Below are 72,089 nucleotides of genomic sequence, written 5' to 3'. Positions count from 1 at the left end.
TGGGCCTACATATCCAGGTGCAAGTTTCCTCTTTACTCCAAACCGTTGCACACCTTTCATCGATGATTCCTTTAGATAAACGTGATCACCCACTTCAAATTCAATGGGCTTCCTTCTTTTATCCACATAGCCTTTTTGCCTAGCTTGAGCGGCTTCCATATGTTTTTGGATGGTATGGACTTGTTGTTCAGCCTCTTCAACGAAATCAATGTTGTAGTATCTCCTTTCTCCAGATTCAACCTAGTTCAAAGAAGTTCTACAGTTGCGGCCATACAACGCTTCGAACAGAGCCATCTTGATACTTTCTTGATGACTATTTTTATAGGAAAATTCAGCCAAGGGTAACCACTTATCCCACGAACCTTTGGAAGATATGATACAAGCTCTTAACATGTCTTCCAATATTTGATTCACCCACTCCCTCTGCCCAAAGGTTTGTGGATGATAAGCAGAACTTTTGACTAAGTTGGTGCCTAACATCTTGTGCAAATGTTCCAAAAAACAAGCGGTGATCTAAGGTCCTCTGTTAGATACAATGGTTCTAGGAACACCATGAAGATGTACTATCTGATTAAAATATAACTCAGCATAGTCACTTGGTTGATAGTCAGTTCTAACTGGTATGAAATGAGCAGACTTGGCTAAACGATCCACTATTACCCATATAGAATTAATATTCTTTTGGGTAGGGGGAAGTCCAACAATGAAATCCATACTAATCTCTTCCCATTTCCACCCTAGAATAGACAATGGTTGAAGAAGTCCAGCAGGCTTCAAGTGAAGTGCTTTCACTCTACAACAATTGTCACACCTTGCAACATAAGCTGTGATTTCTTTCTTCATCTTGGTCCACCAAAAGCGAGGTTTCAAGTCTTAATACATTTTGCTACTTCCTAGGTGGATAGATAACTTGGATGAGTGAGCTTCCTCTAAGATTTGGTTTCTAAGCTCTTTGTCCTTTGGCACTACAAGTCTATCCTTAAACCATAGGACACCCTTCTCATCTACACAAAAGTGTTTTGTTTCTTGTTCCTTCATCTTCCTTTTTATGTGGAACACACCCACATTGAATTCCTAAAGCTCGATGATTTTACTTTCTAGAGAGCAACTAAGAGTAATACTATGTAATACAGCAAGATGTAACAGAAGTGCCAAATGATAATCTTCTTCCAAGAGAGAATTGCAATGAGATTTTCTACTCAAAGCATTGACAACCACATTTGCTTTACCCGGATGATAATAGACTTCTAAGTTATAATCCTTGATCAACTCTAGCCATCTTCTCTATCTCATGTTCAATTCTGGTTGAGTGAAGATATACTTGAGACTTTTATGATCAGTATAGATATGACACACATTACCGAGCAGGTAATGCTTCCAAATCTTCAAAGCATGAACAACAACAGCTAACTCTAGATCATGAGTTGGATAATTGGCTTCATGCTTCCTTAGCTAACGTGAGGCATAAGCAATAACCCAACCTTCCTACATAAGAACACATCCTAAACCGGTACCTAATGCATCACAAAACACATCAAATGGTTTCTCGATATCAGGTTGTGCCAAAATAGGAGCTGAGGTCAATAAAGTCCGCAAAGTGCAAAAAGCAGTTTCACACTCCGGAGTCCAAACAAACTTGACATCTTTTTGAAGGAACCTGGTCATGGGCTTGGCTATCTTAGAGAAATTCGAGATGAAGCGACAATAATAGCCAGCCAATCCAAGGAAACTCCTAACCTCATGCACTGAACTTGGTGCTTTCCAAGCCAAGACTTCTTGCACCTTAGTCGGATCAACCGAAATCCCTTCATCAGACAACACATGACCCAAGAAAGGTAATTTCTTTAGCCAAAACTCACATTTACTAAACTTGGCATAAAGCTTATGTTCATGTAGTCTGGATAAAACAATTCTCAGATGCTCAGCATGTTCTTCAGCATTCACGGAAAAGATCAAGATATCATCAATGAAGACAACTACAAATTTGTCTAGTTCCTCCATGAATACTGAATTCATCAGATATACGAAGTATGCAGGAGCATTGGTTAAACCAAAAGACATAACAAGATAATCATACAACCCATATCTAGTGGAAAAAGCGATCTTAGGCACATCCTCCAGTCTAATTTTTATCTGATGATAACCAGATATTAAATCAATTTTGGAGAATACCTTTGCCTTAGACAACTGATCAAATAAAATATCAATGCGGGGCAATGGGTACTTGTTCTTGATTGTCACAACATTGAGTGGATGATAATCCATAAACATGCGCAATGACTTGTCTTTCTCCTTCACAAATATAGCAGCACAACTCCAGGGAGAAGCACTAGGTCGGATAAGACCCTTTTCTAATAGATCTTGTAACTAAACTTTAAGCTCTGCTAACTCATTAGGTGGCATCCTATAAGGCCTTGTAGAAATAGGTGCAGTACCTAACACTAACTCGATCTTGAATTCTATATCTCGATCCGGTGGTAGACCAGGTAGATCATCAGGAAATACATCTAGAAATTCACACACTACCAGAATGTCCTCAATTCTCGAGGTTTGGATATCACTGGCAGTGTTATGGAGGTCCAGATCTCTGGGAAGTGGCACGAGGAAAGCCTCTTTGCTAATAGGACCTCTCAACATAACAACCCTCATGGAAGTATCGATGAGCACTCCATGACCGCTCATCCACTTCATCCCCAAGATTACATCTATACCTAGTCCTAGCAAGACTACCAGATCGGACGTATACACTTGTCCCCCTATTTCGATACTCACAGCCTGCACTATCTGATTGGTAGAAATATTACTTCTAGCTGCACTAGTGCAATAACTACCCGTGGATAGTGTGATTACCTCTTGATTGTACTTTGATGCAAAAGTTGGACTCATGAATGAATGCAAAGCACCAGAAACAAATAGTACAATTGCAAGATGTTGATTCACAAGAAACTTACCCGCAGTGACCACCTCTCCTGAGGGTATCTTTGTCACGTTGGTGTAGTTAACATGACCTTGACGAGCACTAGAATTCCCCTACTTCTGATTATTCTTCTGAGGATAAGGATAATTCTTGGACCAATGACCTGTCCTACCATAATTCCAGCAGGGCCTGTTGGCTGGTGGAACAAAAGAATTCCCTAGTCCGATGGTGCCCTTTGGAAGAGGAATAGTAAATGCCTTCTTGAAGCCAGTCTTGGCCTGATCCTTCTTTTGAGGCGAATGATACCTTGTGGCTATAGCTGGTGGGTGAAACTGAGTTTAGCCACTAGAGTTTTAGCCTGAGATACACTTGCCTCAAAGGCCCTCTTGCGATTCTTGGAAGCTGCATAGACATTATTGTTGTTCTCTTGAGTAAGAGCATCACTTACGAACTCATTGAAAGTAGCACTCTTATTGTTCCCCATGGACTTCATCAGTTTGGGACTAAGCCCTCTCTTGAAGCTAGCGATTCTCTTGGCTTCTGAGTCAACAAATTTTGGGGCATACCTCGCTAGATGATTGAATGCATGAAGATATTCAGTAAGAGTCTTGGTGCCTTGTACCAACTTTGTGAACTCATGGCTAGTCCAGAGCTCTATGTTCGCTCTGCCTCAGTCATTACCAAGGGATCATCCTCAAAATTCAGCCACACTGCCTCAGACAGTGCTACTCAAGGGATGGACTCAACTAGTCCATTGATCAACTCATCACCAAACTCTTGAAAAATATCAACTAGCACTTCCAAGGCTACCACTTGGGCGCCTTCCCAAGGGGTTTGTCCATCAGCTTCGATGCTCCAACCAAGCCACTAGGGTCTATTTGCATGAGGCGGAACCACCACTTCAACGTCAAACCACAACGACCTTTCTTTAGCCTCTACTTGCTTCCAAGTATAACGAGGCGGCTCCACATATCCCACTGAATGTAGCACTCTCCACAATAGGGTTGGAGTGCCAAACACATGTAGGAATGTGCTGCTCCTAGGCGGTAGTGCTGGTGTGGCCATCTATAGTAACATTGCAATTTGGGTGTGAGAGGATTATCTTACAGGATAAGAAATATATAACAGGATAATTAATGATAAGGGAGGGAGTGATGCAAAAATATAACAACATGAGTTAACATGATGCAAGAACGTTCCATACGTCCTTACAAATCTTAGGAAAAACTTAAAATTCTAGCGACATACATGGTGGCATACATACGTTCTCTCATATACGTATCTAGTTGAGCTACACATTGCGTTGTTAGTGTACCTGTAGACAAATTCATTGCAGCCCATCCCCACAAGAGATAAATAAGCATACAATGAAAGCAGTAAACTAAGATACTCTCCATATATACATCCCAGATGTACACACTTTGGTATCCAAAGCTACCCAACAGATATGCCCACAATTAAGTACCTTCATATATACATGTGTGTAACATGTAAATATCCCAGTAACCACCACTAACTCTCCCCTAGACCGACTGTTGGATGGTCATGCTCTCACAACTCACACTTACCTGGGCGTAGAGGCAATTGATCCATACATTACCACCCAAGCGGATGGCATCCATACAATAGCACGCCGTATGGATGACGAAATAAAATGCAAGCATTTACCCCCCAAAGTTAGTACTTAAATAAGCCACCTAAAAGTCCTTATTTGGGCATAGAGGATATGACCACTGGCACACTTAGGTAAAATTTCAGATTTGAACACACCTATATATAAGTAGCTATAAGTTGTCAAAACTGATTTTTGCAAACAAAAACCTTTGTTTTAATACCCATATGACATGTTTAGTGTTGAATCTTGCTCTGATGCCAGCTGTAACAGAACCGACCAATTTATAAGAGCACAAGTACGAAAGCAATCACCGGAGTGATCAAACCGTCATACTTGAACCCATATAAACCCGGTAGTCAACTGAAACCATGAAGGATTTCAAACCAACTTGCATACAACCAAGATCATAGTGATTCAACATAACAAGCCACATGTTACATCCATTTCACAAGTAGTTCACAAGTACCTCATACATCGGAGTTCACATAGTTATTACAACACGAGTTCACAAATAGCGGAAGCAAAGTAGTTTGTGACCATCACACACACTTAGTTCAAATACAAGCCAGTTCCATAGTCATATCCAGCAAAAGCAAGATGATAAGATAACATAGAAGATCATGCCCCATGATCTAGTCTTCATCCCCCGTAGGGTGGAGACAATACTTGCAGTTGCCATTATAGAGCACGTCATCTGCAACAAGGGGGAATAATCCCTGAGTATGAGAATGTACCTAGCTAGACTTACCCGTCGTAAACCAAAAATAAATGACACCAAGGAGTATGCAAGGCTTTATTAGTGGATCTCGCTTGACAACCATTTTGCATAAAAGCTTTGATGATACAAGAGCATAATTTAAATTATTAGTTAAGCAGCAAGTTATCAATATTAACCTATCAACTAGATTAGCATCTATAATAGAGCAAGCAATTGATTAAACTCCGAACATTAGTAACCATATCCGGTATAATGCTGTAACATTATCATCATCATTCTAACCATCAAGTTCAATTAAGTGTCTCTACGTTGCCGCTGCTCAGTCAAGTTCTCACTATCCAGGAGAGACGATGATTCAAATCGATCCCTACCCAGCTGGGGAATTACTCCTAACACAAACCCAAACATACCCGCGCCAAGGTAGTCTTAAGTCACCTTTGGTACATCTTAGGAACAAATTCGTGGGTCCGCGCAGCGCTGCACTCTCAGGGAATCCACTCTGCCAGGTGGTTAATCTCACATTCAGACTTACGCCAATGGCTCCCCGCACATCCTTACTACCGCCAGAGTGCGCACTTTCACTTTTCGGCTCCTGGCCTGAGTTGAGCAACTCGGCTTTGTGGTCAGAATGAGTTATCCGGCCAACTAAGTGATAGGCATGCATTCCACATGACATGAGGACATACAACAAATCGGTCCTTAACCAACATAGACGGGGATAGATCCACACCCAAGACCTCCTTGCCTTGTTGCTTCTCTATCGACATCCAACCCGGTCTCCATTCATTATTAACACATGGTTATTTCCATGATAGCAAATATAGCCAACCATGACCAGACATCATCCTAACTTGCACATGCCAGAAAATCACCTAACTTTAATGGTCTAAGCAAGGCTAAGCTTTGATTCGCCCCTGGACCTAAATAGGATTCAAGGTATGTTTACTAGACAAGGAATATAATGGGAACGGGGATCCCAATCTTCCATCAGGTAGTGATAACTATCGTTGTGGCGGAGAATGACACACTGATCCGGCTTCAGATCGAAAGATCGAACCCTGCAATCTTAGCACCAAAACTCCTCTGGTTATCAACCGAGACACGGATCTAGTTGACCTCGCCAAAAAGGCTAATCCCTACCTGCGCAATGAAGAACACAAGCAAGAACAAGAAAGAAAACAACCAAATTGAGATGAATGATTAATCTCACGAAGTTGGGGTCTCACAAACCGATGAACGACGGAATTGTTCTTGACAAACGGAGTTCGGATGCATCCTGGGCGACCAGTTTAAGGTAGATTGGTCCTGGAGGCCGAGGCAGACTCGAAATCATGTTGGACCGGGCCTCCGGTTTCTATTGAACGTCCTTGCTGGTCATCAACACCTCCACCTCTTCCTCTAAGTCCCTCATGACCCTCTCCAATGTTCCTAAGCAAGATAACATCATTAGGTAGTAGTCTATTCTCAAAAGTATGAAAAGGATCGCTTAAGAATGAGCTCACCTCTAAATTGAGTTGACGCATTCGAGCTCGGGTCATTGGACGTTGCATGACGGTTGGAAGATCAGTGGGTACATCCGAAGGTGTGATGTCCTCGTCATCCTCCTCCTCTTGAAACTGAGTCGTCCTCAACTCAAGCTCATCTTCTTCTCCCAAATAAGGCTTCAAATCTGCAATGTTAAAGGTGGGACTAACCCCGAACTTGGGTGGCAACTCAAGTTTGTTGGTATTATCATTTATTTTCTTAATTATCTTATAAGGACCAGTTGCTCTTGGCATTAATTTAGACTTATGCAGCTCAGGAAATCTATCTTTTCTCAAATGTAACCAAACCAAATCACCCGATTCAAGTTTAATTTCTTTTCTACCTTTACTACCAGCAATTCTATACTTTTCATTCATTCTTTCAATATTTGCTTTAGTTGTTTCGTGCAACTTACGAATGAATTTAGCACGCTCTCTAGCATCACTATGTGTTCTCTCAGTGGTAGGTAAAGGCAAAAGATCAATAGGAGCACGAGGGTTAAAACCATACACTACCTGAAAAGGACTTACCTTGGTGGTGGAATGTTCCGCCCTGTTATATGCAAACTCCACATGCGGCAAACACTCTTCCCACATCTTCAAATTGCGCTTCAAAATTGCTCTCAACATGGTGGACAATGTTCGATTCACTACCTTAGTTTGCCCATTAGTTTGGGGATGACATGTTGTAGAAAACAATAGCTTGGTCCCCAATTTATTCCACAAAGAGCGCCAAAAATGACTCAAGAATTTTTCATCGCGATCTGAAACAATAGTAGAAGGCATACCATGCAAGCGAACGATTTCTTGAAAGAAAAGATCAGCAATATGAACAGCATCGTCACTCTTATGACAAGGAATAAAATGTGCCATCTTAGAAAAACGATCAACCACCACAAAAATACTATCCCTCCCCCTCTTAGTCCTTGGCAAACCCAACACAAAATCCATAGATATATCAGCCCAAGGAGTAGAAGGAACAGGAAGAGGCATATACAAACCATGTGGGTTCAACCGTGACTTAGCTTTTTGACATGTGGTGCACCGAGCCATGTACCGTTCTACATCTCGCCTCATCCTAGGCCAAAAGAAATGTGTGGACAACACCTCCTCTATCTTCTTGGCTCAAAAATGTCCCATCAATCCACCTCCATGTGCCTCCTGCAACAACAAAAGGCGAACGGAGCCAACTGGAATGCTTAGGCGGTTAGCTCTAAACAAAAACTCATCATTGATCATAAACTTATTCCATGTACGTGCTTCTCTACAATTTAGCAACACGTCCTTAAAATTAGGATCAAGCGCATATGTTCTTTTACTGATTCAAGCCCAAAAATCCAACAATCAAGTTGGGACAGCAATGTATATCATCTAGACAAAGCATCAGCCATCACATTATCCTTCCCTTTCTTGTGTTTGATAATATAAGGAAAAGATTCAATAAATTCAACCCATTTAGCATGCCTATGATTCAGATTATGTTGAGAGCGAAGATACTTAAGTGATTCATGATCAGAATGAATAACAAATTCTTTAGGCCACAAATAATGACGCCACGTCTCTAAAGAACGAATGAGTGCATATAATTCCTTATCATACATGGAATAATTAAGAATAGGAACATGCAATTTTTCACTAAAGTAAGCAATGGGTTTACCATCTTGCATCAAAACACCCCCAATGCCAACTCCACTAGCATCACATTTTAGCTCAAAAGTCTTACCAAAGTTTGGAAGTTGCAGCAATGGTGCGTGTGTGAGCTTGTCCTTCAAAGTGACAAAGGACTCCCCATTTGCCTTTCCCCAAAGAAACACCACCCCTTTCTTCGTCAACTCATGCAACGGGGCAGCAATGGTGCTGAAATCTTTGACTAAGCGGCGGTAGAATCCTGTAAGACCAAGAAAACTCCTCACCTATGTGACAGTTTGGGGAACTGGCCAGCTCTTTATGGCTTCAATTTTCATCTCGTCCACCTCAATTCCCTGTGGAGTTACAACATAGCCAAGAACAGAAACTCGATCCGTGCAAAAGATACACTTCTCAAGGTTACCAAATAAACATGCATCACGTAAAGCATTAAAAACAGCACGTAAGTGATCCATATGTTCATCAAAAGACTTGATGTAAATCAATATATCATCAAAGTAAACTACCACAAAACGACCAACAAAAGCTCTTAAAACCTCATTCATTAAGCGCATGAAAGTGCTAGGTGCATTTGTCAAACCAAAAGGCATTACTAACCACTCATACAACCCGAATTTGGTTTTAAACGCAGTTTTCCATTCATCTCCAAGTTTCATTCTAATTTGATGGTAGCCACTTCGCAAGTCAATCTTGGTAAAAATTATAGAACCACACAACTCATCAAGCATGTCATCTAGCCTAGGAATAGGATGATGATACCAAATAGTAATATTATTGATGGCTCTACAATCAACACACATACGCCAAGTTCCATCTTTCTTAGGAACCAAAAGTATAGGAACGGCACAAGGACTAAGGCTTTCATGTAGATACCCACGGTCCAAAAGGTCTTGGACTTGCCGCTAAATTTCCTTAGTCTCCTCGGGATTGGTTCGATAGGCAACACGGTTGGGTAAGTTTGCTCCCAGAATCAAATCGATTTGATGCTCTGTCCCTCTCATAGGTGGCAGCCCTAGGGGTATTTCAGTTGGGAAAATGTCCTAATACTCCTGCAAAAGGTTAGTGACAGCAGGAGGCGCCGAGCTAACAATATCATCAAGCGAAAACATAGCTCGTTTGCATACCAAAGCACATCAAATATCATCATCAGAAATTTCAGCAAAGTCACATTTTGTTGCAAGCATAACACCACCCTTCAATTTAATCCCCTCAGTCTTAGAAATAGATGTAGACTTATCCTTTTTAGGTGGGAGAATAGAATTAGCAACTTGCTGATTTTTAGATTGAACATCATTCAAACTAGCAACGCGTTCTCTATCAGCTTGTACAATTTGAGCAGGGGTCAAAGGTACCAAAGTAATTTTCTTTCCTTTATGCACAAAGGTGTATTTACTACTTCTACCATGGTGTGTAGCATCATTATCATGTTCCCAAGGATGACCCAATAAGAGTGAACAGGCTTGAATAGATACCACATCACAATCAATAGAATCAGCATAAGAACCAATGGAAAATGAAACTCTACAAGTTTGTGTTACCTTTGCTTTTCCAGAATCATTTAGCCACTGAATATGGTATGGACGTGGGTGTGGGCGTGTGGTCAACCCAAGCTTCTTGACCAAATCAGAACTCACCAAATTATTGCAGCTGCCTCCATCAATAATGACACGTGCTCGATGGTTGCTGATGACGAAGAAAAACTAGAACAAGTTATGGCATTGTAGCTTCTCAGGTTGCTGGACTTATGAGCTAAGCACCCGCTACAATGATGCTCCTATAGGCCGCCGTGGCCTCATCACCAAGGACTTCGCCATCCAACTCATCTGCCTCTTGGTCTTCTTCATCCTCAATGTCAGAGGTGCTGATGTAACTATCTTCTGTAGCAATATATGCCCACTGACTTCGGCAGTCCTTCTACACATGGCCAATGCCATGGCAGCGGTGGTAATGAATGCCTAAAGTGCGTCCCATCGATGCAATGGATGAGGCACTCTTGGTAGGCACCTGCAAAGAATTTTTACCTAAATCTGAAGGTCGTGCGGGAGGTGCCTTAGGTGTAGTGGTAACTCCAGAGGCTGTTGGTCGCTTGCTCGCTGGTGGAGGCGCGCGAAAAGTGGTTGGCTTGGTCTGCCCCGAAGATGGTGCCGAGCGTGGCATGTATGTGGTGCTGACCTTGCTCTTGCTCTGCTGTTCATGCCCCTATAATACCTTTTCTACAAGCATAGCAAACTGAAACAACTAGTTGACAGTGTTAAATTCTTTATAATCAACAATATCCTGAATCTCGTGCCTCAAACTCAAATAAAAACGACAAATGGAATCTTCGTTCCCCTTGACAACACTACAATGCATCAATCCCTTTTGGAGATCACCATAGTAATCCTATATAGATTTATCTCCTTGTTCTAAATGCATCAATTTCTTACGCAAGTCTCTATGATAAGAAGGAGGTACAAAATGATCACGCATAGCTACTTAAGTTTTTCCCACGAACCAGGTAAAGCATCCTGCGCAGCTAGCCCATTCCACCAAATAATGGCAAAATCCTTAAACTCACTAGTAGCTTGTCGAACTCTATGATGCTCAGGCACAAGGTGGGCTCTAAACTTTTGTTCTACTGTCATCTCCTAATCAAGATATCCCTCAGCATCATAATGACCCAGAAAAGATGGTATTGTGAACTTAATCTTAGCATAAGGATCATCGGGCACACGGTCATTATTACCTTGATGGTGGTGGACACCACCCATACCTGTCGTGTTGCGGCGAAGACGTCATCGTAATCTTGCTTGTTAGAAGGCTGCTCGATCTATGTTCCCACTAGCATCATGCACCGTGTCTTCTAGCAAGAGACCATCGGTGTTGCTGCCGGAGACGTCATTATTGCCCGCCACAAAGGTTTTCAACTCAGTAACCTTGTCTGTTAGCGTGGAAATTTGTTTGTCCAATCTCTCCATGCTGTTGCCAATGTTGAGTTCAATGAGTGCGTCAGTGATGACATTCCTGATGGCCTCATTCATCTTTTTTGGGCATCCTCTACAATAGCTTACAGTTGCTCTTGGCTGACACACTTGTTGAAACCGTTAGGATTGTTATCTCCAGTCTGATCATCTCCTGCCATTGTAAACACAAAAACAGGAACAAACGGTGAAAGTTATCCCTACCAAATGACTACAAGGTTGCAGTTGCAGTGGTGTCACTTTTCACAGCAAGTGGAAGTGTCTTACCAAGCTCTTACAAAGTTCTTACCAACACAAGCAGTGGGCGGTACAACCGACGGCTGGTTCATGATACCTGTGAGGCAGTGGTACCGAGATTGCAAGGCCCTTTTTCTATACTAATCTGAAGAGTTTGTGAAGCTTGGAAGGCACATAAAGAATAATATGTATATCTGGCACACAAGTCAGTAACAGAAAGTAATGCTGAATTATAGTCCAAAGTACTTGTTCTCGTTGCTGGTCTAAAATGTTCCAAATACCAGGTGTGTAACAAACAAGTATGGTGGATAGCAAGGTGATAGGGGTATGAAAACATGTATGGTGGATAGCAAGAGCAACAAAAACAAGGAACCAGATAGCACACGCTAACACAACTCACTTTGGCCTTCTCTATGTGCTCCTCTCGATATTGTTCCTCTTTTGCCCCTCTCTTTTTTCTATTTTTTTGGGTTGTCGTTGTTTTTTTGGGAAATTTTGACTTTTTTTTAATTTTTTTGATATTTTTTATTCCCTTGAAAGGTGTGGCCTGTGGAAATTTTAGAAGACGTGCTCAAAAACGACAAAAAGCTTGTGACCATGAAAAGAGGATCTTGTGACCAGTTTTTGACCAAATTAAAATTTTCCAACCTCAATAAGGTGGGGGATGGACGGATCCAAAAAAATTTTCTGATCGATTTTGATATATGGAACGTCGAAATCCGAGTTCGTATGCGAAAACTAGACCAGTTTTAAAAATTGGCTCTGAATTAGAGGACAAAACAGGAACAATGTGCGCAAAATTGGTCACGACAGCAAGGATTTGATGGAAATGATGGGGGAAAACACATGAACTGGACTCTAACATGACCTAACCAGCAACAAGACCTCGACCAGGACACAAACTCAACACGACGGACTCTGAAACCGAAATATGCAAAGGCTATGGCGCGAAAGGTTCTAGGACAGGAGAAAAAACATGGCACTGGACTATGGGACAATTGTGAAACACTCAAAACTAGGGGATAAATGTGAATCTCACGATATACCTTAGCTCTGATTACCACTTAATGGGAACTGGGATCCCAATCTTCCGTCAGGTAGTGATAACTATCGTTGTGGCGGAGAATGACACCGATCCGACTTCAGATCGAAAGATCGAACCCTGCAATCTTAGCACCACAACTCCTCTAGTTATCAACCGAGAAACGGATCCGATTGACCTCGCCAAGAAGGCTAATCCCTGCCTGTGCAACGAAGAACACAAGCAAGAACAAGAAAGAAAGCAACCAAATTGCAGATGAATGATTAATCTCACGAAGTTGGGGTCTCACAAACCGATGAACAACGAAACTGTTCTTGACAGATTAATCTAAGCAAAACCCAAAACCTAATGATAGCGGTAGTGTATGATTATAAAGGTCTTAGGGTCATCGCCTACCCTGACACGCCCCCTAATAGGCCCAAACACGATACACGGTCCAACAGACCAAAAGACGGTATCATAGCACCCTGGCAGATTCTAGACGCTGAATTGTTTCGACGATTCCTGTTGATTCTGAAGGCCTTTTGATGTGAGACCACTTGAATTGGCTTCCTTATCAAATTAGCTTTCCAACCATATGTGGATCGTTGAAAACAGAGTCCGGATGCGTCCTGGGTGACCAGTTTAAGGCAGACTGGTCCTGGAGGCCGAGGCAGACTCGAAAACATGTTGGACCGGGCCTCTGGTTTCTGTTGAACGTCCTTGCTCGTTATCAACGCCTCCACCTCTTCCTCTAAGTCCCTCATGACCCTCTCCAATGTTCCTAAGCAAGATAACATCATTAGGTAGTAGTCTATTCTCAAAAGTATGAAAAGGATCGCTTAAGAATGAGCTCACCTCTAAATTGAGTTGACGCATTCGAGCTCGGGTCATTGGACCCTGCATGATGGTTGGAGGATTAGCGAGTACATCCGAAGGAGTGATGTCCTCATCAGAATAGATATATATGCAACAAGTGTTTGCATCCACTTCCTATCACTTAATGCATCAAACATATAAAGATACTCAAAGTAATCATTTTCAGAACATAGGAGACTTAGAATGCTCCGGGGCTTGCCTTTCAGAAAAGATGAAGGTTGGTGATCAGGACACTCAAGGACTTCTTCGTTGGCTCCTCCTTCTGGGGCCTGCACCTCCTGCTCCTAAGCTTGCTGCTGCTCCTCCGGAAGTCCTTGCTCGAATTCCAGAAGCGTGACTCCCTCCGAAACACCTATTGCATGCGTATGCATAGCATAAGAATCATGCATGCACAATAGGTGAAAGGTGATGATGAAATGTACAGCCATGAAAAGACAGACACATGAATGACATGATGATTCAAGATTAACGTTTATTTTATTGAGTAGATGCATATCTCTTCATGAAGGCAAGAACTACACACTCAGCAAGCTCTAACAACCTAAGATAAAGTTGTTCATCTTTTGTAAGAGGTCTAGCACCTGCAACTAAAAATTTATCTTAATTAGCCTAGCATCGAAATCATCATATCAACTCATATAAAGCAAACGAGTTATTCACTGCATTCACAGATTCGTGGCTGTAAATAGTAGCTGCTAGTTTAACTCATAACTGGAGTTGTACTACTCCAAAAGACATGCAATAAGACAATCTGGAAATCTTATGAAATTGTCTACAATTCATATTTAAACATCTCAGCATGATTCCTACGCTAACATGGTCAAACAGGCACATTAATCAAATCTGGTCCAGAAATTCCAGAGACCTACGATTTCTGAAGACCAACTTTGAACAGGCATAACTCAAAAACTATTTGGCCAAATTCCATGACAATTTAACACAAGCTAGTTAAATGAGTTATCTACAACTTTGTTCTAGACAAGATTCCTAGCAAACCTTATCTTCACCAGTTAATTTGCTTAACTCAAAAATCTTTCCAGAAATTCACCGTGAGTGAATTATAGTGAAAAATAATATTTCACTACATACAAGAATAGAACTAAGAGCACTACCAATGTTACCAATAGTTAACATACATCAAATGAACACTAGAAAACATAGTGTCATTCCTAAATAAATTCTTTTCATGCCTTTATTAATTTATTTAGATAATTAGGTTAAATAATAAACGCATGCCCAAAGCATACAGAAAATTCCACAAAAATTACAGTAGCTTATACATGGCCCCAATAGGCTATTGTATAAAGTTCATAGCATTAGAACAATTATAACATCCTACACAAAAATGACAAGACAACAGGGCTTAAAATAGCATAAATAGGAAACCCTATCAAAAGGTGTCAAACAATAGTGTTCATATTTTTCTGAGCTTCATCACAACACAACAACATAGTACAAAAAGTTTCATTTTCAATGGATACATATTTGTACCATGAAAAATAACACAAGAATCTAGCATTTATTTAAGATAAATAACAAACTCCTATTTCCATAAAGATCACAGTGCAACCAATATGTTTCTCAGGTAGTACATGACAATACAAGACTAACAAACCTTGAATCACATTTTTAGCATTTTCCTAGCTCAAGTTATAGATTTTACAAGATTGAAACCATTTAAAAGCATTTATCAAACTCTATTTTATTCACCGGAAAAATACAAGAAATACCGCATTTCATATTTTTATCAAATACTACACTTTATGAGGAACCCAACAAAATTTGGTTTACTCAAATAGGATACTCCTAGCCCAATATATTAATTTCCAAAGTTAGCACAAAAATCAGGAAAAGAAATATCAAAACCTAGAACTATAGACACTAGCACTCGGGGCCCAGTGGTCAGCGAACCCCATAGGTTAGGCACACAGGGACAGGGGATGGCGGTCGACTGGCGGTAGCTCACCGACGGCGAATCCAACCCCACAGTGATGATCCTCACCCTCTCCTGCATTGATTCAAGTAGGTAGTTAGCATGGAGGTGCACTAGAGGTGGCTCGTCGCTGGCCATGGCCGCACGACGGTGCGTCGGCCGTCTCCGGCCACGGCTGGGCTAAGCGAGAGGTGCTATGGTACCACGGTGCTCAAGCAAAGCTATTCATGCTATTCAAGGGTTAGGGGATGTGCTCGGGAAGCCTGGCCACGGGGATGCTTGCGCGGCGGCAGAGTCCACTCCGGCAAGGCTCATACACTGGCGATGTCAGAGGTGAAGCGGTTAGGTTAGGTGGGGTAACAGCATCCACGAGCCATGGGAAAGACAATGCGCAAGAAAGGAAGCTTGGAGGAATGGTGGCGAGCTCGGGCCATGGCGAGCTCGCGGTCCGGCGAGGCGCCAGCCATGGCTGTGGTGACTGAAACAGCCAATAGGCCCTCACCTGATCACGAATGCGACAGTAGAAGGTTCGAGTGAGTAGAGCAGCACAAGGCACTTCTATGCATGCGAGCAATTACTCAGTGAGTGGCTGGCAGAGGAGCTACATTGCGGTGAGCTCTCGGCGGCGATGGTAGTGCACGGCGCTGTGCTCTCGCGTGCTTGGACGAAGTGAATGGGCGCGGGCGAAGGCAGCAGATGAAGCAGTGAGTGTGTGGCATCATCATGTCTGCGATGGCCTAACGAGTGGGGGCAGCACTGGTGTGTGGCCTCCACTTGGCATGTTCGGCTTGACACCAGTCGGTCATGTCGGCCTGAACCCGAACGCCATCAGAGCCCACGAAGTTCGACTGACAACGAGTTTTCCCCATCCAAACTCTAAATCCGTGACGAGTTAGCACACATAGTCTTAATAAAAGTTGGAGTTCTATGTTAGGGCTACAATTTTGTTTTAGAAATAATGAGCTAATTCTCAAATAATTAAGAGTTACATCAAGCCAAAGTCATATTCCTCAAACTGTAAACCCATTCAAGACTTAGAAAATTTTCAAAGTGTGAAAAACAACATTTCAATTATTTTTGTGATCCAATTTCAAGAATGTTAGGAGCTGAACTAGTCTATGACCCAAAAATGAAAGTTGTCACATTACTCAAGTACTACAACTTTGTTTTAGGGTGCACATCCATGCAAAGCTTCTAACATGTAGTTCAACTCATATCACATGAAATTGGTACTTTACACTATAAGTATGACTTAGAGGTTAAACTAGCTTTGGTCATGAATACCAAAATGGTTCCTAGTAACATTCTAAACATGATTGAAGCATTCCTAAGGTTCCACAATCATTTGATACATTGCTTACATGTAAATCCTAGGTCAAACTCAGCATATCATCACTTAGGAGCTTAATTAGGTGAAGTGACCTACATGAACATTGTTCCATTAAGTATCCTAAGTGTAGCTAAGGTATTTTAGTGACCAACATCCACCACTTGCACTCAATCACACATGATCATAAGCATACGCATAGGGAAAACATAAAATAACACGTCATGTTTCACATGTTTCAATTGCATGTTTCACAAATAAAAGTTCATATATGGATGCTTGATGCTTATGCTCATGCAAATGCAAGTGCAATTATGCAAGCCTAACACCTAGGGTGTTACACCTTGGTGAGAATCCAAAAATACCACATATACAGAGTGATTTGAGAGTGCTACAAAAGGAGAAGGTAAGGTATGTTTTGTTTTAAAAAATCTCAAAATGTTTCTCCAATTGACTTGACTGAAGGAGGATGGTGATCTATTTCAGCTGTTCCATTCTTCAACTGCCCAAAGTTTCATGGTAGACACTTTGAATCCCATGGTGCATGTATAACTAGGAATAGTTTTATGTTTATGACTTGTCCTAAGGTTATGTCTTGAGTAATCCATCTTTTTATCGAGGACGAGTAAAAGCCTAAGTGTGGGGGAGCTTATTGACGGTAGTTAACATTCATCACAAATCATCAATATAACTTGCATAAATGGCTAAAATGGATCACCAACATAGACTTAGGGGTTTTAACTGACAAATTCAATGAGTTTTGGTGAATCTGTGTTGTCAATAGGATTTAATCAGAAAACCGCCAAGGAGGACCTATTCAGCAAAGGAAATTATGGAATTCCACCACATAAACAGTGTGGGAAGACTCTAGAAGACTCTAGGAGGCTCTCCACCGAAGCAAAGCCCGAGACCCTGGCATGTGGGGCCGGGCGGCCCCACTTGCAGACCAGTTCTCCACCGCCTTAAGTATTGCATCTCCGCCGTTCATTCAAGTCAGTTTGATCCAACGGCTCAGGATTGACGCTTCGGCCTATATATACCTACCTACACCCCCTCTATGGCATGAATAGGCATTTGATCCTAAGAGCCTAAGGGCCAGAAACCCTAATTCATATGTCCACCAGGATCGGAGCTAGCAATTAAGAGAAGATTAGTCCTCCATAGGATCTAGTCTTGTATTAGAGATAGAAAGATAGAGTGAGAGGGAAGAGTTTTGTAGGAGTCCCGGCCTATCAGTGCTCTCTCTATGGCTTGTACCTTGGTGGAATCAAGTTCTTCTTGAGCTTGCTTCTGAGATTTCTCTGGTAATCGACTTCTAATTCAAGTAAGCATCTTATTCATATTGTTCTTTAGGTTTGTGACTCTCTTTTAGTACTTTAATCCTTGTAGCTCCTGTGTTAAAATAGTATTCATAGTGTAAGTGTGGTGCTTAGACTCGGTTACTCATGGATGTACCCTATTTTCTAGATCAGTGGTAGCTCGCGAGGGTGACTCTTATAGCCTCGTTGAATCCTCTATAGTCCACCTCCCATTAGTAGGCCTAGCAGGACCTTGCTACTATAGGAAACATACTCTGCCTATGTTTTCTCTAGTAATATCCCCAGAATTGAACAATAGAAGACAAAGCTTACCAAAGTTAGAACTAGAAGGCCTCTGTGATCTTCTCTACACTCCTATTATCTAGCCTTGATTGTGAAGTTGGGTTAAGTTAGATTTGGTTATTCTCACAAATGTTTCCTTGAAATTGATATAAAACTGGGTAATCCTGGTGAAGTGCTACATCGGTACAATATCTGTGTGCATTAATTTATACCAACACACACCGGGTTTGCCATAAACCAAACCTATAAAAAAGACTGATACCTAAGGGTTGTTTCCACCTAGCAATATGGTGAGCCTAGCCCAAGCCCAAGCTCGTCATGGCCTGATCTAGGCCATGTCCAAGCCTAGACAGATTGTCCCTATTAACCGTTCATAGCCATTTGTTGACTTTGACTTGTTCCCACTTGCTAGTCACCTATACCTGGACTGCCCACGTGACACGTGGCGCAACCTAGTTATGACACATGTCTCGATCACAAGCTACCACATCATCCCTTTATTTTCATGTTTATGAAAATATTGAAAACCTATTTTTAACTTCAAAGATTCATAACTAATTCATTCTAGCTCAGGAAAACAGGAACCAGTTTCTCAATTTTTCTAAAAACATACTACCTTTCGGTGCCCTTCTTGGAATCATTTAGATCTTACAAAAATGACTATTTATTGGGTTTTGCCTAGTCAGACCGAGGAAGCTTTCGAAGGTGGAGATAGTCCCTGCTGATCGAGTACAACTACATCAACAATCTCAAGTTTATAGTTCCAACAACATAGGTGTCATGGATGCACCATTCTCTTAGTAACCTATTTAGACATTGAAGTAGTTATGCTAGTGCTTTATATTTTGTTGCTTGCTTGCGATATTGATTGCATTGTTTGAGCCCCTTCCTTGATTGAAACCCATGTACCTTGGCATACCTACTCCCATTTATATTTGTGCATGCTTATGCTATACCTTGCTTGCTTGCATGTTACTTATCACTACATCACTTGATGATTGAGACTTGATGGTGGATGATGGATTGTTGATGTGAGTGGAGGCTTTCGAGCTAAAGCGGTCATGTGGCTAATGCCTTTTGTAGTGATATTTGGGATGAGTGCTTCTCCATTCCTTGAGAGTGAGGTGGTGGAGCTAAGGAATGTGGGTAAACTTTGGCTCGAGTGACTGATATGACAAGTCGAGGGAGTACTTGGGGCTCCCTAAGGGAACCTATGGTGGGTACAACTTGTGGATGTGAAGGTCTTGTCGTCGTTGTGCCATCGATAGCATGGGATCTTGTGTGGCCTGATGGAGGAGATGGTTTTTCTTGCCATATATGGACTGATATGTTGATGTGATCATGATTCACAAAACCATTTATGTGCACACCACACTACCACCTCTGCTTAGGATGGCACCATTGGCCCAATTGTTTCACATTCACATATTTAGGTAAGTGGCGACCTGGTGTTTTTCCTAGTCTCAAAAGAGGTAGGATGGTGTCATTACAATGGATCTGAGTTTGGGTGTTTTCCTCCTTACTTAGTTGGCCAGCCCCCTTGCTAAGGGAACTTCATGTGGATTACTAGGTGTACACGCTTTGCAGAGTTGTAAGATCTATATCCATACATATAGCCATCTCAGTCATGGATAATATCTTGTGTTGTGTTACCCTAACTAGTGTGAGATATTGCTTTCTTCTCTCCTCTGGGTGATCTAAGGACCGTCCTGAGGCCGCTGAGATGGCACGAGGTGGATGTGCCGGTGGAAGAATAGTGATGTTTGGTGGATTACTTAAGGTGATGTGCGAGAATGAGAGTAGGAAGCTAACTCCTTGGGTGGACTTAGGGGCATGGAGATGATGCTTTTAGTGGACATTTACTACTTATTATTTTTTTATTGTATAATAGGATGCAACCCACAACCTAAATAATTGGTTCACCAGATCCCTGAGAAATATGCCACTTAAAGCTTATAGGTGCTGACCATAGCCTGCACGCTTGGTGTGTAGAATGACAAACTTGTAGGATGTAGCACCCAGTTTTAAGAACAAAACCAGATACACACCATATGTGAGCCCAGGAAGTCAAATCTCACATATAGCTACAAATAAGGGTAATATCAATAGAAAATGCTTAAATACATAACGTATTAGTATAAAGAATGTAACCTCAGAGTATAGATAGCAGAAAGACAACTTTGATCTTCAGGCGAGTACTCCAAATCCACGGGGACAACTGACTAGTTGATCACAAGCCTAATTCCTCCAGACTCTAGTAATCTGGTACCCATCCGGGATTTTTCTAAAGATTTAAAAAGTAAAGCAAGCATAAGTACATGTCGTACTCAACAAATATAACATGGGGTTCATGAGGTTCAAAAGGCTGACACTGGTTTAACTACGATTAGCTTTTAATGAGTTATCTTTTAGCAATTGAGTAGCAACAAGTTTATCACAAGCCCATAAACACATGATCAGGTAAACATGAATAATGAATAGCATAAACAATAATCATTAGTGAGCATCTTTATCATCAGTGTTTTTCATCATTAACCGTTAGTGATCATCCATTCCGTAAATGTTCCAAGGTCGCTCGTGACCGTGAGCACGACTGATATACTAGTTTTACACTCTACAGAGGTTGTACACTTTCACTGTGAGTCGTGATTTACCCTTTCGCCCGAGATAGCTAATCTCTTGACCCACTTCCAAGGAAGGTCGGCAGGGTTCACTATGAAGCCTTTCAAAGGTTCATCTAACAAGTTAGGGCCGCTAGGTTTATGTGGCCTGCGAATGTAGAGCTCCCATTCTGACAGGCACAATGACGCGCAGCCTATACACTGATGGATAGAGGTCGCACTATATCCAACCTAGAACACACCCCTCTTGTGCCATAAAGGTAACCACTAACAAGCTAGAAAAAGGTCCTCATACTGAGCTAAAGCCAGAGCCATGTAGCCCTCATAGTTGTACTATAAGTCCTGGATGATCACTTACAGATAAGTCCTTAGGGAGAGGAATCCAGAGCACCATAAAAACAACCCAATGCTCTAGTCCCGTGATTCCATGTTGCTAAAAAGCATCTTTTAGTGTTTATTGCATATACCATTAGCCAAGTTACAAGATCACGGTCTTTAATTGAGCGCTAGCATCATACTACCCAATGCAATTTCCCATAGGAATCAAGGTACAAGATAACAAAGTACTAGGAAATCCTTAGTGGCAGTCAAGGTAGACACATGCAATATGAATTAAGTGATTAAAGGTGTATAAGACAACAAGGAAGATCCCATGCTATACTGGCCTTAAACACCGATCCTTCGGTGAGCTTTAATCTTCAACATTCTTCTTCTTCTTCTTCTTCTTGATCACCACGTATATCTCACCGACTGGACAAAATCATAAAGCACCACACAAGCATCCATTCAATCATACACGAAGCAAACAATAGAACTAAATCAGAACAATACACCAAATATAAAATCAAGATGAAAAGTTTGTAAAATGAATCTACATTTCGGTACGAACACACAGTCGCGAAAAGCACGCTAATCGGAGCTTCGGTGATGAGGATACATCTACCGATAGATATGCTTTATGCGTCGAAAAGAAAACTATAGGCTTCATTTATTTTAACTATATAAAATCTTATATAAATTGAATTAAGTCAAATTTAGATTTGAATTATAAAACTAAAGTAAAACAAATCATATTTTGTTTATAAAACCTAGTTGCATAATTATTATTCAAATTAGAATTTAAACCATGAAATTCCAGAAGTAGTGACATGGTAACCACTGTTACTAACGCGTAGATCTCGTCGCTATGAATCTAATGCAACTTGAATGGACTAAAATGGAGTTAAAACACAGAAGATGTGAAATAAACAAGATTTCCTTTAATAAAATAATGGATTAAATCTAACCACAAATTTTAAAAGTTGAAAACACATCTAACAGTAGCATAAACATGTAGATTATGAAATTACGAACCTAACACAAGTTGAATGGATCAAATCGGAGTTAAAATGGAGAAGTTATGGCTAAAACAAAATCAGTGGCAAATCTGTAAATAAGTGAAAACATATTTTAGACTTAACCGAAACAAAATACGCTTTCAAAAGAAGAAAACGAAGTCTGGGAAAACGTTTTGGACGGCGGGTTCGAAAATAGAAAACCCAAGGGGCTCTTTTGCAATGTTGACCGGCGAGGGGTATGGGTTGATCTGGACTCTTGATTTAAGAACGAACGGCGGGGATTAGAGGAGGGAGGGATAGAGGAGAGCCGGCCGACGGGAATAGGGATGGCGCGGTGGCCCACCATTGATGGTGACGAGAAGCTTCGCGGTGAGCTCGGTTTGGGCAAATCCGAGCCCCATGAGACACGGGAAGAGGACGGGGAGTAGGAGGAGGAGATGTCGAACCCGATGAGGGCATCAGGGTGGCCCTACGTGGCACGGCGGTGAATTGTCCACGGTGGCGCCATGGACGGGCATGGCGGCATTCTTGGGGAGGAGCCTACGGTCCATGGCGGAACAAACCAAAGACATGGGAAGAAGGAGGGGGTGACGGCGGACTCACCAAGGCCAAGTATGATGGCGCGGAGCGGATGACGATGGTGCTTCACTAGGGTGCGGCGTGCGGCTGCGGTGCTCAGGCGATGCAGCGGCTCGCTATCGGGCTAGGCGAGCGTGGCGGGGTGCGGGCGGCTTATATGGGGCTGGCACGGCGTAGGGCGCAAGGCATCGACGCGGGGTGCGGCTAGCGTGGAGTCTCAGGCGACGGCGGCGAGTCCAACTCAGGGACGACTGGAGGAAAGGGATGACCCCGACATGTGGGCCCAGGCATTAGTCGCAGAGGAGGCAGGGAGAAAGGAGCGCGCGCGGCGCGACCTGGGCTGGGCGGTCTGGCCGTGCGGGAGGAGTGGCATCGGCGCTGGGCCGGTGCGCGGAGTGGGCCACGAAGAAGCAGAACGACCTACGGGAGGAAGGCCGAAGGGGACGGGCCGGCGGAGGGAATGGGGTCGGGCGGCCCGTGGAAGCTAGGCCGAAAGAGAGGGAGAGGGAGAAGAGCGTTTTTTCATTTTTTTCCAAATCTTTCTCTTATTTTGTTTTCAAAGCCAATTCAAACATGACCAAAGTCAAATTCAGATGAGGTTTCAAATATACTTTTTTCAACTCAAGTAAAAATGAGGAATTCCCAAAAATTATTTTACAACATTTTAAATTCCTTTATTTTCAAATTTTCTTTTCTTTCTTTTCTTTTACTTCAAAGCCAGTTTTAATTTCATTTACAAAAGCAATTTAAACCATTTTAAATTTTCAATCAAAACCACTCAATCAAATACATCAAATGTAAGGGCATGTATGCACAACCATGTTGCTAAACCGTATGATAAATTTTAATTTAATGAAAAAATTTATTTTCCTATATTTCATGAGCACAAAATTCGGAAATAAATCATTTTAACTCTATTTTCAAAAGTGGCAAATTTTGGGGTGTTACACAGGATTCACTACCGGATACAGGATCTTTGCTGAGTGCTAGGGGCACTAGGCGAAGCCTCAAAAACACTCGACAAAGGGTTTGCCGAGTGTTACACTCGGTAAACGACACTCGGTAAACATTTTGATGGCAAACGCTAGTTTGCCGAGTGTTTTTTGTCGCGCACTCGGCTAAGACGTGGCCGAGTGCCCAAAAAACACTCGGCAAAAAATTTTTTCAGAAAAAATAAAAAAAAACAAGCTGTCGTCTTCTCCTCGCTGCGCCGCCACCACGCCGCACCGCCACCACGCCGTGCCACCACGCCCAGGCCGCCACCACGCGGGGGCCGGATCTGGTGGAGGTGGTGGAGGAGCGCCGTCGGGAAAGGGAAAGGGAGAGGCAGGGGGAGCGCCGCCATGCCGAGAGAAGAAGGGGGAAGGCACCACCGCCGAGAAAGGGAGGGGGAGGGCACCGCCGCACCGGGAGAGGAGGGCCGCCCGCCAGATCCGTCCGCCCACGCCGGGGCCGGATCCGGCCCCCCGTGCGCCACCGTCGTCGGATCCACCCACGCCGGGGTCGGATCTGGTGGAGGCGGTGGAGGAGGGAGGGAGGTGCGCCGCCGCGCAGGGAGAGGCAGGGGGAGCACCGCCGCGCCGGGAGAGGAGGGTCACGCGCCAGATCCGTCCGCCCGCGCCGAGGCCGGATCCGGCCTCCCCGTGCACCACCGTCGTCGGATCCGCCCGCGCCGACGCCGGTTCTGGTGGAGGCGGTGGAGGAGGGAGGGAGGTGCGCCGCCACGTAGGGAGAGGCAGGGGGAGCGCCGCCATGCCGAGAGAGGAAGGGGGGAGGGCGGGCTGCGCCAGCGAGGGAGGAAGGGAGGGCGGGCCGCGTCGGCGAGAGAGGAGGGGAGGGCAGGCCGCGCCGACGCCGGAGAGGGAGGAGGGGAGGGCGGGGCCGCACCGGCGCCGAGAGGGTGGAGGGGGCGGCGCGTGTGCGTGCGCGGGGAGGGGCAGAGAAGGGGAGGGGGCGTGCTGACGCGGTGCGGGGAGAAGGGGAGGGTGTCGTGCGGGGAGAAGGGTAGGGCGCGTCCGCTCGGGGTTAAAAAAGATTTTTTTTTTGTTTGTCAAGTGTCCTAGATCTGGGCACTCAGCAAAATTTTTTTCCATTTTTTTGTTCTCCTTCTTTTCCAAAAAAAATATTTTTTCCTTTGCCGAGTGTCCTAGATCTGGGCACTCGGCAAAGTTTTTTTTTCTTCTTCTTGTTTCTCAGAAAAAATATTTTTATTTTTTGCCGAGTGTCCTGGATCTGGACACTCGGCAAAGTTTTTTTTTATTTTTTTTCTTCGCCTTCTTTCCCAAAAAAAAGATTTTACTTCTTTGCTGAGTTAAAAAAACACTCAACAAACCCATCTTTGCCGAGTGTTTTTTTTTTGACACTCGGCAAACCTTCTCTTTACCGAGTGTTTTTTTTTGCCGAGTGTTTTTAACGCAGCACTCGGCAAAGAACTTGTTTGCCGAGTGCCCGAGAGAATACACTCGGCAAACATAAAAACACTCGGCAAATTTGACGTTTCTGGTAGTGATCGGTTGGAATGGTAAAAGTTCACGACTGCGCTCAAGGATGCCTTTGTATGGACATCGCCAAGCTTCGTTGTTACGGTCTGATAGACGTTATTTTCCTTGCTTTTGGATTGATCCCCTTGGATCCAATCTCGTAATTTGTAGTAGGCTATTATCCAAAAATACTTGGACTTCACTGCTCCGGCATAATTTGACCTGCATATAGCACAAAGGAAATTCCAGAAAAGGAGTCGGCTATCAAGAAGATCTTCTTGATTAAAGGACGACTAAATTAAGAATACAAAAGGCTAAAAATAATTGGTTTTTAGGTTGATTATTCTATAATTATACATTATGCATGCACTTAACACAAACTAGCTAAAAGCACTTAACTACGTCACTAGTAAAAAGTGACACTTTTGATGCTGACTAGAGTTGAGCATGGTTCTGCATTCTGCCGCAATAAGCCAAGATTAACAGCATTCTGTGTGCACCTGTGCGGTGTGCAGTGTGCACCTGTGCGGAGTACTATGCAGCACAAGTCAGCCCCAGTTTGTCGCCGCCGCCACCGCTGCAGCCTCCCACGGCGTGAGACCTGAGAAAGGGCACTTCTCGTGGGTGACGTTCATGGCCTCCGGAGCCGCCCCTGAGCCATCGCCCGTTCTGCTTCTGCTCGTCGTTGCTGGATGTGGAAGCTCGTGGAGCTTCGATAGTGGCACGACTTTCTCCGAGCCTCTTCCATAATTGTCCGCACCCGGAGCAGGCCTGTGGGGCTCCGGGAATAGCATGACGTCCTTGGAGCCACTGCCGTTGCTGGGACTCGGAGCGAACTTCAGGAACAACAGCACGTCTTCCTCTCCATCCATCTCCGCATCCTCGAGCAGCAGACTGGCTGCGACAGTGTTGTCCTCCTCGTACTCTACTCCCACGGACGGACAAAGCAGCGTAGTAGTAGTATTGTCGATCGGCGACGCAGCGGGAGGCTGCTCGGCTGGGGAGGTGGACGGTGCTGGCTGCGGCTTGTTGCGCGTGGTGCCAGCGAGGGCGTTGCGATGGAGTGGGACTGGGTGGCCGTGCTCGCCGGTGTAGCTGACGATGAGGGTGGAGGGGTCGGTGCGGCAACGCTCCACCTGCTTCCGCGCCCTGCAGTCCTTGTCGGTGCTGCACCGGTAGTAGCCGCGCGGGTACGGCGACCCCTTGATCGGCTTCTGCCCGTACTTGCGCCACGCCCAGGGGTCCGGAGACGCGCCCACGGGCACCCGCGTCACCTCCTTGTTGCTAACCTGGCTCTTCTTCTTCCTACGAATACAAGCGCGTGAGATCAGCCTATGCCTATCTAAGAGCTATAGTCGTTCCCAGAACCAGATACTAGTAGTATTTTGCCAGCAAATAATCGAAAATAGAGATTTGGATGGGCGTACGGCTGATACATACTTTCTCTTCGATCGTGTCGGTCCGCCAACGCCGTTATTGCGGTAGGAAGCTCGTGGTTTGGCCGGCGGCTGCTGGGGCGGCGCTTCGTTTCTTGGCTGTGGCGCGGCGAAGAAGGCCTGCTGCAGGGAGAAGTTGTCGACGGCAGGGCCGATCGGGGGCTGCTGCAACGCTGCGGCGTCCGTCAGCTCGTCCTTCAGTGACTGCGGCGGCAGGGGCAGGCAGGAGAATGATTCGTCCGAGGCCCGCGGCGAGGTGACGCGGCTGCCACTACTGCAGCTGGCGCGGCTGCCACCACTGCAGCTGGCGAAGCACACCACGGCGTGTAGGTCCCAGTCGTTGCTGCTGCTACCACAGCACCAACGCAGATCGCCCTCCATAGCCCAGCTTCTTGAGTTCGTGCACAATGGAAGGAGGAGAGAACTAGCGGACGTTGACTTGCTTGGGGTCGGGGTGGGTGGTTGGGTTGTACGGACAGTACGACAACTGGAACCAACTTAAAAAGGATCAACGGGGTGGTTTGCTGGCATGCGATTAAGGATGGCAATGGGTAAATCCCATCGGGTATGGCCACCCCAGACCCATCCCTGCCATAAAAATTTGGTACCGCCAGAATACCCATACCCGTCATGGGTGGAGAAATTTCCCCCGACCCATACCCGGCCGGGTAAATCATACTCGGCGGGTCACCCGTACCCACCAATAATTTATTCACGCATATGAAAATCAACAATTCAACAGCCGACCGGTCCACCCTACCTATCATAGCTAGTACTCATTTTTTTCAATTTGTATGACATAATAAGAATGAATGTTAATAAAAAAATATGCTATAAAAATATCAAACATAACAGGTATGGCAGGACATGAGAAACAAGCAAAATCTATCAATTTGTTCTATTTGAACCGCTTACATATGACAATAGGGGAATTGGTAATTGCACAACACGGTAGTACAACTGAGGTGCTAGGATAGCTATGTCACTAAAAATAGGAAAAAATAAAGTTATTTTAGCGGTATACTAATTGAATGCAAAGAATATGATATGAAGGGGATTAGGGGAAGGGGAACAGGGCAATCATCGTTCTTGCTCGAGTTGCTCCGTCGCCGGCATGGCGTGGCGAGTTCTTGGCGCTTCGATGCGATGCGAATACGCGAGACGCCGAGACGAGGTCACGAGGGGCGGGCGGGCGGCATAGTTTTTTTCGGCGGCGGCGGCGTTTTTTTTTTGTGAGTGGCGTGGCGAGTTCTTGGAGCTTCGATGCGATGCGAATACGCCAGCGCCGAGACGAGGTAACGACGCGCTTTACTCACGCGCCTATTTTTTCGGCGGCGGGAGGCCAGGTGTCGAGCCTCCCTCGAGCGGTCGAGGGCTCCAGCGGCCAAGTCGCCAAGCGGGACCGGCGGGTGAACCTAGGGTTTTACATGGGCTGGTGGCTTATTAGTTTTTGACCGGGTATTTTTCACCCATGGGTAAACGGGTACGAAGATTGCTGGAACATACCCATACCCACGTACCCGATGGGTGAAGGGTTTGGTCCATTTACGTACCCATAGGTAGTGTGTTTAGTCCATATTTAGACTTTAATGGAGTAAATACCCATCGGGTATCGGGTCGCGGGTCCCATGCGATTTGGTCGAAAATGTCAAAGAGGTGGGAGAGAGAAGAAATCCAGGGTGGTGGCAACATAAATGGATTTTTCTTTTTTAATGGAGTCAGGATTGAGATGCAGAGAGACATCTACCAGGAGAATGGATTTTTTTATGCCCTTATCACCGCTAGGGCTATCTCGCACATTCACCTTGCGTCAAGATTGATGCGTGAAAGAGATAGGCGAATAAAATGTATAGGTCAAGAAATATTGCATCAAGATTGGTGTTGCAGCGGAGTGAGAGGGAGAAATCAATGATCAACATAATGTTTATGGCTATAGATATGTGCGGCCTTGCCTTTCCCCACCTGCCAAGAGTATGGACCAACGACCTAATGAGTATTAGTAGAATTTCTTGGATAGTGGAACAAATATAAAATAAACATATATAATTATATATAGATGCCATATATATTGATTAAGTCGCAAGACGCATATAGAAAAATAGCATATGTGAAGCTAATATGAGACTGCTTTGGACCCTCCTCTGCTTTTCGCCTTGCAGAGGCCCAACTATCCACCGCACACTTACTCTCCCAGAACTCGGGACCCAAAGGATGAACCACATGCTTTCGCCCCATAGACACATGGCTCACTAAGAACCAAGGGGACGACCATGGAGTGCCAAACATACGGTAGTCCATCACGGACCCGATCCAAAACCCATGGACTATACCTGAGTTCAGATCTAGTCCATGACATGGCTTCACCTTCACTTTGGCATATGTATGTGTCATTGAGGTCTTTACTGATCCCTAAACCTTAAACCCCAACAGACCCTCAGTACATGTGGAGGACTTGGGTGATGACCTCAATGGCAATGAAGGTGTCATATCCCACCCACTTGTAGAATCATATTAGGCTTGCAACTAGATGTTTTTAGCACTCACTTTTGTTATATCTTGTGAATTGGTATGCATGACACAACTTCTTTGACCTTATATCTTTCTGCAACCTATATCAACCTATAATACCCGCTATATTAAGCTTAGCACGCTTTACTTACATACACATGATACTTATATTATGTTAATAGACCATGGACCATGTGATATAATGATTGTGTAGTGTAGTTTGATTGTGTGTGTGGATTAGACACTTGGATAATGAGATATGGTTGTGTATATATGTGGCTGAGAGATCTCTAGTGTGAATCTTTGATGCATGGTAAGGGTGTATATCACTGGGCAGAATAGTGTGACTTAGGGCTATTTGGTTGGAGGCTTGGTGGGCAAATGCCTGCCAGACAACAAATCCTAGTTCTGACATCCAAAATTGGATGTCTAGGAAGCCTGTCTAGCTCAGGCAGCTTTTTGAAGACATCAACCAAATAGGTCTTTAGTCTTCGGATGATGCCAAGTTAGGAAAGTGTGACATGAGCATTTTCTAAGGATGCCGCCTTTGACGAGTACGAGTGTTAGAGGAGTTTCTCAGGAACAACGCTTTGTTTGGGCAAGTTTCAGGGTACGAAGTGCTTATAGTGGGCATGGAAACTTGAGTTTCCCTGTTGGATGTGTCTCGCTTGAGTCACTCAAGTCAGCTTAACAAGTTCATAGGAGTTTTCTCATACATGTCACATGCTCCTAGGCAGTGGTTAACCAAGGTTAGTTATGGACAATGCCACACCCGTGAGGACGTAGGAGATTATTATAGTGTGAAGGGGCCAGAGTTGACCTCTTGCGGTCACGAAACATGTAACACTCTGCTAGATATGGGATGCTAGGTTTTACAACCCTAGCATGCCGATTGACTCTTATGAAGGAGAGTGGAGAACGAAGAATGCATGTGTAGTTTTGGGATGTTTTGGGAATGTGTGGAAGGAGTTTGAGATGACATACTTGTCTAAACTTGCTCGCTAGTTAAGTTGAACCCATAGCCAGGTAATAGGTTAAGCCTCTACATACTACTTTACGTAAATGTTAAGCAATCATAGGGTGGGCTGTTGATTAATACAAATCATATAGAAATATCATAGTTTCATGTGAATAATACGATTTCAAACAATAAGGCCTTTGCTATTGTTCAGACAGTTTTTTCTGTCCAAGCATTTCATTTTTCACACGTTAACTTCATCCCGCCCACACTTGCCATCAAACTAGCATTCACATACCAGAAAGTATGATAACAACAATACCCATTGAGACGATTTAGTTTTACAGTTCAACAGTCATACTAAAATTCCAAACTATCAACACAAGAAAAAAGATTGTCCACGACTATACTCCACCACCGCACCTGAAAAAGTATATGAAAAAAGCCTCTACCATTTGGAAACAATTTTTATCAAAATATCAGCACAAGGAAAAATATGCAAAATAGATATCTACCATTTGCAAACAATTTTACTCGACTTACCATGAACCATTATAGTTGTTTTAACTTTGTATCAAAACCGGAAAGTTTTATTCGCGACATGTCGCGCTCGCACCTTTTCGCGCGACCCCAGGCCTGCGTTCACGCAGCATCAGACCGTGATGGGCTAGCCTAGTTGATCCTCCCTCCCCAGCACAACACCACCTTGGCCTGGGACGTCGCAGCTAGCATTAGGCCTCACGGGCAGCCCAATTGAACCACTCTGTCCCACAGTTTCAGTTTTCTTTTTCTTTTTTTCATTTTGTCTACTTTATTTTTCTTTTTCTATTTGTTAATTTCAGTTTTTTTGTCAATTTCAATTTCTTTTCTTTGTAATTTCAGTTTCTATGTTTTTTATTTTTTTTCATTTTCTCTTCTTTAGTTTTCATTTTCTATTTGTTAGTTTCAGTTTTTTTTTGTTTCAGTTAAATTTTTCATTTGCCAATTTCAGTTTCAGTTTGCAGCAAGTCATGTTTCCTGGGTCTTGTAATAAATGCCTCCAGTTGGCAGCAAGTCATATTTCTCTGCTCATATAGTGGCTCATATAGTTGTTCTAATAATTTGCCCCCAGGTTGCAACTTGTCTTCTTTTGTGCCGCTACCCGTATTTTTTATTAAATGTCCTCAGTTGACAGCAAGTCATGTTTCCTGAATTTATTTATTGTGTTGTATAATAACTTACCTTCCTAATTGGCAGCTTATGCAATGTTTATTTTAATAATTTACCCCTCCAGGTAGCAATTTGTCTTGTTTTGGTCCGTTACTCTCTTTAGGGGTTAGTACCTTTATGTAAATACTGTATAACAGATTTATTATATTCCCATGGTAACAATCATTGTGTATACCATGTAAAAACTTTTGGTTTTTTAGTAGAAAGTTTTGTATTACATGGTAGCAACTTCTTTCATAAATCACCTATCACATTTTACACATAAATTGCTACTAAAATATTTTTTTCAAAACATAGGCAAGTATGGTCTAGTTTTGTTCGCCTCATCACGTAGAACATACGGATGCATCATTTAAAATTTATAGCAATTTAAATAAAATATCTTGCTTTTTTATTTGCTTGTGTCAGCATGCATGCAGCTGCAGTGAAAAGATTCCAAAAGAGGGGGGAGTGGGTCCGACAGAGTGGTTTTTTTTACAACAAACGCTTTTATTTCAACAGCATCTTGCTATCAGTAAGGTTACAGAGTTCAGATTTACAGATTGCAAAGCTTGCAATAATGAGCATTGGTTTACATGAGTGGAGTAGCAACAAGAAGACTCAAAAAGTATATGCTAAGATTCTGAGTCTCAGAGTGCCTGCCTAGCTAATGCATCTACTGTGGTATTGAGGCTCCTGGTAATCTTGAATAGCCTTGATAGCCTGCATCTTGAGTGGATGGAGAATAGTTGTGTAAAATATTTGATTCTCCAGTCAGGTGGGTAACTTCACAGTCTGATAAGAAGTTGACATTGGTTACATTCATGCAGTCGGTGACAGTCGCTGCTAAGGCCAGCGCCGCCGATTCAGGCATGAGTACTGAACTAGTTCCTGTTAGTTTCGCCTTGATGTAGATGGTCTGCGTCGGTTGCACCTTTGTGTTGACAATAAAAACTCCAATTCCAGCCTCTCTTGGCATCGGTGATGATTTAACAGGAAGCATAGATGCATCAGAATAGCATCTGATGCCTTGAAGCAGGGCTGGTGTATGGATCGTGTACCTGTTCGTCGTCCTGTTGGTCCTGTTGGTGGTATGTGGTTGATTTCCTGTCAATCAATAATTCATACCTGAGGGTCCACTTTCACTTGTGGGTGACAGTGGTCCCTGGTGTGGTGAGGACGCCGTGTTGCTGTTCCTCATCTGCTGAGTGCCTGCGTTGGTCGTGGTACCTGCAAGGTCATTATATGTATATGTTGTAGGTGTGGTGGCTAACTCTCGTCGTTGAGGTGTTGAAGGCACCGTGGTGATGGGCGTCGCATTTAGTCCCGTTGTAATTCCTGCAGTGGTAGTAGCCATACCTTGCTGTATCTGCTGGTTGTTCGTGGAAGGTGAGGTCTGAGATCCTGCGGGATTTGGAAGCGGTTGGTGCTGGTGTTGCCCATAGCCAGCAATGTGCGCCGCCACCGCTTGGTGAACCTACCAAGGAGTCCAAACCTTTCTCTGGAATCGGTTGTCATTCCTTGCTTTCCACAAGTACCACATAGTGATTAGTATCTTGTCTAGTACAGAGGGAGGGGTTGACTTTGAAATAAAAGCTTGGAGAGTTATTTGCACTCCATCATTTTCTTGATCATTTGAAAACCAAACGGCCCTAGGGAGATTGCAGTGGAAGAAGAGGTGGGCATCGTCTCCCACTGCACCACAAGAGGCACAATGTTTGTCAATGTGAGTAGAGTACCTCGCTGCCCGTTCAGCAGTGGCGAGGGCATGTCTTATGCCACGCCACGGCGTGACAGCTTCAGGATCTTTATAACGGTCGAGTGACATGGAACACCACATATGGCAAACCAACACATGTAACATCCAACATCATGCCCAACTATCCAGGTTATTATGCTTATAGAAAAATACATGATTCACAGAGTTTACACAGTTTTAGTTTCTCCCTTCTAGGCTTAACTCTGTGATATCACACTCGGATTCTCATCGGAGTTAACTCGTAGCTCATCTTGGATTCGCCCAATCCAAGGTCTACTATGCAGCGGTGAATATAATGCTACCTCGCATCCACCGAGGCAACAACACCTGCAAACTAACTTAACAACAACACCGTGAGTACATTTCGTACTCATAGGACTTAATTCCAACACATAGATATTCGGTGGATGCAAAGGGTATTAATAGGTATTTGTTCATTTGCAGAAAATAAATGACGTTCATTATAAGTATGACATGCTATGTTGTGTCACTAGGACAAGAGTATTCACATAGCATGTATATAAGTCAACGTAGGTATAGAAAGTAGGAACGACCGAATGGTTCCATCCCAAAGGACTTCAGAATTTCAAAACTCTGCAGAGGTGTACAAATGTACCCACACGAAAGAACGGGACTAACCACCATACCTTATGCACAAGATAAGGGTTGCCTTACGTCTTCCAACCTTTCCCTAGTCCGGCTTGAATGTCCAACGAAAGGTTCGACGGGTGCCCGGTCAATGTCCCGGACATTCCCGACCGACGCCACCCCCTTGCCAGTTTCACGGATAAATCAGTCGTAATTAGTTACTTGGCTTGTCGACCCCATCCGCGACATGTGGTCTATACGGGTGGTTACTCGGACTCACGTATCCCAATAATAGGTCCTTAACTACTCCACGAGCTATGTCGTTTAAGATCCCACACTCACAACGACCTACCCCTCGCATGAGCGAATTTACCAAAGTGGTATCCAAGTTTATAACTTTTTAGTGATGTTATTCCTTAGCTTGTCAACCCCATCCGCGACATGTGGTCAATACAGGTGGTTACTCAGACTCACGTATCCCAATAATCGGTCCTTAACTGCTCCGCGAGCTATGTCGTTTAAGATTCCACACTCACAACGACCTACCCCTTGCATGAGCGAAGTTACCAAAGTGGTATCCAAGTTTATAACTTTTTAGTGATGTTATTCCTTAGCCAGATTAGTGAAGTAAGTCAAGTTGTACCCCCATAAGTTTTAGTAATTAATTATCCTACTGTAGCATCCTACACGCGTGAGTATGAGTTTATTTCTCATGCTCGACTTCTACCAGTGCTAAACAACTAAGCAATAGCAATTAAGTGTTTCCATTCCCATTGTTTAGATGAGAGGCTTCTAACATATTAAAGAGTGACTCTAAGTGTAGAGTGAACAAGATTAATAATCCAAAACTACATGTAATGCATAACTCATAATGAAGCTCGATAAGTATCCAAAATAGGGTTTATAGTAGTGGGTTGCCTGCCTGGCTTTGCCGCTCGAACGAATTCAAAGTTGTAGACGGCAACTCACACGTGCTCCTTACGCTACTCGGCTCCTAAAAGAAAACAAGGATCGAGGCTGAAGATAACCGAGGAAGACTTAGTAACAACACTCGCTTAGAGGCTGAAGATAACCGAGGAAGACTTAGTAACAAGACTTGGCTTAGGACATAGGATATGGGCTTCTATCTATTGCTCTATTACTGCTCTTTTGGAACCTATTCTTAGTCTAGTATTGTTGACCTCTAGGGTAAGTTGACTTGACAACTTCATCCTTACTGTTAACTTGACGGACACTACGATCTAGGTGGCGAACACTCCGTCGGGTCAGGGTTTTGCAGTGACTTGGCTCTAGTTGGGATCCGCTTGGGTTGACGGATACTCTGTGGAGGTCATGGACACTCCGGTAGGTACTAGGTTCTCTTGGGTTGCTGGGTTACTGTTCTCTATAAATCATCGGATGCTCCGTCGTGAGTGACGGACGCTCCGGTATAGGTTGGGTGCTCTTGGGTTCATTGGCTATAAATCTTTATAATTCAACGAACACTCCGTGAGATACCGCGGATGCTCCGACAGGTCATGTCGACAAAAGATAAGGTTCTGATGGCCAGCTTCCTAGGGCTATCGGACACTCCGTTGATATGATGGGCACTCCATCAAAACTGTCGACAGAACCTATGTTCTTGAGTGATCTTGGGTTCTGCACTTAGATGTGCTCTACTGTGATCTATGCATGTGCAAGACATCTTTAGGATAGTTTAGGTTACTCACTAGGCTCAAGATAGCTAGGTTTAAAGCTTGTTTTGCTAAGTGTGGCTATAGGTTAGGATCAAACTTAGAGATACAAGAACTTGAGGATGAACCATGAGATTAAGATAAGAACCTTAGCTCTATGATCTGAGAGCTTCCATAGCACAAGGTTGAAGATCCAAACCTTCTCTACCCTTGCTTCTTTATCCATGAGTTGGCTTGACTCCATATGAACTCTCTTTAGCAATACACCAAAACGATGATTCAAAGGACTATCCATGAAATCGTTGAGTGATTGAACTAGATAAGACCTCCTTGAGCTTACTATAGGGGACCGTGATGCCTAAGAGGGGGGCGTGAATTAGGCAACTTAAAATTCTAACTCTAAACTATGGCCTCTTTTTCTAATCTTAGCAAAACCTATGCAAAAGACAAACTATCTAAATGTGCAACTACGGTTTTGCTAGTGTGTTACTATCTCTATCGCAAAAGGAGTAATACAATCAATGTAAATGCGGAAGCTAAAGAGCAAGGTAGAGATATGCAAACTCCTATCAACGACTCTGGTATTTTTATCGTGGTAACGAGAAGCGCTCAAGCTTCCCCCTAGTCCTCGTTGGAGCCCCTCGTAAGGGCCAAGCTCCCGGTCGAGTAACTCCGTGGATAGCCTCGGGCCTTCCCCATGCGCAAGTGGGTCTCCGACGTGCCTTCCGACAAGCCTCTCCTAGATACTCCCCGCCATCTTCACTATCAAGCTTATGGCTAAACCACTACGGGCCTTGTTCCCTTCGGTACACGGTGGCGGCCACACCATAAACGCGGTTGGTGTGATCTCGCAAGACTACAAACCCCTCAAATGTACAACAATGGTGCGCGCAAGCACCAGGTAGTAAGAGGTCTGCAAACCTCACTAAACACTAGGCCTAAACCTAGAGCAAGCGCATAAGCGGTGGTCTAATCAACCTAAGCACTTCGCAAAGCACCTACGCAACTCACCTAATGAATTAATAAGCACTATGCCAATGGAGAACACTAAAATGGTGTACTAGCACCCTTGGTATGTTTCCTCAGCTCCACACACTTCAAATGGCCGGTTGGGGGTCTATTTATAAGCCCCACTGAGAAAGTAGCCATTGGGGACGAAATCCCATTTTTTTGCTACTGACCGGACGCTCGGGTCGTCCTGATCGGACGCGTCCGGTCGTCCCGACCGTTAGAGCCACGATCAACTAATTGGACGCTGCCAGCATCCGGTCACATGCCACCAAATGCGTTCGGTCACAATTTCACCGCTCTAAAACCTCTCTGTACTCGATCGGACGCTGCAGTCCTGCATCCGGTCAATTTGCCGCCAGCGTCCGGTCATTACTAGATGTGTTGCCGGTGATGATGAATAGTACCATTGGTGCATCCGGTCACTTTATTGTTCAGTGTCCGGTCGCTACTGCTGATGCCTTTTGTTGCCGAGCCTCTTGATTGGAGCATCTGATCCAGCATATGATCACCTCTGTGAGCTCGTTTCTTTGCGATCTTGCGTCCAACTTTGTTCCTATCTTCGTGCTTGGACGTTGCTTGATATCTTGGGTCTTCTCTTGTGCTTCTAAGGTCTTGCTTAAGGTGTTGATCGTGGGATCATCACGTCGCCTTCGTCTAAGTCACGTCTTGCACCCTATTGAACTACAAAGCAATCACTTGCAAATTCATTAGTCCAATTTGGTTGTGTTGGTCATCAAACACCAAAATCCAAAGTAAATGGGCCTATGGTCCATTTTCCTTACACTTACTTACACATGATGGAACTACCACTAGCAAGGAGTCTTCAATCTTGCATCAAAATCCATGGATTAGTTCATTGGGTGAAGAATCCAAGAAAAGAGGATGGTTCTTCTTGAGCTCACCATGAAGGGGTTGAGGGGTGAAGGGTGTCCATGGGCTACTACTGGTGCTTCCCTTCTTTCTCTCCTTCCTCTTCTTCAATCCCTTCTCCAATCTCTCCCATCTCTAGCTCTTAGGGTTCTTGCTTGTTCTTGAGTGAGTTAGAGAGAGAGTGAGTGTTGCAAATGAGAGGATGAGTGAGAGAGAGAGAGAGTGGCTTCAGCTGAGAAATATCTCTTCCCATTCATGCTAACATGTGGGTCCCACTCCCTTAAGTGGCAAACAACTCATTTCCCACTTACTGCTGCTGTAATGTGATCTGTCGGATGGTCCGATGGTAATGGCGGACTGTCCAATAGTCTCTGTCTTCGTTGAATTGACTAAGTCACTGGATGGCTTTGTATTGTAAACTGAGTTACCATATATTGAGGTGCTTTCTGAGGTTGAGTTGATGTTGATGATATTAGTAGGATCTCTCTTAACCCATTCGGGTTTCTCTCCATTGCTCCAGGTATAAGCCTGACCAGGGCTATCGGTAGGTAACTACGAGTTCCCCTTTTGGTAGTTTCTCGACAATCAATTTAGTTCAAGGCATCAGGGATTTGTTCGTGAGCTTGGATGCTTGTTCATTTAGAGGGTCAAAAATGACTGCCTAGGATGTAACAAATTCGGGTTGTTTCAATCCTCCCCTCCTTATAAAAAGCTCATCCTCGAGCTTTCCCAAGGTACTATTGGGCACTCTATTTGGGGAAAGTTTGGGGTTCCATTTATGCACCGTGAGGTATTCTTCTTTTTACGCTCCAATGACTTCTTCCTCTCTAGGGTCACAAAAGGGAAGGAGGGCTACTTTTTCTAATCTTCTAGTTATGGTGACTTCCTGTTCTCCGGGGCTTCTTTATTCCATCCTAGCATATTCCCGAGGTTAGAAACTTGATTGTTATCTTGAATTCCAAGAAATGAAATCTCTAGGCACTCTTTGTCTTCTGAAGGACTGTCTAGTTCTCTTGTCGGACTATCCAGAGGCTTTGGGGTTTGACAGTCAACTTAGGGTTTTCAGTTATCCAATTTGACGGATGGTCCACTGCATCTGTTAGACTCTCTATTGAATCACGACCAATAAATAGGCCGGCAGCAACTGATGGGATTTATTCCTTTCCACTTTTAGCTCTTACAGTCACCGTCGCCGCTCTCGCCGCTACTGCTGAGGCCGTGCATGTCCGTGGGAGGATTTGGGCTGCTCAGAGGCTTCCACGTGTGCTTTCATCATGAGTGATAGGTAATCCCCTTGATTCTCTTCCCCCTTTTGCTTTACTCTTCAATCCATTCAAGATTAGGGTTGCTTCAACTCACTGCTTGATTAGGGCTAAGGTTAAACCATCTTGGGGATTTGATAAAGCATGCATAAGAGCATATTGGCCTTGATTTGAACATGGTTGTGCTGCTTGATTGGTTGAATGCTCAAGGTTGAGGTCTGTGTGGTCGCCTGTTTAGATTATGCTGTCTGTGATAGTGGTGGATGGTCCATGGATGTTCCGGACGCTTCGCTACTAGTTTTGTTCCTCTTCGCTGTGTACTTGTCTAATGAGTTGGCGGAATGTTCCGATGAGACATCGGAGGGTTCCGTTGTCTTCTCTGCTCTCTGTCTAGCTTCTTATTGTTGGCCTATAATTCATCGGACGGTCCATGGGCCTTGGTAGAGTATTCTGGTGTTGATAGACTATTCTCAGGTGTAATCACTTATGTCTACAGTTGTGCTGACGGATGGTCCGTGGACCATGATGGACACTTCGTCGGTGCCTGTCTTTTACTGAATTTAGCTCTAACTTGCTCCAATGGTTATCCAAGCTTGTAGATACTTATCATGTGTAGGGTAGGGCCTATATACAGGCTGTAGACTCCACTGTTACTCCATTCCTAGACGTGTGCTTGTTGTTTTAGTTTTGATTTGGTTCCAAAGGGTGTCCTGACCTCATGACTACATGTTTAAGTATTCCTTCCATTTTACACGCTTACTATACAACAAGTAGTCTTTCCAATTGAAGTCCATCTCTTACTATGGTTTGAGGGTGCACCGTTCATTTTACTCTGATCCAATTTCCTCAAATCTTGAGTTTCTTCTTCTTTGTGTTGCAGGTCTGCCATGGATTCTAACCTTTGGGAGGACAAACTGTCGGAGGTGGTGTCTTGTGATACACTAGTTGAGGAGTATTAATCAGAGGGGACCTTCCCAATGGATTTGGCAGCTATACCAAAGGAACACTTTGGTTGGACGACCGTTGGCTTCAACAAGGTTGCATTGTCGAGGCAGTTCGAGCAAGCAGGAGACTCGCCATCTCCTTTCTTCCACACTCGTGTCCAATACCAGATGTACCAAGGGGGTATTGACATTAGACCGATGCACTCGGATTAGCAGTGGTTGTGTTGGGCATATCTACAGACTCATGTGTGGTTGGCTGTCTTGGTGGAGAAGCTCAAGGTCATGGGCTGGAAGAAAGTGCTTGGGTTTCATCATGGCTGGAACAACACCATGATTCGCTAGTTTTATGCTACCTTGGAGGTCCATGCTAAGAATGAGAAGTTGATGTGGATGATGGGCACTTGCAGATTCGAGGCCACCTTCAGAGATCTTGCCACTACTGTGGGGTTGGACTATCGCAAGATGAAGAAAGGAAAATTGGTTGCTAATCTTCCCATGCTGTTGGCAGGTGAAATGCCCGAGCTTCACTACTTGGAGGACTCCATGTATGGTCCAAAGGGTGGTACGAGGAGGATTCCCCAGGTGCTCCATGAGATCCTAAGGCATACCATCGTGGCTTCTACTGTAGTCGAGGATAGTGCCATTGGTTGGCCTTCTCTAGAGGTCATCCACGCTGTGTAGTCTGGTGATGAGCTGAACTTGCCGGACTTGATGGTGAACCAAATGCTAGAGTGAAAGTGGGATGTATACGCTCCTTTGGTGTTACAGCCGTAGATCTTGGCTTTGGTGCTTCTCACTGTTGAGGACTTCTACGGGATTTGTGAGGTTCAACACTGGGCCTTCCTATCGTACCGGCATGATAAAGTTTTCTTGGGGAGGCCACCTTCACCATAGTATGATAGGATGTCAAAGTCAGACTCTCAAGGTAAGCCTGTGGTTCTCTCGCTACATCTTATTTGATGAGGACATCCCTTCCATTGATACAACCACACCTGCTGCACAACAAGGTCCGATGACAAGAGCTCGAGCATGACAACTTAATTATCAGGTAAAGTTGTTCCTCGTTGTTCATACAAACTCGTCTCAGAATTGGATGCTACTAAATCATGGTGATGGTTGTCTTATTCATAGGAATGTTGGTCAAGACCCCATTACCTCATGTTTAGACCCCATGATGAGGATGGAGCAGCCGAACAAGTGGGAATCATCATTAATGGGGCGCTCAGCTCATCTCGAGATAGCAGGAAACACTCTATCAAAAATACCATAACTCCTTGATACGAGATCCAATGACGCTGGTTTTTGACTTGTTAGAAAGAGCTCGTCGTCTTCTTTCAGATGGGTGCAACCCCACTATTAGAATCTACCAAAGCTATGCGTAGCAAGCAAAGGGATGCACAGACCTATAGCTTGGGCCTGGGCCTTGTACTGACTAGAGCCCATTGAGGGATGCCCAGATTAGGGTTTCCCACTCCCCTTTGTGCTCTCCTCCTTATAAATAGAACCATTAGAATGAGGGTGGGTTTTGTTTAGATGCAAGATAGCTGCTGCTTCTTCCTTGTAAATGCGTGTGTCGGCTAGACCACCCAATTTGCTTGTTTCAAGACCCCAACTTATGATTCAGAATCAGCCTTTGGTTTAAATCCGTGAGTTATTTGCTTGTTCATCTTGTTCTTGCTTGTTCTCGGTTGCTTGCAGGTTCATGGTGTTCTTGGCACGACAAGAACATCACAATCGGAGCCGGTGTACCTGTTGCTAAGGCACAACAACCTTGTGGTCATTGTAGTCGGACAGCCAACGTCGAATCCACCCCAAATCGAGTTTATCCACACTCACCAAAAGATCAGGAACAACCCGTGCTCCCATCATGTGGTAATTAGAGCAAGGTTCTTTGGTGAGCGATTTACCATTCATTACTCTACCTATAGTCCAGAAATATAAAAATAGGATAGAACTAAAATTCCAAACACAAGTTTGAGCCTTTCTAATCTGCATAGTTCTTTGCTTGTTGAGTTTGTGGTTTACATCGTGGTGTCAAGTGCTAGTTCATAGGTTCTAATCCTTTAGAGTTTTGAGTTCTTGTCACGTTTCAGTCACCACACAATCCGCTGTTGCCTTTCCCCCCACTTCAGCCGCTGCAATCTCCACCAATACCACCACCACCACCACCACCAAAAGCACCGCTGCTCTCTCCACCTTTTCGTTGAAACCCTCACCACCATCACCTTTAGCCGCGCCTACACAAACACTACCTTATGCATCTGTCCTTTTGGTGCAAATTTGAGTACACTTAGTTTTGAAAACAAGAGAGTTCAAATTGCATATTTGTACTACTTGTTGTAATCCTTATCCCTAGTAAAAGAAAGTCTATGCTACTTGTTGCATTCTTGTTATAATCATATTGCAAAAGTTCAGTTTGTGCTACTTGTCAAAAAAAAGGAAAGAAAAAGAAAACACAATAGAAAATAGAAAAGAAAAAGAAAGGAAAAGGAGGAAAGAAAGAAACAAAAAAAGAAGGGTTAAGTTGATGCTATTTACTCTCATCATTTCCATTGTTTGCTACTGTCCGGTGACAACATTTGTGTCTAGGCTCGCGTTTCTCGCACGGGTTAGCCTAGGACTAGCACGGTACCATCTTTGAACACTTATTCAACTTGCATTGACTAACGTGGTTCCAGCTGTACCTTGATTTTTTTAAGCCACCTACAGCTCCACAAATTATCTACAACGTCACAGGGTTCTACTTGCTACTACTTGTGTTGTTCTTGTCATCGCCAACACCATCTGCATAGCAAGGTTAGGACATGTAAGAACTCGGTTGCACATGCTGAGAGATTGAAAATTGTTGTCACCTAATTCAGTTAGTTGGTAGGACAAATTTTCTTGTGATTCCCTTGCTGCATACTAACCATGGCAGGAGAAGGTGAAAGGACCCCTCCACAATTACCTCGATCAAAAGCCTTGCTACAACACTTTGAACGCAAAGTGAGGCTCCATGATGAACACCTTGATGAGGATGTTCGTGTCACCAATGAGCGCCTTGGTCAATTGGAGATGGCTCAGATTGAGACCAACACCAAGTTGGCTTCCTTGGAAGGCACTCTTGGTTCTATTAATACATCTCTTGTATGTAGCACACGGTTTTAAGAACAAAACTAGATACGCACCATATGTGAGCCTAGAAAGTCAAATATCACATATAGCTACAAATAAGGATAATATCAAAAGACAATGCTCAATATATAACGTGCTTAGTATAAAGGATATAACCTTAGACAGCAAATCGCGGAAAGACAACTCCGATCTTTGGGTGAAGACTCCAATCCACAGGGGCAACTGACTGGTTGATCACAAGCATAACTCCTCTAGGCTAGCAATCTGGTACCCATCTGGGATTTTTATCCAAATAATTGAAAAATAAAGCAAGCGTAAGTACATGTCGTACTCAACAAATATATCATGGGGTTCATGAGGCTCAAAAGGCTGACACTGGTTTAACTACGATTAGCTTTTAATGAGTCATGATTTTAGCAATAGGGTGTCAACAAGTTTATTCACAAGCCCATATAAACACATGATCAGGTAAATATGAATAATGAATAGCATAAACAATTAACCATTAATGAGCATCTTTATCATCCGTATTATCAGTGTTCATCGTCTATTTCATAAGGGTTCCAAGGCTGCTCATGACCGTGAGCACGGCTGATATACCAGTTTTACACTCTGCAGAGGTTGTACACTTTCACTGTGAGTCATGATTTACCCTTTCGACCAAGGTGATCAGCCTCTTGACCCACTACCAAGGAAGGTCGGTAGGGTTCACTATGAAGCCTTTCAAAGGATTGTCTAACAAGTTAGGGCCATTAGATTCACTCGACAAACAGATATAGGAACCCCCCAGTCGAATGGCACAATTCCATCATGGCTATACACATAAGAGTAGAGGCTGTCCTATACCCAATTCGTCAAGCCATTCTTATGCCAATAAAGGTAACCTCTAACAAGCTAGAAAAGGTCCTCATACTGAGCTAAAGCCAGAGCCATGTAGCCCCCATAGTTGTACTATAAGTCCTAGATGATCACTTACAGATAAGTCCTAAGGGAGAGGAATCTAGAGCACCATAAAAATAGCCCAATGCTCTAGCCCTCTTGTTTCATGTTGCTAAAAAGCATGTTTTAGTGTTTAGTGCATATACCATTAGTCAAGTTACAAGATCATGGTTGTAGTTGAGCACTAGCATCATACTACCCAATACAATACCCCATAGGTATCAAGGCACAAGGTACAAAGTACTAGGAAATTCTTAGTGGTAGTCAAGGTAGACATATGCAGTATGAATTAAATGATTAAAGGTGTATAGGACAACAAGGAAGATCCCATGTTATACTTGCCTTAAACTCAGATCCTTCTTCTAGTCCAAACCTTCAATAGAACTCCTTGATCAACATGTAAAGCTCACCGACTAGAGATGATCATAAAGCACCACATAAGCATCCATGCAATCATACATGAAGTAGACAATAGATCTAAATTAGAACAATACATCAATCATAGAAAAATAAGTAAAAGAGTTTGAAACATGATTCTATGCATCACTACGAACACATAGTCGTGAGGGACACGCTAATCGGAGCTACGGTTTGAAAGACGGTGATGTGGTGGCATGGGGCTCTTGACCCAACTTGGAGGTGGGACAGACACGAAGTCCATGGCGATGGTGTTGATGAAATCCGAGGCGAGGACGAGAGGTAGCAGACACCCCTGATAGGGCAGCCCCACCTATCGGCGCAAGAGAGAGGGAGGGGACATGCGGCGTGGCTAGGCCGACTAGGCCAGGGCATGCGGCTGGGACGGGCTACGTGAAAGAGAAAGAGGGGAAGCAGGAGCAGGAGCGGCTGACTGGGCCTATGTGCAAGAGGGGGAAGCGGGCCTACATGGGAAAGAGTAGGAGACATTAGGAGAGAGTGGGCCGCCGGTTGCGGTTGGCAAAAGGGCCAAGAAAGCTGGGCCACGGGGTCAGGAGAAGGGATGTTGGGCCGTCCGGCCAAAAGAGGAGGGGAAATTTTTTTCCATTTTCAAATACTTTTCTATTTCCTATTTCAAAACCAATTTCAATTAGAAATCAAATCAAGTTCAAATATTATTTCCAATATACTTTTCAATTCAAATAAAAATGAGAAATTTTTGGTAAGTTTTCAAAAATAAATTTTCACAACTTTTAAAATGCCTTTATTTTTAAAAAATTTCTTTTCTTTTATTTCAAAGCTAAAACATTTCAAAAGCGAATTTGAATTCATTTTGAATTTTGAATTCAACCATTCAACTCAATAAATCAAATGCAAAGGCATGTATGCACAAACATGTTGCTATCTTATGATAAATTTTTAAATTACTAAAAAAATTTATTTTCCTATGTTTTAATGAGCACAAAAATATAAAATTAAATCTTTTCAACCCTATTTCAAAAAGAGCAATTTTTAGGGTGTTACAATTCTACCCCCCTTAAGATGAATCTCGTCCCCGAGATTTGGAAAACGTCGACTAGGAGATAGGAACAATCTGTCTTTGGATTCTTCTTTACTTCCTCGTGTAGCTCTGTCTTTTTGTTAAGGACCCTACTTTACTTTGCATACCTGTTGACCTTTCTCCAAGTAACTTACCAAACTGATTCCAAGATTTTGATAGATACCTTGAACAATTCTCAGGTAACTCTATTCACTAGGTCACCTTTCCTTTAATATGAATTCTCTTTCTTAAAATATCCACCATCCAACGAAGCCTAACGAATCTCTTGGTCAGAAGGAAATTCTACTACCAATCTTCAAAACATTAATGATTCCGATCAAGTTGCTTAAACTTGGAATACAATTCTTAGTCCTTGGTGTCACCCGAACCTTCTTAGCACAATTATCCATTGCTAAGGTCATCAGCCACGACTTTGCTCCTCGAAGTGATAGCACTTTTTCAAGTCATAATCAATTTCATTCCAACGAGGATATCACCAGCTCAAGACCATCTTAGTGAAGATGTCCTGTAGATTCCTGTGACTCTCCAATATGTTACTTTTACTTCCAAGAAGATATTCCTTCCATGCTCCACAATGGATAACTCCAGTTCATTCGTTAGATGTTCCATCTCATGCCTTCCTGCATAAGCTTCTACTTTTATTCTTGTATAAGGACACATCCCACACCTTGATAGGGTATCATAATGGATATAAAGCTCTTGTCCTGATCTGGCAAAGCTAATACATAGGTTTTACCTCAACCTCTTTTTTTTACTCCTTCAATACTTAGCTGAGGTCTCTTGATCAGAACTTAAACCTTCTCCAGTAACACTATCAATACCTTGACGATCTTGGATAAACTTCCCTTGAACCTCTAATTAGACCTCATTGAAACTCTAAGTTTCTCTCACATCTTTGGGTACCACCACACTTCCGCTGCACAAACTAGAACGTAGGACACTTCATCTTGCAAATTCTTCAACTTGGCTACCCCCTTAAGAAAAGATCAACTAGGGGACACAAAAAGGGTAGCTTGCACCTTCTTCCAGATGAGCTAACTAGTATCAAGACATTCTGACATCACAATAAGACTCTTGTGTATGTGCAAGAACAAGATATCTAGAATTCTTCGTGAGCAGAAAAACAACAGCACAGTAAAACAACTGTAACTCTCATTCTGTGAATCCAATGAAGTTGTATCTTACACCATTGGAAATCTTATCCAATCCTCCACAACTTTCTTATAGAACACTTTTCCAAATTATGCAGTTAACTTGGTCTAAAATAGTGCACAAGAGAAACTATTCTAGGTTCCAAACAGCACAGATGCATCGCCTTATGATTTTTGTAACTCTATAACCAAAATAGATATGAGGGCGATTCTTCGATCACAAAAAGATATCAAAGTATACTATTGTCCAGAATTTTATAATGATTTTTGGTCATCTAAGAATAGATATATAAGCCAATAAAGATAGGTTACTCCCAAAAGACAGAATAGGGAAAACAGGAGATAAGCGAAACCCATCTATTTATTGCATTAATCCTTATGCCTTATGCCTATGAACTAAATGAAAATTGTGGGAACACCCAACAAGATCATTGCAGTCATTATAAATATGCAAAACAATCATAAGCATAATAACAATTCAACAAAGCAATAAAGGTGCACAACTCAATCATTGACTCAACTTGCGAAACTATCGTTTTTATTACAAAGGGACATAAACTCCTATTCCTTAAACATGGTGTGGTTGCAGGAGCATCTGGGGTAGATATCTTGCATGAGAGTGAGAGCGGCACATCATCCACTTCATCAATTTCATCATGGGCTTCCTTCGTATTGTGTGTCACTGACACTTGCTAGTGGCAGTCCTCTAGTGATCTGACTCTGGCCACTTCCATGATATAATTGTTGATTCCTCAGTGGGCAAGATTTAACATAATGTCATTCCTGCTAGCAATGATAACACTTTCTCTTAGTTGTATCTTTTGTGATATCATACTCCACAGAATTGTTGCTTAGTGTGTTGTTAGCTTGCTGACTCTGAAGGTTCATCTTTGTTTGACTGGACCGCTTTATAGTTCGCTTGATCTTTTAGGGTTGAAACTCCTTATAGGTGATCATCCACCCATCTATGCATACCTCATGTGGAAAGAGTGGAGTAATCTTAGCTTGAGAAACTTCTGACTCTTTAGAGTCTGAGTTTATCTGACCAGGGATTGGAGCTAGATGTGACAATGTAGTAGAACTCGAATGTTGATTGCTTCCCAATTCTGGCTCTGGTGAGACCACCTTCCTCTTCTTATCCACATTAACTTCATGACTAGGGTTCACCTTGACTTCGCTCTTATTAAACTTGTCCTAAAGACAGGGAAAACCATAATGTTTACAGCACCGACATGGATCCTGACTTCCAAGCGTCTTACTATGAACACCTTCATTGGACTTCATCTTCTTCCAAGCTTCTGCCACTTGTCTCTTCACTGGTCCCTTTGGTATGTTGGTTTGCCCTTGTGACAAACACTATTGAGAACTCCCATGTTGAGTCATTCCTTCTAGTACTTGTTGCTGCATAGCTAAAAGCTTCTCCTTATTGAATGCAATCAAGGACAACATAGCGTGGTCCTCCTGACCTTTGATGCTGGTGGTCTCCTCATTATGACCCATCTATTTAGACAAAGAGAGAGGATTGAGAATAGAGACAAGATTTTCATAACAGAACAGAGGCTGAAGTGAGCATAACTTTTAGAAAATAACAAGGTTCAAGAGAAAGCAAGAACTAAGCAAAGATAAAAACATCTAGTTCGAACTAGGCTTGCGTCCTACAGTCAGCATTGCTCTGATACCACTTTGTAGCACCTGGTTTTAAGAATAAAACTAGATACGCACCATATGTGAGCCTAGGAAGTCAAATCTCACATATAGCTACAAATAAGGGTAATATCAAAAGACAATGCTCAATATATAACGTACTTAGTATAAAGGATATAACCTTAGACAGCAAACAGCGGAAAGACAACTCCAATCTTCGGGTGAAGACTCCAATCCATAGGGACAACTGACTAGTTGATCACAAGCCTAACTCCTCCACCTAGCACTCTGGTACCCATCTGGGATTTTTATCCAAATAATTGAAAAATAAAGCAAGCGTAAGTACATGTCATACTCAACAAATATATCATGGGGTTCATGAGGCTCAAAAGGCTGACACTAGTTTAACTGCAATTTTATTTTAATGAGTCATGATTTTAGCAATAGGGTGGCAACAAGTTTATTCACAAGCCCATATAAACACATGATCATGTAAATATGAGTAATGAATAGCATAAACAATTAACCATTAATGAGCATCTTTATCATCAGTATTATCAGTGTTCATCATCTATTCTGTATGGGTTCCAAGGCCGCTTGTGACTGTGAGCACGACTGATATACCAGTTTTACACACTACAGAGGTTGTACACTTTAACTGTGAGTCGTGATTTACCCTTTCACCTAAGGTCATCAGCGTCTTGACCCACTACCAAGGAAGGTCAATAGGGTTCACTATGAAGCCTTTCAAAGGTTCATCTAACAAGTTAGGGCCATTAGATTCACTCGGCAAACAGATATAGGAACCCCCTGTCGAATGGCACAATTCCATCATGGCTATACACATAAGAGTAGAGGCTGTCCTATACCCGATTCGTCAAGCCATTCTTATGCTAATAAAGGTAACCTCTAACAAGCTAGAAAAGGTCCTCATACTGAGCTCAAGCCAGATCCATGTAGCCCTCACCATTGTACTATAAGTCCCGGATGATCACTTACAGATAAGTCCTTAGGGAGAGGAATCTAGAGCACCATAAAAATAGCCCAATGCTCTAGCCCTCTTGTTCCATGTTGCTAAAAAGCATCTTTTAGTGTTTATTGCATATACCATTAGTCAAGTTACAAGATCATGGTTATAGTTGACCACTAGCATCATACTACCCAATGCAATACCCATAGGTATCAAGGCATAAGCTACAAAGTACTAGGAAATCCTTAGTGGTAGTCAAGGTAGACACATGCAGTATGAATTAAATGATTAAAGGTGTATAGGACAATAAGGAAGATCCCATGCTATACTTACCTTAAACTCAGATCCTTCTTCTAGTCCAAACCTTCAATAGAACTCCTTCTTGATCAACACGTAAAGCTCACCGACTAGACATGATCATAAAGCACGACACAAGCATCCATGCAATCATACATGAGCAAACAATAGATCTAAATTAGAACAATACATCAATCATATAAAAATAAGTAAAAGACTGTGAAACATGATTCTACGTATCGCTACGAACACATAGTCATGAGGGACACGCTAATCGGAGCTACGGTTTTAAAGAAATGGCTACCGAAAGATCTACTCATAGGAGACAATATAAAACTATAAGCTTCATGTGTTTTAACTATATAAAAGCTTATATAAATTGAATTAAGTGAAATTTATATTTGAATTATAAAACTAAAGTAAAAGAAATCATATTTTATTTATAAATTTAGTTGCATAATTATTATTCAAGTTAGGCGTTAAACCATGAAATCCTAGAAATAGTGACATGATAAACATTATATTAACACGTAGCTCTTGTTGTATTGAATCTAGCACAACTTGAACGGTTCAATTTGGAGCTAAAACATAGATGATATGATTTATACAAGATTTCCTTTAATAAAATAATAGATTAAATCTAACCTTTAATTTTAAAAGTTAGAAATATATTTAACAGTAGGATGAACATGTAGATTATGAAATTACGAACCTTACACAAGTTGAATGGGTCAAATCAGAGTTAAAACGGAGAAAATGTGGCCTACAAAATGTAGTGGCAGTGTTCTAAATAGATGAAACTTAATTTTTGAATTAAAATAAACAAAATCTGGTTTTTAAATCTGGCCGAGGACTGTGGATCCTATTTTGGAGAAAGACAAGGGCCCTTTTGAAAGAAACCAAGGATGGCGGGTTCTATATTAAAAACCCGAGGGGCTCTTATGCAATTAAGCCATGCGAAGGGGTATCGGGGATTCTAGGCCATTGGATCAGATCCGGACGGCCGTGAGCAAAAGGGGGAGATGAGGGTCACCAGCGACGAGCTAAACGGCGGCGGCGCCATGGCTAGTGATGACCAGAGCTCGTCGAAGTTCGGTGAAAATAGCACATAGGCCACAGTTAACTAAACGAAGAGCACTGGGAGATAGAGCGGAACATGGAAAACTCACCTTGAGCAACTACGCGCCTGGAGATGGCTCGGAGATGCCATGTGGCTTTGGAAGGCAGTCGGTGGACGGCGAACAACGGCGCGAGCTCGCTAGGGCAAGGGCGACGTGTGTGACTTAGGTGAGGCAGCACATGGGCTCTGGATTTATAAGGGCGGAGCGACGTGGGCGGCACGGCAAGACGATGGCATGGTGGCATGGGGCTCTCGACCCGATGCGGAGGTGGGACGAACATGGAGTCCATGGCGGTGGCGTCGAGGAAGTCTGAGGCGAGGACGAGAGGTAGCAGACAGCCCTAACAGGGCAGCCCCACCTATCGGCACAAGAGAGATGGAGGGGACGCACGGCGCGGCTGAGCCGACTAGGCCGGGGCATGCGGCTGGGACGGGCTACACGAAAGAGAAAGAGGGGAAGCGGGAGCAGGAGCGGCCGGCTAGGCCTATGCGCAAGAGGGGGAAGCGGGCCTACACGGGAAATAGTGGGAGATGTCATGAGAGAGTGGGCCGCCAGTTGCGGTTGGCAAAAGGGCCAAGAGAGCTGGGCCGCGGGGTCAGGAGAAGGGAAGTTGGGCCGTCCGACCAAAAGAGGAGGGGAAAAGATTTTCCATTTTCAAATCCTTTTCTATTTCCTATTTCAAAACCACTTTCAATTAGGAATCAAATCAAGTTCAAATATTATTTCCAATATACTTTTCAATTCAAATAAAAATGAGAAATTTTGGTAAGTTTTCAAAAATAATTTTTCACAACTTTTAAAATGCCTTTATTTTTCAAAATTTTCTTTTCTTTTATTTCAAAGCTAAAACATTTCACAAGCGAATTTGAATTCATTTTGAATTTTGAATTCAACCATTCAACTCAACAAATCAAATGCAAAGGCCTGTATGCACAAACATGTTGCTACCTTATGATAAAATTTTAAATTACTGAAATTTTTTATTTTCCAATGTTTTAATGAGCACAAAAATCTAAAATTAAATCTTTTTAACCCTATTTCAAAAAGAGCAATTTTTAGGGTGTTACATTGTAGGTGTATGTCTTGGAGCGATCAGAGGGGATGGAACAGAATTGATGTGATGGTTTTGAACGACGCAATCACAGCAACAATAACACCATGGGCAGTGCTACTGGTCATGATGAAGAAGAATATGCAGCGGACACTGAGCTTGATGAGGAGGTGAATGGTCATCGACGCATCGAGCAACATCGCCGCCGCCATGAGATAGGTCCTCGCCCACCACGGTAAGAGGTACGTGCCAATGACTCATTTGGCAAGATTAAATTCACCATACCTGCTTTTGATGGCAGGTATAATCCTGATATGTACCTTAGTTGGGAATTAGTTGTTGATTAGAAATTTACTTGCTATGATTTCCCTGAGGACAAACATGTTAGGGCGGCCACTAGTGAGTTTACTGACTTTGCCTCTGTTTGGTGGTCTGAATACCATTGTAAGAACCCAAATAACACACCAACTTGGGATGCTTTGAAATGGGTCATGCCGGCCAGATTTGTTCCTTCCTATTATGCCCGTGATCTTTTACATAAGTTGCAACAATTGAGGCAAGGATCCAAAGTTGTAGAAGGGTAATATCAAGAGCTACAAATGGGTATGCTTCATTGTGGGCTAGAGGAAAATGAGGATGGTGCCATAGCTAGATTTATGGGTGGGATAAACTGGGAGATTCTAGATATTCTAGCTTATAAGGAATATAATTTTGTCAATCGTTTATTTCACCTTGCTTGTAAAGCTGAACGAGAAGTGGAGGGACGATGAGCTAGCATGAGGGCTAACATTCTGGCAGGTCGTGCTAGCCTATGGACACCCTCCAATGCTGCTACACTATCAACACGTGCACCCCCACAATCTTCCTCGACCATGAAGCCACGCTCCTCTACAACAAATTATGTACCATGCCCAAGTGAACCAACTAGAGGAACAATGGCTACATCTACCAAGAGTTCATCCTCAGTGGTATCCAAGGGGAGAACAAGGGATATTCAGTGCCTACACTGCAAAGGATATGGCCACATACGCAAGGACTGCCCAAGCACATGTGTGATGGTTATGCGAGCTGATGGTGGGTACTCCTCTGCTAGTGATTTTGATGAAGAAACATATGCTTTGCTTGCTGCTAACAATGTAGTGGAAGGAGATGATTTCCAACAAGATGAAGAGCACATTGGGGCTAAAGCTGCGGAGCACTATGAGAGCCTCATGGTGCAGCGGGTGCTAAGTGCACAAATGGAGAGGGTTGAACAAAATTAGTGCCACACTTTGTTTCAAACCAAGTGTGTGATCAAGGAAAGCTCTTGCCATGTGATCATAGATGGAGGAAGCTACAACAACTTGGCAAGTGTTGAAATGGTGGAGAAGCTTTTGTTGAGCACAAAACCACACCCGCAGCCTTACTACATTCAGTGGCTTAACAGCAGTGGCAAGGTGAAGGTAACACGATTGGTAAGGGTAGAGTTTGCCATTAATTCTTATCATGATTCCATTGACTGCGATGTTGTGCCTATGCAAGCAAGCTCTATGTTGTTAGGTAGACCATGACAGTTTGATAAAGATTCCTTACACTTTGGTAAAACAAATCAATACTCTTTTCTGCATAATGACAAGAAGATTGTGTTGCACCCCATGTCCCCTGAGGCTATTCTAAGAGATGAACTTGCTAGAGCTAGCAAACTTAAGAATCAGGCTGTTGCTAGTGAAAATCAGATTGTCGCTAATGAACTTGAGAAACATAAGAAGAAGTCTAGCAAATCTGTTCATCATAATAAAAATGAGATCAAGCTGAAAGGCTCTTATTACTTTGCCACCAAATCTGATTTGGATGACATTGATGCTAGTACTATTGTTTGCTATGCTTTGGTTTGCAAAGAAACTTTATTTTCACTCAAAGATACATCTATTTCTTTGCCTCCTGCTATCACTAATCTTTTGCAGGAGTATGTCGATGTTTTTCCAAAGGAGGTACCACCGGGCCTGCCACCAATTCGAGGGATTGAACACCAGATTGACCTCATCCTCGAGGCTTCCTTGCCTAATCATGCGCCGTACAGGACCAACACGGACGAGACAAAAGAGATTCAGCGACAAGTACAAGAATTGCTCAACAAAGGTTATGTGCGTGAGTCTCTTAGTCCTTGTGCCGTTCCTGTGCTTTTAATTCCTAAGAAGGATGGATCATGGTGCATGTGTGTTGATTGTAGAGCGATAAACAACATCACAATCAGATATCATCATCCTATTCCAAGGTTAGATGATATGCTTGATGAATTGAGTGGCTCCATTGTGTTCTCTAAAATTGATTTGCGTAGTGGTTACAACCAGATTCGCAATAAGCTAGGAGATAAATGGAAAACAATGTTTAAAACTAAGTTTGGTTTATATGAATGGCTAGCCATGCCCTTTGGATTGACTAATGCACCCAGCACTTTCATGAGATTAATGAATGAGGTTTTATGTGCTTTTATTGGTAGATTTGTGGTGGTATACTTTGATGACATCTTGATATATAGTAGATCATTAGAGGAACATCTTGATCATTTGCGTGCCATTTTCAATGCTCTACGGGATGCACATTTGTTTGGCAACCTTGAGAAGTGCACCTTTTGCACAGATCGAGTCTCTTTTCTTGGATATGTTGTGACACCGTAGGGAATCAAAGTTGATCAAGCCAAGGTTGAGGCCATACACAGCTGGCCTATTCCCTGCACGGTCTCACAAGTGCGGAGTTTTCTAGGACTTGCTGGTTTCTACCGTCGATTTGTGAAGGACTTCAGCACCATTACAGCCCCGCTACATGAACTCACCAAGAAGGGTGCAACCTTCACTTGGGCTGCAGCCAACAGGATGCTTTCAACACGCTCAAAGAGAAGTTAACTCATGCACCCTTGCTCCAACTTCCTGATTTCAATAAAACCTTTGAGCTTGAATGCGGTGCTAGTGGAATTGGTTTGGGTGGTGTGTTGCTACAAGATGGCAAACCTGTAGCATATTTTAGCGAAAATTGAGTGGGCCTAGTCTGAACTATTCTACTTACGATAAGGAATTGCTTGCTTTAGTTAGAACCTTGGAAACATGGCATCATTATTTATGGCCCAAAGAATTCGTTATACATTCTGAGCATGAGTCATTGAAACACATTCGAAGCCAAGCAAAACTGAACTGTAGGCATGTTAAATGGGTTGAGTTCATTGAATCTTTCCCTTATGTCATCAAACACAAGAAAGGTAAAGAAAACATCATTGTTGATGCTTTGTCTAGGCGTTATACCATGTTGTCCAAACTTCATTTCAAAATATTTGGATTAGAAACAATTAAAGCACAATATTCTCATGATGATGATTTCAAGGATGTGTTGCTGAATTGCAAAGAGGGACAAACTTGGAACAAATTCATCCTTGCTGATGGGTTTGTATTTCGAGCTAACGAGCTATGCATTCCAGCTTGCTCCGTGTGTTTGCTATTGTTGCAGGAAGCACATAGAGGAGGACTCATGGGACATTTTGGTGTGAAAAAGACAGAGGTCATCCTTCCTGGTCATTTCTTTTGGCCCAAGATGAGGAGAGACGTGGAGAGGTTCATTGCTCGTTGCACAACATGCCAAAAAGCTAAGTCACGCCTTAATCCTCATGGTTTATACATGCCTCTTCTAGTTCCAAGTGCACCGTGGGAAGATATTTCAATGGACTTTGCTTTAGGACTGCCTAGAACAAAGATGGGGAGGGATAGTGTGTTTGTTGTTATGGACAGATTTTCAAAAATGGCACATTTCATACCTTGTCATAAGAGCAATGATGCTACACATGTTGCTAATTTGTTCTTTTGTGAGATTGTTCGATTGCACAATGTACCTAACACCATTGTTTCTGATTGGGATGCAAAATTTCTTAGTCATTTTTGGAGAACTTTGTGGGCTAAGCTAGGGACTAAGCTTTTATTTTCCACTACTTGTCATCCCCAAATTGATGGACAAACTGAGGTTGTCAATAGAACATTATCTACTTTGCTTAGGGCTATTTTGAAAAAGAACATAAAAATGTGGGAAGAGTGCTTGCCTCATGTTGAGTTTGCTTATAATCGTTCACAACATTCTACCACTAAGAAAAGCCCTTTTAAGATTGTTTATGGGTTTGTGCCACATGCTCCTATTGATTTGTTACCTATTCTGACCTCGGTGCGAGTAAACTTTGATGCTAAACAACGTGCTAAACTGATCTTAAAATTGCATGAAACCACTAAAGAGAAAATAGAGTGCATGAATGCAAAGTATAAACTAGCTGGTAGCAAAAGGAAGAAACATGCCATTTTTTAACCTGGTGATCTAGTTTGGCTCCATTTAAGAAAAGATAGGTTCCCTGATTTGTGAAAGTCTAAGTTGCTACCTAGAGCCGATGGTCCTTTTAAAGTGTTAGAAAGGATTAATGATAATGCGTACAAACTTGAGCTACCTACAACTTTTAGGGTTAGCCCCACATTTAACATTGCAGATTTGAAGCCATATTTGGGAGAAGAGGATGAACTGGAGTCGAGGATGACTCAAATGCAAGAAGGGGAGGATGATGAGGACATCCCTTCCATTGATACAACCACACCTGCTGCACAACAAGGTCCAATGACAAGTGCTCGAGCACGACAACTTAATTATCAGTTAAAGTCATTCCTCACTGTTCATACAAACTTGTCTCAGGATTGGATGCTACTAAATCATGGTGATGATTGTCTTATTCTTAGGAATGTTGGTCAAGAACCCATTGCCTCATATTTAGACCCCATGATGAGGATGGAGCAGCCAAACAAGTGGGAATCATCATTAATGGGGCGCTTAGCTCATTCGAGACAGCAGGAAACACTCCATAAAAAATACCATAACTCCATGATATGAGATCCAATGAAGCTGGTTTTTGACTTGTTGGAAAGAGCTCGTCGTCCTCTTTCAGATGGGTCCAACCCCACTATCAGAATCTACCGAAGTTGTGCGCAGCAAGCAAAAGGATGCACAGACCAACAACTTGGGTCTGGGCCTTGTACTGACTAGAGCCCATTGAGGGACACCTAGATTAGGGTTTCCCACTCCCCCTTGTGCTCTCCTCCTTATAAATAGAACCAACAACCATCAGAATGAGGGTGGATTTTGTTTAGATGCAAGATAGCTGCTTCTTCTTCCTTGTAAACGCGTGTGTCGACTAGACCACCCAATTTGCTTGTTTCAAGACCCCAACTTGTGATTCATTCAGATTCAGCCTTTGGCTTAAATCCGTGAGTTATTTGCTTGTTCATCTTGTTTTTGCTTGTTCTCGGTTGCTTGCATGTTCATGGTGTTCTTGGCATGGCAAGAACATCACAATCAGAACCAGTGTACCTGTTACTAAGGCATAGCAACCTAGTGGTCGTTGTAGTCGGACAGCCAACGTAGAATCCACCCTAAATCGAGTTTATCCACACTCACCAAAAGATTAGGAACAACCCCTTGTCCCATCATTATTTTCCCCTTTTTGCCACATGCTACACACTTGTGTCTCTAGCCTTGTCCAAACTTTGTGTTTCCACTTTATTATTCCCGTTCCTTATACTCATCATTCGACTTACCTTTTTGTAGACTCTTTCTTGCTTGGAGGGTATGGTCTACATTGATCGTCAGGGCTTCCATTCCCATGCAGTTCTAGGCCTTGTGGGCACTGATGGCTTCACCGCTCCACCTACCGTGTTTAGCACTAAACTTAGGCGTAGGCTCCGCTCTGATAGGGACCGAACTCAGATTTGTGACTTTAATCCTAAACGTGAACTCTTTCTATTTATTGTTCTTGTGATGTATGATGATGCACTGTATTATGTGATGTCTGAACTGGCTTGATACTCTTGAGGTGATGATCATTACTGACTTATCCATGGTGTGATGTTGATATCATTCTTGCTTGCTTCATATCTCTATTCTGCGTTTGCTATGACTCAAAAGATAAGGCCAGGGTTCAAAGGAGACTCTGCCGAGGGCCCTTCTAAAGCAAGATAAAGGATAAGGAGTTGCTCTAGGGTTCTGGGCTTAGGGATACCTCTAAGATTGGGAAAGTCAAGGGCTCCAAAAGGCTAAGAAGGATAGGTAGGAGGATCAAAACTGCTCTCTTCGACTCTCATAGCATAACATGCCTACTACTTAGGGCAAACTAGGTACGGATTTCGGTTCTCAGTTGAGTGCTCCTATTATTCCCTCTCAATTCCCATGGTACAAAACACCTTTTAAGTTAAAACATAGTTTGTGTATCAAGGACAAGAGGCAAGATTAACTAGTGAGATAAGGATTACTCTAACTCATAGGGTTAACACTAGAGCATAGCGGTTATCCGTTTTTAAAACTATTCAAGGCACAACATTGAGGCCAGCAGGCCTGTAAGTGGGATCGGCCAACCCCACCAGGTAGCCCCTTGGCCTCTGCCATGGTGGGTTGTCCTCCGATGCCTTTTGGAACCTTCTGTGCTGGTTTCTTCGGGGATAAGTATGATTAATTCTGACGTTTAGGTCCCCTTGACAGTTTTCTGGATATACCCTACTGAAAACACAGATTCACCAAAACTCGTGGAATTCATTAGTTTAAACCCCTATACCTATGTTTGGTGATGGATTTAAGTATATATGCAGGTTATATTGATGGTTTATAATTGATGTTAACGACCATCAACAATTCCCCCAAGCTTAACCTTTGCTCATCCCTGAGCAAAGCTAAACTTAGTAATGGATCAGGAGTTTCTACAATGCTTTCACTCCTCAAAAGTACACAAGCGTTCAATAAAAAATTCTCCTCTTGATTAGAATAAATTGATCTGACTTTCAAACTTACCCATATTACCTTCAACCATGAGGCTTCTTAGCCTTCACTAGGGTCTTAAGCAATTGAAAGACAGAACGATCAAGTCAAGTACTATATCTCAAGTTCTTTGTTCCACCATTGTTCTGGAGTTTTTATAAGTTTTCAAAATAAAACTCAGAGATTCCATTGTATGACACTCTCAAGGCTCTCAATATATGTGATATTTGTGGATCCTCACCAAGGCAATAATGATGTTATGCCTTTTTCTCTTCCTACCACTAAGGCTTAGTAGAGTTCATAGGTAGGGAGAAAGCTAGAGCATACTTGCAATGCATATATTGTAAAGTCAAACAACGGATCCAAAGAGAGCTGAGTCATATAATCAAATTAAGATGTGCATGTGTGTGGATATATGGTGGCTAACCTAATTCTACTTTGCTCCTTGAAAATTTATCTCTCTTTTGAAACTTGGAAACATTTGCTAGAGAACAGGGGCTATCTTATTCATCTCTTCTTTTTTAGACGGGCATCTAAGTACCCATTGTTTTAAATATCTTGGACACTTGTCTATTTTTTTCTCAACTCTTTTTTTTCTTTTCTTTCTTTTTTATGAATAACTTTTGCATAGCCCATGCCTCTTTTCTACAACAAAACTTTTGAGAGATAGCAACAAGAACTTGGAGCAATTATTTCGAGGATGGAAAACCTATCAAACATGTTTTTGTATTCACTCCTAGTGTAGGAGTAAAACATTTTTGGTGGATCTAGATGGAAGGTATGTTTTTGCGCCTACCCTCAGTGTAGGAGTAGTGCATATTTGGGTGGTGTGTACGTGATCTTGATTTTAAGAGCATGGCAAATCTCTCATAAGGGTCAACAAAGCTTGACAAAACTTAACGCAAAAGCAAGCAACATATATGTGGAAGTTTTCTTAGCCTAAATAACATGTATGGCTCTTGTGGGAATTCAAGCTTTGTCATGCAGGAACTCATCATGTAACATTTTTGTGTTTTTAAAAAGTAAATCTCCAGAACTTTAGAGTTACTTGGAACAAGATAAACAGTAGCTCAGACCTTCTCATATCATATCCGTCAATTACCTAGACTTAGATCAAGCATATGTTACCCATGAGTTTCAAGTTCAGAGTAAATCCTTCTATCAAAATAATTTTATCCAAAACTCAAGAGATTTCAAGGCTGAAAACTAGGTACTTGAAAGGAATTACAACAGAGCAACTATTCATTGTTTCCATTTAAGAGATTATTCAGAGTCCTCTATATTTGTTTCAGCTCTTAAAAACAAATTAAAGCAAACTGGACACACCTTTTTATTTTGTTTTCAATTTTACTAGATCACACATTATTATTATAAATGACTAATGAAAAGATAATTTTTTTTGCATTCATCATTTTTTAACTATTAAAAGAAACTATAACTAAAACAAAGGAAAACAATATTTACCTAGATACACGGGGGTGCTGCTCGCCCAAGCTAGCTCTTTTGGTGAGGGTTTAGTGTTTTAAGTCCTTCGAACCAGACTTCTCCTTGTGAAGTTCATTGATCAAGTACCTTGGTTTGCTCTGAATACGAGGATTTTTGTGATGATGCCTCTAATGGTGAAGTCACCTTCTTCCGCCAAAGCCGTCTTGGTTTTGAGTTTGATAGGTTCAGAACCTTCACTTGTAGAAATTAGGGAATCGACTTTCCCCACACTTTGCTTGAAGTGTGTCGTTAGGATGTTACTTTTGTCATTGGAGCATGATGATACCATATGATGAAGGGTAGATGACTCATGATGGTCCTTCCCTTTTGCTTGAAGTTTTTCTTGTTCGGCTAGCATCGTAATTTGAACTGTTCATGAGCTTCTTGTTTCCTAGCTTACACCCTTTCTTTATCAAACTTTTGGCATGCCATCTTTTTGCTCTTTGATATTTGACACTTTGTTGGACCTTCCGCTCCACTCATGGTTTCTTGCAGTTCTTCCATCATGATGAATGAGATATGTCTTCTTTGCGCAATATTATTTGAGTTCGTCATGTGCCTTGTTTCATCTCCGATTTGAATTCATCTCATGACTTACCCAAATTGAATTGAGAGTTTCCTGTAGGGGTTAGTTCAACAAATTATCTAGTATCTACTAAAGCATACTATCGGCTCAAAAATCAACATAGACACCACGTCTAATTTGATTTAGGAAGGTATTTTAACCTACGCACCATGCTTAATTTAAAAGCCTTTGGAAGTAAAATTAGCACCCCTAAACTAAGCACCATGCTTAATTTAAAAGATGTATGAACATACTCCAAACCTTAAGCATACTATTGCAAACAAAGGTAGCATAAAAGCATTATAGAGATTTATTAAAATAGAGATGAAGAGCATGGTTGTTATTTAGCAAATTGAGCATGGCTTGAAGGTTGAGATAACCAAGATAATTTAGCAACATGGCATGAAATGTTTTTAGAGAAGGCTATTCCCAGCTTGAATTTTGTAGCAAAATCAAGTTTTGATGGATGTGATTCAATGTTGCATGATAATTGGTTGGACATACCTTGCGTCGTCATCCTTCATTCTTTTTGTTTCAAACCTGGAATGGTTAGTGGCAAAAATACCCAAAGGAATATTTTCACAATTATATTGCTATGCTCATTTCACAAGGGCATTATAGCAAAAGGTGAAAACTCATGTTATCCCCTGAAAGTGCTTGTTTTGGGACAAAAGCTCGTCCTTGGGAACCTTCTATTTGTGATTTAAGTTGGTGGAGTGGTTTCCCCTCCAACACCAACCTTTATGTACCTGTTTCTAACACAATGAGATCTGCAATATTTATAATAAACATATGCATCTACAACCACCCTTTCAATTTTTTTATGAATAGGAAGTATGAGGGGGTTGAAAATCTCATGTGTGGTACTAGAGAGATCAATTAATTCAGGAGATTTCCCTTGCGAGCATGCATTTGATGACATGATCATGATGTAGCTTCCATGCTCATTGATGTAATATTCCTTTTCAAGCTCCAGGGTCGATTCTTCATGAAAGTCTAAAATTTCACTCGAATTGGTGACTCTCGGTTGATCTTGTCTAAGGCCTTCTCCAAACTTGGATGAGCCCTATTTATTAAGGACATTGACTTGAGTTCACCATTCAAATTTAAACTAGGGTTAGATTCTACCCTTAGACCTTCGGCCTCATCCAACCATTCTTTACTTGCAACGACACATGAATGCTCTAGTCATTGTCGTTGCTCTCCTTGGTCATCCTTGTAGTCTTCATGACTCCTATACTTTGGTTGTCTTAGTGGATTTCTAGGATCATCACGAGACTTAGGAGAAAGAGCATCAGTTGTGAGCATAGAAGGAGAGAGGATAGGAATTGCTTCTAAATGACTTGGTTCTCCTTCTATGGCATCACTTGACATTCCACCCTTGAGTTTTTCTAGATGTTCTCCAAAGAAATTTGATTTAAGATGCTTTCTAAGAGATCCCTTCTTAAGAGGATTTGAATTATATTCACTCGAAGGTCTATTATGTAGCAGAAAGTTTAAGCTTTTCCCAAAATAAGCATTAAAAAGATCATCCTTAATTTCAAAAGGAATTTCCAAAGGTGGAATTTCTTCTTCCCTTGGATGATTTTGGGGTATTGATGGTTTGGGATTGATAGCTAAATCTTGGGATTGGAGTGGTTGTGATTTGGCTATCAAAACTTCCTCTTCTTGTTTGAGAGATGATTCCTTCTCTTCCTTAGGGAGTTCATCACGAATGCTAGTGTAGGGAATGCGTCCAATAATTTTGTTAAGGATAGTCCTTGCCTTACTAGCAAACAAATGAAGGAAAGCTCCTCTATAGGCTGAATCAAGGAATTTCATGGAATCCTTGCTAAGACCCATATAAAAATATTAAAGAATTATAGGGTCTTCAATTATAAGGTCAGGACCAGTGGTGATGAGGTCATTAAAATGAGCCCATGTAGTGCCAAGAGATTCTTGTTCTTTTTGTTTAAAAGATAGAACCTCAGATAGAAGGCTGACAACTCTAGAGATGGGAAAGAAAGCTAGGCAAAATTTAGAGAATAGCGTTTCCCAATCTCCTTTCATACTTCCTACGGTTCGACTATACCATTATTTGGCTCTTCCCGTCAAAGAGAACGGAAACAACTTCCATCTTAAGGTCACGTCAGACATGCCAGCGATATGCAAGCATGCACAAGTCTGTCCAAACTCCCATGATGTGAGTATGGGTTTTCATCGCCTTCTCCCAAGAAGAATTATTCCTGAATTAATTTTATTAAACTCGGACGTAGCTCATAGCCAGGTGTTAAGATAGGCTTTGAAGATTTTAGTGGCTATAGGCGTGCACTCGTAGGTGTAGCATATTGATGGATAGGAGTGGAATCCATAGTGAAAAGGAAAATAATAAAATAAAAGAAAAAGATAAGAGATACAAGGTTAAGCTAGGTTCATAGTTAATTCAACAACTATTTTCCCAGCAATGGTGCTAGAAAGCTTGTTGGTATATTTATTAACACACTCAGATAAATCCGCAAGTGCACAGATATCGTTGTAGCTTTCACCCGGAAGTATTCCAAGTATCATATCCACAGGGAAACGTGTGAGATTAACTATAATCTAACTTAACTAGCGGTAGGAACAAGGCTAAGGATAAATAGGAGCGTACAGAGGATAACTAAGGTTCTCTAGTTTTGACTTTGGTAAGCTATGTCTTCTACTATTCAACTAGGAACATTACTAAAGAAAAGACACCAGCAGAGGATGCTTTCTTTCATAACCGGATCCTACTTGGCCTACAAACGAGAGGTGGACTATAGAGGACTCAACGAGAGTGTCACACTTGTGTTCTAACGCTACCTCGTGATCTACCACCGGTCTGGAATGCAGGGTGCATCCATGATTAATACATGTCTAAGCACCACGCTTACACTTATGATTAATACTTAACTCCCCCTCGGAAGAGAATAAAGCACTCAAAAGTATCATGATCCTGTTGAACAATATAAACAAAATGCATACTTGGATTAGAAGTTGATTACCAGAGAATTCTCAGAAACAAGTTGATTACCATGCTTACACTTATGATTAATACTTTACTCCCCCTCGGAAGAGAATAAAGCACTCAAAAGTATCATGATCCTGATGAACAATATAAACAAGATTCTTACTTGAATTAGAAGTTGATTACCAGAGAAATCTCAGAAGCAAGCTCAAATAGAACTTGGATCCGCCAAGGTACAAGCCGTAGAGAGAGCACCGACAAGCCGACACATCCTCCAAACTCTTCCCTCACTCTCTATCTCACTATTTTTATTTACAAGACTAGATCCTATGGAGGACTAATCTTCTCTTGATTGCTGGCTCTGATCCTGATGAGGAGGATATGAATTAGGGTTCTAGGATGGCTTTAGGGAGTGGGGTTGGGGCTGCCATATACAGAGGGTAGCGTCAATTCTAGACCCTCGGATCAAACCGACTTAAAAGGATGGCGTAGATGCAATCTAGAAGGCGCTGGAGAACCAACATTTGAAGGGAAGGCTGACCAAGGGGGCCCATAGGCCGGCCACCCTGTGGGTAGGGCCGGCCGACCCCACCTAGTAGCCCCTTGGCCTCTGCCGTGGTGGGTTGCCCTCTGTTGTCTTCTGGAAGCTTCTGGTGCTGGTTTCGTCATGGATAAGTATGATTAATTCTGACGTTTAGGTCCCCCTTGACGGTTTTCTGGATATATCTTGCAGAAAACACAAATTCACCAAAACTCGTGGAATTCATTAGTTTAAACCCCTATACCTATGTTTGGTGATGGATTTAAGTATATATGTAGGTTATATTGATGGTTTATAATTAATGTTAACGACCGTCAACACCAGTTTCCTAGGGCTATCGGACACTCCGTCGATATGATGGACACTCCGTCAAAACTATCGACATAACCTATGTTCTTGGGTGATCTTGGGTTCTAAACTTAGATGTGCTCAGCTATGATCTATGCATGTGCAAGACATCATTAGGATAGTTTAGGATACTCAATAGGCTCAAGATAGCTAGGTTTAAAGCTTGTTTTGCTAAGTGTGGCTATAGGCTAGGATCAAACTTAGAGATACAAGAACTTGAGGATGAACCATGAGATTAAGATAAGAACCTTAGCTCTATGATCTAAGAGCTTCCATGGCACAAGGTTGAAGATCCAAACCTTCTCTACCCTTGCTTCTTTATCAATGAGTTGGCTTGACTCCATATGAACTCTCTCTTGCAATACACCAAAAAGATGATTCAAAGGAATATCCATGGAATCATTGGGTGATTGAACTAGATAAGAACTCCTTGAGCTTATTACACATGATGGAACTACCACCAGCAACGAGTCTTCAATCTTGCATCAAAATCCATGGATTAGCTCATTAGGTGAAGAATCCAAGAAAAGAGGATGGTTCTTCTTGAGCTCACCATGAAGGGTTTAGGGGTGAAGGGTGTCCACAGACTGCTACTGGTGCTTCCCTTCTTCCTCTCCTTGCTCTTCTACAATCCCTTCTCCAATCTCTCCCCTCTCTAGCTCTTAGGGTTCTTGCTTGTTCTTGAGTGAGTTAGAGAGAGACTGAGTGTTGCAAAAGAGAGGATGAGTGAGAGAGTGGCTTCTGCTAAGAAATATCTCTTCCCATTCATGCTGACATGTGGGTCCCACTCCCTTAAGTGGCAAACAACTCATTTGCCACTTACTGTTGTTGCACTGTGATCAGTCGGATGGTCCGGTGGTATTGGCGGACTGTCTGGTTGTCTCTATCTTCGTTGAATTGACTAAGTCACTGGATGGCTTTGTATTGTAAACCGAGTTACCATATCTTAAGGTGCTTTCTGAGGTCGAGTTTATGTTGATGGTATCAGTAGGATCTCTCTGAACCCATTCGGGTTTCTCTCCATTGCTCTGGTATAAGCCTGACCAGGGCTATTGGTAGGTAACTACGAGTTCCCCTTTGGTAGGTTCTCGACGGTCAATCTAGTTCAAGGCATTAGGGATTTGTTCGTGAGCTTGGATGTCTGTTCACTCGGAGGGTCGAAAATGACTGTCTAGGGTGTAATGAATTCACGTCGTTACATCTTATCAGTCTCCAAGTGAAGGCCTTGATTCGGGGAGGAAGGTCTTTACTTTTCCATGCTCGCTGAAGGATTTGGTTAGCCTAGGTTGGATGCTTCCGGATCCTTGACGTAGGAACTGGATCTGCAGCTACGAACTGAGGTGCTTGTAAACATTTTTAGTAGTACATTGTCTAGTCTTGGATGGAGTCCATCTTAGGATATCTTGCTCTTCACTAGGGATGGTCTGCATCGTACTGATTGCATGTACAGCCTGGTTGTCAAAGACATTAGAGATAAGCTAAACATTCCAAGAATGAGAGTTAGGCAACCAAAGGTTAGAAACTGTTGCAGGTAAGGGAACGTTAGTGACAGAGTAGATGTTCATGTATGGGGTTCCAAAGAGGACACCAAGGAGTGGACCAAATGGAGCTGTTCCCTACCTAGATTTGGTAGATAGTGTTTGTCCACAGCTCTGTTTTCACCTGCAAAATAGAGGACCAGAAGACGGACCGAGGACCGGTCGTGTTAGCTGTCCAGAAAGAGGTATTGTGGTAGTATTTGGCCTTTAGGACAGAAGTAAGAAAAGGGTTCTTGTTGGTAACAATGTTCCAAGCAGCCTACGTGAGGAGGCTTTTGTTGACAGTATACAAGTCCCTAATACTCAGACCTCCATTTTTCCTTAGGCTGGCAGATACCATCCCAGGATCTAAAAGCAATAGGGTTGGTGGGATTGTCATCATGAACACCCGCCCACCAGAATCTTCTAAGAATGGCATTGATTTTACCTACGAAAGTCTTGGAGAAGAGAACAGTAGACATGTAATACCCCGGAATAGAAGTAAGGAATGATTTGATGTAGGTGAGCCTCCCAGCATGGTTGAGCTTGTTGGCCTTCACAGTTGTTAATTTAGCCCTGAATTTGTTGATGATAAACTCGTATGTTCCTGTCATTGTGGTTCAAGATGATGGGGTGGCCAAGGTGCATGGTATTGGGTAGCAGGTCTAGGACAGGGAAGATGTCTCTGATCTGTGCTCTGGTAGTGCTATCCACATTCCTGCTGAAGTGGATAGAAGACTTTTGCAAATTGGGCATCTGACCGGATAAGTTTTAGAAATCATGCAAAGAAGTACGAACGTTGGTGGCTTCTTGCACAGAGGCGGCACCACAAAGGATGAGGTCATCAGCAAAGAGAAGAGAGTGGATAGGGGGGCACCCAGGACCATGGGTGATTCCAGAAAGGTTAGAGTTAAGCAGAGAATTTTGCAAACGGATAGAAAGCTTGTTTATAGTGATAACAAAAAGGTAGGGAGAAAGGGGGCAGCCTTGGCGAACACCACATTAAGGAGCGAAAGAATCAGTGGGCTCACCGTTCACTAAAATGAAGAAAGTAGTAGTGGAGATGCAAGCACGAATAAGATTGATGAGGTTGGACTGTAAACCAAGGCGGTTGAGGGCAGCAGCAATGAACTCCCAATCCAAGCGATGAAAGGCTTTAGCAAGGTCAAGCTTGAGGAGAAAAGCCTTCTGGTTCCATGTCTTGAAGCTGAAGGAATGAATGATCTCCTGGGTGACAATAATGTTGGAAGAAATATGCCTGTTCTTAATAAAAGCAGCCTAGGAGTGGTCAATGAAGTTGGGGAGGTGGGGCTTCAGCCTATCAACTAAGGATTTAGCTATAACTTTATAAATGACGTTACACAAACTAATAGGCCTGAAGTCCTAAGGATGGACAGGCTGCATTTTCTTAGGAATTAGAGCAATAAACATTTGATTTAATTCTATGCTAAGTAAAGCAGAGGTGTAGAAATCACGTACCAGGGTATGGACATCCCGAGATAGCCATGGCCATGCAGACTTGTAAAATGCCGCATTAAGTCCATCTGGGCCAAGTGAGGCGTTGCTGCGCATGTTTTTGATGATGCTGTGCAGTTCCTGTACATTCAGGATTGAGTTGGTGTAGGTATCCTCGCTAGCTTCTTGATCTATGTGGCCTCAGTTGAAAGATTAGCAACAGAGGTGGCAGTCTGGGTGTTGATGTAGTCGTGGTGGATGCTGGTAGTATGGCTGCTTAAAATGTTTTGGAAGTAGGCCGTGAGAGTGGCAGCAAGTTGTTCAGGGGTAGTGGAGTGGGATCCATCAGGGTTCTGGAGGTAAGTGATTCTATTTTTCCTATTTCTTTTTGTCATGGACTAATGGAAGAACGCATTGTTGCGATCACCCAGAGCAGCCCAGTTCTTTTTGGCACGCTGTAGGTGGAATTCCTCATCTTTGGCGAGTAGCTGGTGATGTTGGTGGGTGAGGTGACTCTGGAGGTCGAAGTCTTGCTGGTGGGGGTTTTAGATTGCTGCTGCAGGAGCTGATCCTCAACAGCGGCTAGTTGGTCAGAAAGCTTTGGTTTGTTCTTGTGCCATTTGTGGAGTTCGGTGGCCAGGTACTTGGTCTTGTGAGCGAAAGCCCTTGAAGCCGAATGGTTCCAACTTTGCTGAGCCACCATGTTGTAGTCCTATTCCATTAGCCACCAATTCTCAAAATGAAAAGGTTTGTTAGTGCTCCTTGTAGGGGAATTAAGGATAGTGAGAATGGGACCGTGGTCACTATGCATCATGGGTAGATGGTAGATTGTCGTCCCTGGGGTGAGCCATACACCATTCCGCATTGTCAAGTTATCCATCGAGGTGCTAAAACATAGGTGTTGTGTTGAATCTTTTGTTGGACCAGGTGTATACAAGGCCACTGTACCCCAAATCTATGAAACTACACTGCTTCACATGATCACAAAAAGCATTAATATGTCTAATATCAGGTCTACCAAGTCCTAGTTTTTCATTGACATGCATGATATCGTTCATGTCTCCCATACATAATATAGGCAAGTTGCTATTACATACAACAAAATTTAGCACTTCAGACCATATGGCGTTGGTAGTTGGGTGATGACACTACGGGAGACGCGCTCTTTGCCGAGTGCTCGGAGCTTTGCCGAGTGTCGAAACACGGGCACTCGGCAAAGAGACAGTTTGCCGAGTACCGCACTCGGCAAAGCCGGTACTCGACAAAGGCCGTCTTTGCCGAGTGTCAAACACTCGGCAAAGAGTGACACTCGACAAACGTCCTCTTTGTCGAGTGTCAAGCACTCGGCAAAGAACAACCCTCGGCAAAATACCTCAGGCGACGCCGGTGGCCCCTCCGTCATCCTTTGCCGAGTGCTGGCCGTTAGCACTCGGCAAACGTGCTGTCTTTGCCGAGTGCTGCAAGCCTGGCACTCGGCAAATAGGTTCCTTTGCCGAGTGCCAATTGCGACACTCGGCAAAGTATTTTTATTTTTTTTATTTTTGTTTTCAAATTTTTTCTGTGGCATTTATACAGTACCTAGAAGCACATGTTCCAATTTGGAACTTTTCTATGACTTTTTGGTATATTTTTTTAATTTTTTATGTTTACTTGAATTTTTCTCAAAAAAGTAAATTTGAACCGCAGGTGCATGAAATATTAGAATTTAGCGATTCAAAAAATGGTATTCATGTTTTTGAGTATATTTTGAGGCCGTGTGCAGGGACATTCGTGAAATTTCGAACATCTGTTTACATGTGGAGATGTCTGGGTTTTAGGCATCGTACGTCACAACTTGCTCGGAAACTTCTAAATTTTTACCAGAACCTCTACATGCGATGACACGACACCTCGACAAGTTTCGTGATTTTTGGACTTCGTTTGCATTTTATATAATTAAAAAACACTTTTTAACAAGTTGGTGGTCATGTTTCGTGAAATAGATGTTCGAAATTTCACGAATGTCCCTGCACACGGCCTCAAAATACACTCAAAAACATGAATACCATTTTTTGAATCGCTAAATTCTAATATTTCATGCACCTGCAGTTCAAATTTACTTTTTCGAGAAAAATTCAAGTAAACATAAAAAAATAAAAATATACCAAAAAGTCATAGAAAAGTTCCAAATTGGAACATGTGCTTCTAGGTACTGTATAAATGCCACAGAAAAAATTTGAAAAAAAAAAAAAAAAAACTTTGCCGAGTGTCGCAATTGGCACTCGGCAAAGGAACCTCTTTGCCGAGTGCCAGGCTTGCAGCACTCGGCAAAGATTTTTCAGAGATTTTTTATTCTTTCCGATTAAAAGAACGCTGAATTTCTTTGCCGAGTGCCCGCATCTCGGCACTCGGCAAAGAGCCGACCCACTTAACCCTAGCGGGCCGACCGCGGCCCGCTCCCACTCTCTCTCTCCCTCTCACTACCGCGCGCGCTCGGCACCGCCCCGGCCCCGCTCCACCGCCGGAAAGCCGCCGCAGCCCCGGCCCCGACCCGGCCCCGCTCCGCCGCCGGACCGCCGCCGCAGCCCCGGCCCCGACCCGGCCCCGCTCCGCCGTCGCTCTGCCGCCACAGCCAGCCGGCCCCGCCCCGGCCCCACTCCGCCACCGGTGGTGCCCTGCCCGGCTGCCCCCCGCCCCTGACCCACCGGAGTGGAGGAGAGGAGGAGCAGGGGAGCAGAGGAGAGAAGGGAGGTGGAGGAGAGGAGAAGGGAGAATGAAGAAGGAGAAGGGAGGAGAAGGAGAAGGGAGGAGGAAGGAGAAGGGAGGAGGAGGAGCCTCGGCCGCCGGCCACGCCCCTCGTCGTTCGTCCTCGCCGTCGTCCCCGCCCCTCGCTGGAGACGAAGGTGACCCTGGCACCGCGTCGCCCGACTCCACCACCACCCAAGGTATAAAGCCCCCCCGGTTGTTGGCCTTCGTGCCTTGTATGTCATTGACGGCCTTCGTGCCATATGTGGATGTGTGGGCCTTCATGCGGTATGTGGATGTGTGGGCATTCGTGCCGTATATATGTTGTCGGCCATCGTGCCGGCTTTTTTCTTGCAAGTTTTGGAAACCTCCCCGTATAGGGGAGGTTCTGCCGAAATTTTTAACTTATAGTATTATAATTCTTCTTTTGCAGAGTAGGACCCATCGGAGGGGACCCAGAGTACGTAGGCGACCCCGATCGTCTTCGTCGGCCCTGCGGTCCTGCCTGCACAGCGTCGCTTTGCCACTGCCCCGCTAGCCTGACTCCACCGCCATCCTAGGTATGAATAACCTCTCTTCCTTATTGTTGTCGTAGATCAGTGTAACCCAGTTAGGCGTCTCCCGTTTGAAACAGATACCATTGGAGGTATGCAGATCTTTGCATATCTAAGACCGTATCTATTTCAGATTGTCCACTTTTTTGGACAGCCCGTGGATGCATAGATGGGGTAGTTTTCATGTTCTGCTTCGATCCGAGATAGAGTTTCGGCACCACCTCCCTGTTGTTCTCCGGATACACACTCTCCCTTCTAGGACGTGTATCGGGAGAACAGCGGGGAGGTGCTACCGAAATTCTGTCTCGGATCGGAGTAGAGCATGTAAACTAACCTCATCTACGCATTCATGGGTGGGATTAGGACCTATCCTCACCCATTAGACAGTAGGCACGTCGTTCAGATGCAATTGGTGGTTATATTACTCGCTCATGTATATGCTAGAGGATGGATAACCATGAGTGGATGTACACGGGCCGCCCAAGTCAGGCTAAAATCACCCCTGAATGGATGGACAAGACCGAGGGTTTCTTGAACCAAGCATTTGGTAAGGCAGCTAATGGAGCGAGAGACACATTCTGTCCCTGTAGCGAATACGGAAACAGGAAAAGAAAAACAAGGAAGATCATGGGGGAACATCTTTGCAAGTATGGATTTACGCCAAACTATACCCGGTGGGTGTTCCATGGTGAAGCCCATCGTACTAGAGAGGAGGTGGTGAGACCACGCTTGGAGGCGTTTGATGCTGATGGCGGGGTAGCAAGATGGTTAGGTGACTTTCACGAAGCAACGTTCGCTGAAAGATCTACGGAGGAGGAGGAGGAGAAGGAGGATGAGGAGGAGGAGCCAGAGCCAACCGGAAAGGCGTTCTACCAAATGTTGTCTTCGACACAGAAGCTCCTACACGAGAAGGCAACGGTTTGTCAACTGGATGCCATTGGACGCCTAATGGGGTTGAAGTCCCAGTACAACATGAGTCAAGCCTGCTTCGATGGTATGTTGGCAGTTATTGGTGGGCTGCTTTCGGAGAGTCATATTCTACCGAGTAGCTTCTACGAGTCAGAGACTCCTTCGTGCACTTAAGATGCCGTATGAGCAGATACATTGTTGTCCGAAGGGGTGCGTCCTATTTAGGAAAGATCACAAGGATGCAAAGTACTGTCCAAAGTGTAAATCCTCTAGGTATGTGGAGGTAGACAAAGGTGATGGCCAGAAGGAGCAGCTTGAGATCCCCATGAAAGTCCTACGGCACCTTCTGATCATACCAAGGCTCCAACGGCTATTCATGTCCGAGGAGTCCACGAAACATATGACATGGCACAAGAATGGCATTCGATACAATCCTGACAAGATGGTATATCTAGCTGATGGTGAAGCATGGAAAAACTTTAATCGCAAGCATCGTGACAAAGATCTTGAGGCCCGTAATGTACGTGTTGCGCTGGCAACGGATGGGTTCAATCCTTATGGAATGATGTCGGCCCCATACACTTGTTGGCCCATGTTCGCTATCCCCCTCAATCTTCCCCCTGGGGTCCTCCTTCAACGACAAAACATATTCTTGACGTTGATAATTCCTAGACACCCGGGAAACAAAATGGGTGTGTACATGGAGCCTGTTTATGATGAATTGATCAGTGCTTGGAATGAAGGGGTATGGACTTACGATCGAGCTACAAAGAAAAACTTCAAAATGTATGTTTGGTACCAGTACTCCATGCATGACTTCCTGGCGTATGGGATATTCAGCGCCTGGTGTGTCCACAGGAAGTTCCCAT

The 72,089-nt window shown here is 43.1% G+C and overlaps 2 protein-coding genes and 1 pseudogene across 2 annotated transcripts; 1 reads left to right on the top strand and 2 right to left on the bottom strand.

Annotated features, from left to right (window-relative positions):
- The first annotated feature begins 24,258 nt into the window (after window positions 1-24,258).
- LOC136524032 (uncharacterized) lies at window positions 24,259-24,978 on the top strand. Its single transcript, XM_066517518.1, has one exon. It carries the CDS (start codon window positions 24,259-24,261, stop codon window positions 24,976-24,978), a length of 720 nt encoding a protein of 239 aa, XP_066373615.1.
- A 965-nt stretch (window positions 24,979-25,943) lies between these two features.
- On the bottom strand, window positions 25,944-27,212 carry LOC136524031 (WRKY transcription factor 22-like). Its single transcript, XM_066517517.1, has 2 exons — window positions 26,836-27,212; window positions 25,944-26,700 (listed from the first exon to the last, which is right to left on the bottom strand). The coding sequence occupies exons 1-2, from the start codon at window positions 27,210-27,212 to the stop codon at window positions 25,944-25,946; spliced, it is 1,134 nt and encodes a 377-aa protein (XP_066373614.1).
- Window positions 27,213-32,161: 4,949 nt separating this feature from the next.
- LOC136524029 (uncharacterized) lies at window positions 32,162-68,854 on the bottom strand (annotated as a pseudogene).
- Window positions 68,855-72,089: the final 3,235 nt, after the last annotated feature.

This window comes from Miscanthus floridulus, chromosome 18 (genome assembly GCF_019320115.1).
Source record: "Miscanthus floridulus cultivar M001 chromosome 18, ASM1932011v1, whole genome shotgun sequence".
Classification (NCBI taxonomy): Eukaryota; Viridiplantae; Streptophyta; class Magnoliopsida; order Poales; family Poaceae; genus Miscanthus; species Miscanthus floridulus.
This window is presented reverse-complemented; position numbering and strand designations above follow the sequence as displayed.

Coding starts and splice junctions, on each gene's coding strand:
- LOC136524031 (XM_066517517.1), bottom strand. CDS start 27,212: ATGGAGGGCGATCTGCGTTGGTGCTGTGGTAGCAGCAGCAACGACTGG. Junction 26,701..26,835: donor CCGACACGATCGAAGAGAAA/GTATGTATCAGC, acceptor TTGTATTCGTAG/GAAGAAGAAGAGCCAGGTTA.
- LOC136524032 (XM_066517518.1), top strand. CDS start 24,259: ATGCCGAGAGAAGAAGGGGGAAGGCACCACCGCCGAGAAAGGGAGGGG.